General features: G+C 42.7%; 7 protein-coding genes across 11 annotated transcripts; 6 read left to right on the top strand and 1 right to left on the bottom strand.

Annotated features, from left to right (window-relative positions):
• The first annotated feature begins 9,464 nt into the window (after positions 1–9,464).
• On the top strand, positions 9,465–13,247 carry LOC306928164 (BPTI/Kunitz domain-containing protein-like). Of its 5 annotated transcripts, none has more exons than XR_013790636.1 (4): positions 9,474–9,498; positions 11,221–11,525; positions 12,281–12,448; positions 12,948–13,247. XR_013790636.1 is itself a non-coding variant. In XM_079508092.1 (3 exons), the coding sequence occupies exons 1-3, from the start codon at positions 11,244–11,246 to the stop codon at positions 13,163–13,165; spliced, it is 423 nt and encodes a 140-aa protein (XP_079364218.1). In that variant the 5' UTR covers positions 11,221–11,243; the 3' UTR covers positions 13,166–13,247. The 5 variants fall into 5 exon arrangements, 1 of the variants encoding a protein (XP_079364218.1); XR_013790637.1 differs by having other exon boundaries at positions 9,476–9,498; positions 11,221–11,395; XR_013790635.1 differs by lacking the exon at positions 11,221–11,525 and having other exon boundaries at positions 9,465–9,498.
• Positions 13,248–15,308: 2,061 nt separating this feature from the next.
• Positions 15,309–19,055, top strand: LOC306928004 (carboxypeptidase inhibitor SmCI-like). The gene is made up of 4 exons (XM_079507925.1): positions 15,309–15,505; positions 17,004–17,210; positions 18,086–18,253; positions 18,756–19,055. The coding sequence occupies exons 1-4, from the start codon at positions 15,445–15,447 to the stop codon at positions 18,971–18,973; spliced, it is 654 nt and encodes a 217-aa protein (XP_079364051.1). The 5' UTR covers positions 15,309–15,444; the 3' UTR covers positions 18,974–19,055.
• A 2,061-nt stretch (positions 19,056–21,116) lies between these two features.
• LOC306928157 (carboxypeptidase inhibitor SmCI-like) lies at positions 21,117–24,869 on the top strand. The gene is made up of 4 exons (XM_079508084.1): positions 21,117–21,313; positions 22,818–23,024; positions 23,900–24,067; positions 24,570–24,869. Exons 1-4 carry the CDS (start codon positions 21,253–21,255, stop codon positions 24,785–24,787), a joined length of 654 nt encoding a protein of 217 aa, XP_079364210.1. The 5' UTR covers positions 21,117–21,252; the 3' UTR covers positions 24,788–24,869.
• Positions 24,870–26,926: 2,057 nt separating this feature from the next.
• LOC306927901 (carboxypeptidase inhibitor SmCI-like) lies at positions 26,927–30,673 on the top strand. Its single transcript, XM_079507785.1, has 4 exons — positions 26,927–27,123; positions 28,622–28,828; positions 29,704–29,871; positions 30,374–30,673. The coding sequence occupies exons 1-4, from the start codon at positions 27,063–27,065 to the stop codon at positions 30,589–30,591; spliced, it is 654 nt and encodes a 217-aa protein (XP_079363911.1). The 5' UTR covers positions 26,927–27,062; the 3' UTR covers positions 30,592–30,673.
• A 2,069-nt stretch (positions 30,674–32,742) lies between these two features.
• Positions 32,743–36,484, top strand: LOC306927813 (carboxypeptidase inhibitor SmCI-like). Its single transcript, XM_079507667.1, has 4 exons — positions 32,743–32,928; positions 34,433–34,639; positions 35,515–35,682; positions 36,185–36,484. Exons 1-4 carry the CDS (start codon positions 32,868–32,870, stop codon positions 36,400–36,402), a joined length of 654 nt encoding a protein of 217 aa, XP_079363793.1. The 5' UTR covers positions 32,743–32,867; the 3' UTR covers positions 36,403–36,484.
• Positions 36,485–38,553: 2,069 nt separating this feature from the next.
• LOC306927924 (kunitz-type serine protease inhibitor A-like) lies at positions 38,554–42,426 on the top strand. The gene is made up of 3 exons (XM_079507811.1): positions 38,554–38,743; positions 40,446–40,652; positions 41,838–42,426. The coding sequence occupies exons 1-3, from the start codon at positions 38,683–38,685 to the stop codon at positions 42,026–42,028; spliced, it is 459 nt and encodes a 152-aa protein (XP_079363937.1). The 5' UTR covers positions 38,554–38,682; the 3' UTR covers positions 42,029–42,426.
• Positions 42,427–51,850: 9,424 nt separating this feature from the next.
• LOC306928706 (palmitoyl-protein thioesterase ABHD10, mitochondrial-like) lies at positions 51,851–52,735 on the bottom strand (the record flags this gene model as incomplete). Its single annotated transcript, XM_079508976.1, has 1 exon — positions 51,851–52,735. Exon 1 carries the CDS (start codon positions 52,727–52,729, stop codon positions 51,851–51,853), a length of 879 nt encoding a protein of 292 aa, XP_079365102.1. The 5' UTR covers positions 52,730–52,735.
• Positions 52,736–53,883: the final 1,148 nt, after the last annotated feature.

Below are 53,883 nucleotides of genomic sequence, written 5' to 3'. Positions count from 1 at the left end.
CGTAAAGAGAATAGTACGGACATGTTCATTGGGTAAGCCTCAAAACTCCCTTAAACACTCCCATGACTAATTCAAGGCCGTTTTGCTCACACCACGGGGTGTCGAAAGCGCTTCTTACCTGGCCCATAATTGTAATATGACATTGCACCCGCCCCCACGTCTTAAAAACTGTAAAATTATATGTAATTAGATTCCACTTGCTTAATAGGGCCCATAGTCCTGTCCTAAATTTTGCCAATTATATCGATACCATTCCTCCTGCCCACGGAATGGGCAAAGCCATTGCGGCGGTGGTGCTTTTTGGCATATGTTGACATATCCAGCAGTTTGAATAATTCATTCGTAGAGCAAAATCTGTGATCATAGACATGGCCAGATTTGGATGATGTATGTCACGCCGTGGTCTAATGTGTGTCAGAGGTATATCCGTTTCTGTATGGCTTTTCAGTTGCAACTCTTCTTCCCCCTTCTTCCACACACACACTGACAGGTATGTGACGATGCCCACTGCAATTGCGAGACAAATGATTTTGAAAGGGCTGTATCCATATCCATGTTTGGACGTCATCGTGCGAACTGCTCAGTGTAGTGTTGTGGATGGGTCGTGGTTGAACTTCTTGCAATGTGATGCGTGAATCCAGGAGTCCCTCTCAGCGACCTTCACTGCCGTAGGAGTCGTCAGTAGTACTTGGTATGGTCCGAGCCAGCGTGGTTGGTGCCAATGCTGTCGTCTCAGGTCCTTCACCACCACCCAATGACCTGGCTGGATGTCATGTAATTGCCCTTCCTTGGGTTCAGGGAGTGCTGCTTTCACCCTGGAATGAATGGACTTTAAAACTTTGTTCAGTGCGAGGCAATATTTTATCATTTCGTCATCTATTCCCATTAGTGTCAGCTTATTTTGTGGGAAAGGCGTGTTAGTCATTTGCATTGGTCTGCCCATTAATATTTCATAAGGAGACAGACCAAGTGTTGCGTGGGTGCGTCCTCTCATAAACATCAGTGCCAGGGGCAGGACTTGTACCCATGCCAGTTGTGTTTCCGCCATCAATTTTGTCAACTTATTTTTAAGCGTCTGGTTTGCGCGTTCAACCGGGGCTGCGGATTTAGGGTGGTACGCACAATGCCTTTTCAAATCAATTTGGAGGCTTGCTGCAAGACTCTGTATTACATTATTTACAAAATGACTCCCGTTGTCCGATCCTAATTTTGACATTAGGCCGAATCTTGGGATGATATGTTTTAGCAGGATTTCTGCTACCGTGTGTGCTGTCTGGCGTCGGCATGGGAAACATTCAACCCATCGTGACCACATATCAACAATGACAAGGCCATACTTGTAGCCCTGATAGGGGGTCAGCTCAATGAAATCCATCATTAAGTATTCAAAAGGTCCATCCGGCATAGGTTGTGCTGACATTGGCACAACTATGCCTCGACCAATATTATTAGTAGCGCAAATTACACACTTTGTACAAAACTGGTCAGCATAGGTTGAGAAACCAGGGGCAAACCAGTATCTATTTACAAGATCAGTCATTTTGGTTTTCGATGCGTGGTCACCGGCATGCGAAATCTTAGCCAAATAGTGAAAGACTGATTTAGGCATGGCAGGACGTCCCATGGGATCCATCCATATGCCATTTAATGCACACTTTTTAGACCATGAGGCCTTTTCCCGTGCATCAGCTCCTGTCTGTAACAAAGAGACATCATTAAGGGAAAAAGGATCAACATTGCTAGGGAGTGACACCATTTGCAAAAGTGGGGAGACAGAAGAAGTAGCAGCAGTCTTTGCTGCTGTGTCCGCACCAGAATTTCCTCGGGAGACAGGATCGGATGCTCCTGTGTGGGCCTTACATTTGCACACTGCAATCGTTTTTGGGAGCAAAAGAGCATTTAACAGATTTTTAACCAGAACATGATGGGTAATAGGTTTTCCTGTTGTTGTGAGGAAACCACGATGTGCCCATATTGCATGAAAATCATGGCAAACACTAAAACAATACTGAGAATCAGTGTAAATGGTGACTGTCTGTCCTTCTGCTAAGATACACGCACGGGTCAGCGCAAATAACTCGGCAGCTTGTGCAGAAAGATGACCCGGTAATTTAGCGCTTTCAACAGTATATGCATCAGTACACACAGCATATGCTACTAAAGGTACTCCTGATTGTTTACACCGTTGTGCTGAGCCATCGACAAATAAGATCATATCTGAGTTAGGTAATTCACAGTCTGTTAAATCTGGTCTGGGTTTGCTCATAATATCAACGAGCTGGGTGCAGCTGTGGGGTTCTCCGTCCTCAGCTGTAGGAAGGAGAGTAGCAGGGTTAAGAACTGTACAGCGCTTCAATGTGACATGTGTCATAGTTAACAGAATGTTCTGATAGTGTAGAAGACGTGCAGGAGTTAAATGTGCAGTGCGTGCCTGTAAAATCAATGAATGGACTGCGTGTGGTACATGCACAGTTAAAGGGTGCATTGCTACAATGTCTGCTGATGATAGAACAGCATTTGTGGCAGCTTCTACAGCTCTCAGACAAGGTATGAATCCCTGTGCCACATTGTCCAGACGTTTTGAATAATAAGCAACAGGTCGTTGTTTATCACCATGGGACTGTGTCAGTACTGCGGACATGAAACCATTGATTTCTGATACAAATAGATTAAACGGTTTATCATGGTTTGGTAAACCAAGACAAGGGGATGATGTAAGGGTTTGTTTGAGGGTAGTTAGGGCATTTTCCGCATCAGCTGTCCATTCCAGTGGGTCAGACATGGCTAATTTCTTCCCCCCATGGATTAAAGCAGACAATGGATCTACTATTGTGGCATAGTCTTTTAACCAGGGTCTACAGTAACCGGCTACACCCAACAGAGACATAAGTTGTTGTTTATTTAATGGGTTTGGAAGTTCTAATATAGCACTGATCCTGTCTTTCCCTAAACTTCTACCCTCAGGGGTAATGATGTGACCTAAATATCTGACCTCCTGTGATACAAATTGTAATTTCTTTTTTGAAACTCTATGCCCGTTGTCAGCAAGAAACGTTAGCAACGCTAGCGTATCTTGCTCACACGCGTGTTTTGACGGAGAGCAGATTAGCAGGTCATCTACATACTCTACGAGAGTGCTGCCTTGAGGGGGCACAAAAGCGGAAAGGTTAGTAGACAGAGCGGCAGAAAACAGTGTGGGTGAAGAAACAAAACCTTGGGGCATTACTGTCCATGTCCATCGTTTGCCTTTGAATGTAAAAGCAAACCAGAATCTGCTATCTGGGTGGACAGGAATGGAAAAATAAGCATTTGCTAAATCGATAACAGAGAACCACAGAGATGTTGCCGGGACTTGGGACATGATGGTGACAACATTGGGGACAATGGGTGCAGGCGAGTGCACAGCATCATTAACCAAACGTAGATCCTGTACAAACCTCCATTCCCCTGAAGCTTTCTTGACCGGCAGTATCGGTGTGTTGCATGGTGAATCAAAACATTCTATTATTGCACCTCTAGCTACTAAAGACGCATGCACCTCGCCTATTCCAATTTCTGCATCCTTACTCAATGGATATTGTGCTCTATGGGGCCTGTATGTTGATTTAGGATAGACTATGACTGGCCTCGCACCTTTTATACAGCCTATGTCATATTTGTCTTTAGCCCATAAGATGTCAGGTACCTGTGATAGTAAAGGTGACATTTGTGTCAGAGTGGTGTCCAACAACATGAGTGATGTTGGCCCCTGTGTGGGATTAACAAAAGTTGATGTCCTCGCCATAAGGCAATCAATGTTCAAAAGGCTAGAATAAGTGTCCATGCTAGGGGAATAATGCCTGTCCCCACAATGCTGCCAATCTTCAGCCTGAGTTACTGCTTTAACCCAGGGGCCTATGTGAACCCATTCCCCATGTGTTTTACCTAATGCTATGTGTGGTATTGAATCTGGGGTCATGTGATACAATTGTTGTTCATCTGTTAACTGTATGGATAATGCACAAAATTGGGTGTTTGTGTAAACGGTTCCTAAATGTAACCTATCTTGACCTTGTTTAGAGAACCAGAAATCTTCATAAGTCAGATCTCTCGTCATTGGTGAGCAATTTGTAGTGCAGTGCAAAAGCATGTTTCTGTCAAAACCTTCAGGTATGAGGCCATGCACTGTGTCAAATATTTTTTCATCAGTGAGGTCCCAGGAATAATACCAGTCTGTGGGCTTGCCCTCACTGATAGACAAATTAAAAAGTCCAAGTGTTGGGCATGAGATGAATATACCTTCACTTGTACAGTCTAACTTAACACCAAATTTACACAGCAAGTCACGTCCCATTAAGTTAACAGGACATACAGCAGAAGACAAAAATTTGTGTTCCACTGTTGTTTTTTCATGAGCCACCCTTAATGGATATGTTAATGGCTCACTGCATGGTATGCCTGAAGCTCCAATTGTTGTGACAGATTTGTTAGAAAGAGACGCATTTGGCGTCACTTCCCGTTTTATTACTGAAATGCTAGCACCGGTGTCTACAAGAAAAGAAATAGACTCACCATTTACGAGAAGGTCAAGAATAGGTGATTCATCTGGAGTTACTGAGATTTGGAAAAACTGATCAGAATATTCCCTATGTTCTATTTTATCTACTTCTTCTGTCTCCACCTCATCCTATGCTAACCCCTGCGGATTGGTGACTGTGATGTTGGCGTCTGGCCCAGTCCAGGGCCTGCTTTGGGAAGAGTTATTGCCATTGTGACCATGTGTGTCGTGTGTTCCATGTCCCTGCCTCTGATGAGGATTGTTGTTGCCTCCCTGTCCATGCCAGCTGTTTGTTTCATTTGTAGACCTCTGCTGAGGGTTGTTGTTGTCACCTTGTCTGTGCCAGCCGTTTGTGTCATTTGCGGGCCTTGGATGGGGACACTGGCGAATGTAGTGGTGTGGGCTTCTACAATTGTGACATAGTCTCCCATTTACATTCGTTTTCTTGGATCTGTCTTCTCCTTTCTTCTGGTGGTGCTGGTGCTGTTTCTGTTGTTGTGGGACCTGCTGCTGCCAATATATCTGCTGTGGACTCACTTGCTGATCGGGCTCTGGTCCTTGCTGCTGTGTGATCAATTGCTGTCCCTCATAGTACATGATTTGTGCTGTTTCCATTCTCTTCTTCCTAGTGTCGTCTTGTGTGATTGCGTGTCGTTCGGCGTGTTTTGCATGTGCCCACACTGGGTCCAGCTCTTGGGTCTCCCAGCCTATGCATGACGTCATGACACGGTTGTGAATGGTTGGCAAAAGGCCATTAATTAAGGAAGTCTTTAACAGGCTGTTGTATGCTGCATTATCATGGGTCAGACCAGCATGTCTAGTGAAACACTGCTCCATTCTTGTCCTATAGTTGTCACAGCTCTCGTCGTGGTTCTGCTTTATGGAATGGATTTTTTGCCAATCTGTTCGGACTGGGTAGGCCTCCTTTATTCTGGAAAAGAGCCCAAGTGGATTTTGTAGCTGTCCTGTAACAATGTCAGTCCTTAATCCATTGACATCATAATCTCCTTTCAGGTGTGGCCATTTCAATTTGAAGACCTTGCGGAACACTGATTCTAATTCTTGTGCCGATGGCTCGTACATTCCTATTAAGTCCAAAACCGATGTGCACCAGCGTTCTACATCTTCGGATGGGGTTGGGAGTTCTTTCACGATTTCGTTCAACTCATCCAGAGTCCAGTTCCGTTGAACCTGGACTGTTTCAGAATAAGCATTACGGATTTCCTCTGTAGCGTCAGCAGGAGGTCTTGGATGTGGATTTGGGTATGATATCAGTGGAAATGTCTGATGTGGCACTGCTTGGCTGCGTGTCACAATCTTGTGGTTGGTTTGGTGAGAGGGCTCCACCTGAGGGTTGTCATGGAGAAAGGGACCAACATCGGCTGTTCCCTGCTGTTTGTTGCCATCCGTGATGGGGAGAACGGCTGCTGTCACTAGCTGCAAAGCTGCTGCATACAGTGCCTTCACTTGATCGAGTTGGACTGCTGGTGGCTGGGTTGCTGGTAGTAGTTGGTCTGCTGGTGGCTGGGCTGCTGGTAGTTGGACTGCTGGTGGCTGGGCTGCTGGTAGTTGGACTGCTGGTGGCTGGGCTGCTGGTAGTTGGACTGCCGGTGGCTGGGCTGTTATTAGTTGGACTACTGGGTGGACAGGCACAGTGCTAGCATAGGGTGGTGGGCGGAGATCCTCTTCTTTTCTGTCTTTTCTTAACTTTCTTTGTTTCCTCTCAATTTCTTCCTCAGTTTCTTCCTTAGTTTCTTGTTTTAATAACAAAGGCTTTGTCTGTTTCTTGTCCCTGGCTTCAGCCTCCCTCTCCCATTTCCTAAAGTTTTCCCAATCTATTTTCTTTTTCTTCCTGCTCTTTTTATGTTCATACTGTTCTAAAGCATCTCTACACAGTTTTAACTTATTTGTACTGAATGTTCCTATCAAAGGGAACAAACCTTCTGAAATGATGTGCCATAAAGTAACTTGACTTAACACATCTGTGCCCCACCTTTTCACCATTGATACTGCTGGCCCAGAAAGCGTTTGTGGCATAGCCACCTTTTGTTGTCCATTCCCCATGGCACTACAAAAAACTTAAGGAACAAAATAAAAAACAAATTAACAGGTTCAAATAAAAAACAAATGAACAGGTTCAACACTATTACACCTCAGGCGTTACTTTGATTACCAACAGATGGCCAAAGAAGAAATTAATTGAATTAAAGAATAAATTCTCTTCCCCCTTCCTTCCCCCTTTTTTTTTTTTTTTTTTTTTTTTTCCCAAAGAAAGTCTGTTGGTTCCCGACTTTTTCCAAAAGAAAGACTGTTGGTTCCCCCTCTTTTCTTTCTTCCTTTCTTCCTTTCCCCCTTTTTTTAACTTACAATTTACAAAAAGCTGCTAGACTAATCACTTAAGGGTTTAGTTTAGCAAATCAAAACATTCATATTCCGCCACAACTATCACCATTCTATTAATAACAGTAAAAGTTGTTTTAGAACTCTGTCATTCGACTATATATTATTATATTCATTTGACATAATCACACTCATGTATGATGAGTTGAATAGGTATAGGACATACAGTACAACACACACAGTATATCTAGAACATAGAACATAAGATGACACACCCGGGTTGTTAGTATTGGAATGCAAAAGACACCCGATCATAATATGGAGCTTACATACAATATATGAAAACCCTCCACCAAAAAAATACACCCTATGGGATCCTCCCCGAATACAGTTCAAAAACGCACTCTGTACTGGGACCCTCCCCTATACACTCTGTCCTGGGACTTTCCCCAATATACAGTTTAAATATTCAAACATACATTTATGGGATCCTCCCCAAATACAGTTTAAAAACGCACTCTGTACTGGGACCCTCCCCTATACACTCTGTACTTGGACTCTCACCAATATACAGTTTAAATATACAGTTTACTGTACAGGGTCGCTCCCCTACCATACAGTTTAAATATACACTAATTATATAGAATGAATCATAACATCCTCTCACCTTATTTGAGTAACAGCTGATGTCACCCGTCGTTCGCCAGCTCCAGAATCCGCGGGCCGGCCCAAATGCTGCTTTGTGCACAAAAGGATTTGCCTTGGCTAGACAGCCACCATCGATGGTTTATCCCAGGAAACCAGAGCCCGGCCGGAACGGCGGATGAATCAATCTCGGTGGAACCTCCAGAATTGTTGTGGAAATTATACTAACACAATAACACTTAGACTAAAATATAAGGTGAGGACAAGATGCGATGAGCCATTCAGTTCAATTTAATAGAGATCTCTAGAGCACAACCATCGTCCAGCATGTCGGATGACTGAACTCCAGAACAATACATGTGTGTGAATTTTATACAGTCTTACTCAGAGGAGGAGGAGTAACTGTTGGTCACATGACCAGACAGGTAGCTCTACATCAGACAATGGGATAAATCTAATTAGAATGACAAGTGGTCCAAGTGTGGGTGGGTTTGGAGAAACTGCGATGGGTAAACATGACCTTACAAAGACATCGTCTAGGCTGGTGTTGCTAACACAGCTGGAGACTGGAGCCATCTCACACCAACACTTTGGTCATAACAAAAGCCTATTGATGTGCGTAAATGGTTGATTAAGTCAAGAGAGGCCTATTACTTACAGTGTAGACCACATCCAGCTAGACTAGACAATCAAGATATGCAGTTTTAAGAATTAATAGTGTGAGTGCAGATTCACACAATTATGTTTGAATGCACGATTTCATATTTCCCATTACACAGCCCAGGCAGAAACTTACTCTGTGCTCTTTAGATGACTCAATACAATTAAATGGTTCGCAAGTTGAAAAACACCCACTCGGAAAACAACCTGTGATATGTCTTCTTTTATATTCCTGGACCGATTATATGACAAAGGTCGCTATCGTTCATAAATAATATTTGTTTACAAGATGTCCAGCGGGCTCCCATCCACTGCCATGTATTCATCGAACTTCCGGTGCGAGTTTTGCCACCTGGGGGGGAGGGGCTGGGGAGGGGGGGTGTCATGGCGCGACCATGTCTCTTCCTTCTCTGAGCTTCCTTGGTCCAGGGTAGGAGGCGGGACTGCGACGCTCTATTAGTAGCAATTAACTTAAACAAGGCAAACTAAGGCCCATAAGTTATACACCATTACTTAAACCATATACAATTTACATTTCATATTTCAAGCAACACTTTACAAACACATGATATAGGCCTGCTATAATTAGAAAAGCTACAATTTACAATTTAGGCATTTAGCAGACGCTCTTAATCCAGAGCGACTTACATTAAGCAAGAACAAAAAGCATGGGAATACATCACATATGTAAAATGCATTTATCGCGAAACATGCGTAAGCTAAGAACGTGACTAGAACATATCTATATAATGACACTATACATATAAACTATAACTAGAACATATCTATATAATGACACTATACATATAAACTATACATATATGCTATACTATGCTGTACATATATACTATGAAGTGCTATGACTACATACAATGCACTTATTGTGCTGTCTTCATGACAGCACAATATAAAACAGGAACAAACACCCCTCTCCTCTACAGCGCTTGGCACCTCCCAATCAACAGGAGGATTGCCAGCACAGGAGAGGACAGGTGACCAACAATCATGTTTGAAACAATTCCAATGTCCTTGCTCAGGAATTCAGATATACTAGAGACACACATATAAAACACACCACTCCCCACAGTCACTTCCAAGCTGGCCAGCGATAATGAATTAGAAGAAACTGTGTATTCAGATGAGTGTGTGCGCATTACCCCTGTTTGTCTCTAATAGGGCACGTGGTCTCGGGGGGAGGGAGTGAATGACTGACACGCCCACATGCTGATCACAAACTGGATATAAAAGTGCTTCTGTTGCTGCATTTCAACACTTCAACACAGGAAGGACGACGTACACAGTGTAGTCTACTGAAGGTTTGAGAATCCTCCTTTCTGCCTAGTTGTTACTTCTCGTGAGAGATATCTCAACCTCTCTCTCAAGGCCACCATCTTCAAACATGTGTGTGTGTGTGTGTGTCTGCGTGTGCACATGCATGACAGACACACACAGACCATGTGCTGACCTCATCACATTTGGGCAAGATCGAGGCTATGGTCGTTTTTTTAGCCCAAGGAGTGTTTTTCGTGCAGAACTAATGCTTGGAATGGATTCAGAATCATGACAACCCCTATAGCTGCAATTTGCAACTCTAGATTCTTTTTTTTTTATAATTATAATGGGATGAATCTAGAGTTGCAATACCCTCCATTGACTCCCTACTCATCATGTTTGTGATCTGCTTGTATTAAAACGATGTTAAACTCACCAACATTGCAGCTCTAGGCCAATAAGCCAAGCTTGAATTATCCTCTTTCAATCTGCCGAGCTTTTGTTTCATAAAAATCCACCGTAGACATGTTATGAGATACTTTCTGTCAAGAAATTATGTTCATGTGATTCTTTTTCTAAGTGCTGGAGTTTGGAAGCACTTGTCGTAAGTCACTGAACAGCCCTAGAGTACCACCTGTTTTGAATTTGCACATAATGCAGGAGGCAGCAGCGTGACCCCGTTAATAAAAATGAGTGCTTCCAAACTGCAACACTCACAAAAAGAATCTCATGCATAGAATTTCTTGACAAAGTAGCTCATAACATGTCTACGGTGGATTTTTATGAAACAAGCTTGGCAGATTGTAAGGATAATTCAAGCTTGGCCTAGAGCTGCAATGATGGTGAGTTTAAGGTTGTTTAATACAAGCAGATCGCAAATGCAAATTGGATTAGTAGGGATCGAGTCAATGGAGGGTATTGCAACTCTAGATTCTTCCCATTATAAAAAAAATCTAATAGAGTTGCAAATTGCGGCTAGACAAGCCCCTAGTTTGACACATTCATGCTTCTTAAAGCATAATTTAAAAAATAAGATTTGTTTTCCCTTAAAGGTTTTTAATGGTACTCTAACTTTCAACCCCTGAATTTACCATGATCCACAATTTATATAATACTCCATTTTCCTTGTTTAACGTTTGTTTTTAGTTCAATGTTTGTTTTAAAAAGGCCATTGACAATGAAGGGACATTTTACGTAATCTTGTCCCTCACAAACATTAAATGCCATTAACCATAAAGAGAATTTAATGTTTGTTGGTACCGTTTGTTTTACATCACCTAATCAACATGAGTTAGACTTTAATATATTAGTGCCCCTCACTTCACATGGGTGATTTCTTTTTTAAATGTTATTTGGATGACTAGGAATAATAATAAAAAAAAACCTTGAATGATTACTTTTGCGATTTCTTTTGGGCGATTAATGTTGTCCAACTAGAAAATGTCATTACCATGCTGTTGTATCTCCATCAGACCCTGGGCCCTGTTATGATCTCATGAACACCATGCTGTTGTATCTCCATCAGACCCTGAGCCCTGTTATGATCTGTTGTATCTCCATCAGACCCTGGGCCCTGTTATGATCTGTTGTATCTCCATCAGACCCTGGGCCCTGTTATGATCTGTTGTATCTCCATCAGACCCTGGGCCCTGTTCCTGGGTCCTGTTATGATCTGTTGTATCTCCATCAGACCCTGGGTCCTGTTATGATCTGTTGTATCTCCATCAGACCCTGGGTCCTGTTATGATCTGTTTTATCTCCATCAGACCCTGGGCCCTGTTATGATCTCATGGATGCCGGACCCTGCAACTCTTCCATTCCATCAAGTTCCGTCCCTCCCTTCTCTCTTCGCTTCCAGTACAACTCCACCTCAAAGGAGTGTGAAGCCTTCATTTACGGAGGCTGTTCCACCACCAGAAACAACTTCGTGACCAGAGAACAGTGTGTCCAAGAATGTGTTGTGGGGTCTGGCTGGGGTCCCTGAGGGAGTTCCAGGGGTCCCCAGCTAAATGATAGTTTAGAACCAAATGGACCCTTGTGGCTCTGTAACTCTGAGTGTACAAATTGAACAGTGAGGGTCCATTTGTACACTCTCAGAGTTAAATTAACATTGATTTTACAATATAAATTGGGGGTCCCAGAGATAGAAATGCCATTGAATGGGGGTCCGTAGACTAATGCATGTGAAACTGGGGGTCCTTGAAATTAAACGGGTTGATAATCAATGTTGGAGCTGTAGAAATTCTTCTCTTATGGGGGTCCCTGGCATATTATTTTCAAATGGGAAATTTCAGGTACTCTTCTTTAATCTTTTAACATGATTTCGTTTTTTTAAGTGAAAAATGTGGGTATTTAAAAAAATATATATTCCTTAAAAAAATTAATTGTTAGCTTCTCCTTTGGTCCACCCATTACAAACTTTCGACTTTACAGGAGTAGGTGGCCTATTTTTAAATGTCAATACTTCTACTCTACTACATCTCAGAGGCAAATATTACTCCACTTATTTGAAAACCTTACTTATTAGTTTACTTTGTAAAGGTTGACTTTTTTTGATTACTACAAAACAAGCATGAACCACTTTCATCCCTATACGTTGGCTACGTGAAAATAGACGTTTGTTTATACATTATTAACACTTGTGACATTCTGCATAATGACTTTTGATGGCTATACTTTTGTAAGTCCATTTTGAATACCAGACTTTTACTTGTGACAGTATCAATACCATGATGAAGACATACTCTTAAGTAAAACATATTGGTCCTTCTTCCTCCAGTGATTGTCATGTTGTAATGGCCATATTGTTGTTTGTATCTCCATCAGACTGGTGTTTGGATCCCGTGAAGGTTGGGCCGTGCAAGGCCCGCAAGCCTCGGTGGCACTTCAACACGGACACAAAGTATTGCGAGCGGTTCATGTACGGGGGCTGCCGCGGCAACAAGAACAACTTCCCGACCGAACAAGAGTGTGGTGATCTGTGCATCACGCCTGGTGTGTATAGAGCAGCAGGGTCCAGGGTGGGTCCCTGAGGGAGTTCCAGGGGGTCCCCAGCTAAATTATAGTTTAGAATCAAATGGACCCTTGTGCACCTGTAGGTGTGCAAAAGCCTTGCTTTTTATTGTTTTAAAAATAAATATTCCTTAAAAAATTCTATTTCAACTTTACAAGAGTAAGCGGCCTATTTTAAAATGTCAATTCTTCTACATCTCGGAGGCAAATATTACTCTCTTGACTATTACTACAAAACGAGCATGAACCGCTTTCATCCCTATACGTTGGCTATGTGAAAATAGATACATTATGAACACTTGTGACATTCTGCACAATGACTTTTGGTACTTTATTTTGATGGCTTTTGTAAGTCCATTTTGAATACCAGACTTACTTGTGACAGTACCATAATGAAGACTTACTCTAAAACATATTAGTCCTTCTTCCTCCAGTGATTGTCATGTTTTAATGGCCATATTGTTGTTTTTATCTCCATCAGACGAAAGTTGGTGTTTGGATCCTGAGGACGTTGGGCCTATTGGGTGCTATGCCCTCATGCCTCGGTGGCACTTCAACAAAGACACAAAGAAGTGCGAGCTGTTCATGTACGGGGGCTGCCTCGCCAACAAGAACAACTTCCTGACCGAACAAGCGTGTGTCAATCTGTGTGGTCACCTGAACCAGGCCCAGTGGGAACGACCTCCTGTCCAAAAATGACCAAGCAGTGTCTGCTTGGAGAAAAAAGGGACAACCCCCTCCTATCCACCACTCTCTAAAATAAACTTACCCTCATATCAAACTGGCGTGTGTGTGTGAATCATTTATGACTGTCTTCTAGACAATACCGTTTTGGAAACCAGTGGTGTGCTGGTTTTGCTGTTAAACCCAACCCCCATTGAGGGCTTATATTAGGGGAAATAGCCAATAATGCACTTTTGCACAAAATAACTCTTTGCTGGGGACGTAACAAATAAAGCTAAGAAAGCCTTCTAGCAGGAATTCTCCTTTAAAGTGAAGTGGATGGCAGCACAGCTGACCTTAATAAATGCTAATGTTAGCTGGTACAGAAAGTATTTGACGTAAAACAACATTTGTGCTGATCAGCGCAATATAGGACTAGGTCATATAACACGTTGCAAAATAAACGATACTGGACTGTGATCTAATAATGAATTGCATTTTTATAGCGCTTTTCCAAGTGCTCAAAGCGCTTTACAATGGTTCATTCATACATTGGGAGGTGAAGCGGCGAACAGTCGACACCAGCGTCCTCACTTCCCACATTCACACACCAATGGTGGTGAGCTCACACCGACCGACTCATTGGAGGCAATGTAGGGTTCAGTGTCTTGCCCAAGGACACTTTACATGTGGACAGGGGGAGCCGGGATTCGAACCGCCGACCCAGGGATCATTGGACGACCTGCTCTACCTCCTGAGCCACAGCCGCCCAAGCTTGCAGCGCGGCAGACGAGCTTGTCGATCTGCTATTTTTGGAAAAATCGTTAAAATTTGGCGCAAACCTTTGAATATATTCTTTCACAATGAACGTTTTAACTCATACCTTTGCGTCTGGGGGGGGGTCCCCTGAAACCACATATTTTCAGATGGGGGTCTGTGGACAAGTTCTGATAAATCTGGGCAAAAGGTTGAGCACCACTGACATAGAAACATGGGTTTTTCAGAAAACTGTCTATTAATCTGGTGTCAGTGAGGTCAGAAGTACAGAGTTGCTGGCCGGCTCATATATGCAGATCTAGTAATCATTAATAATAGTAATATTGTAAGGCGGTTGCCAGGGCTCGCCAACATGTCCACACACGTCCGTGGCAAAGACTCGGTCTTGTCCGCCAGGACAACGCTCCACACGTCCCAAACTCTTCTCCCTTCTGGCTCCAAAACTATGGAATACACTTCGCATTACAATCAGAACCACAGCCTCACTCCCAATCTTCCGCCATAGTCTGGAAACCCACCTTTTCAGACTCCATCATGGCCCGTAGCACTTACCCTAGCCCCTTAGATAAGCACTTTATGTAGACTTAGATAGCATTTTATACAGACTTATAGAATGTTACGTAGACAGCACTGGAATTGCATTTTATGTAGTCATAGCACTTTATAGTATATATGTATAGTATAGTATTGTATAGTTTCATTATATAGATATTCCATGGTTACGTTCTTAGCTTACGCATGTTCATGACTTTTTATGTATGTGATGTATTGCCATGCTTTTGTTATTGCTTAATGTAAGTCGCTCTGGATTTAGAGTGTCTGCTAAATGCCTAAATTGTTCGTGGCAACAATTTTAGATTTTAGCCACCATTTTATACCAGGTGGGTCATACCAAGAACACTCACAGTAATTAGTAGCAATTAACTTAAACAAGGCAAACTAAGGCCCATAAGTTATACACCATTACTTAAACCATATACAATTTACATTTCATATTTCAAGCAACACTTTACAAACACATGATATAGGCCTGCTATAATTAGAAAAGCTACAATATAAAACAGGAACAAACACCCCTCTCCTCTACAGCGCTTGGCACCTCCCAATCAACAGGAGGATTGCCAGCACAGGAGAGGACAGGTGACCAACAATCATGTTTGAAACAATTGCAATGTCCTTGCTCAGGAATTCAGATATACTAGAGACACACATATAAAACGCACCACTCCCCACAGTCACTTCCAAGCTGGCCAGCGATAATGAATAAGAAGAAACTGTGTATTCAGATGAGTGTGTGTGCATTATTCCTGTTTGTCTCTAATAGGGCACGTGGTCTCGGGGGGAGGGAGTGAATGACTGACACGCCCACATGCTGATCACAAACTGGATATAAAAGTGCTTCTGTTGCTGCATTTCAACACAGGAAGGACGACGTACACAGCGTAGTCTACTGAAGGTTTGAGAATCCTCCTTTCTGCCTAGTTTTACGTCTCGTGAGAGATATCTCAACCTCTCTCTCAAGGCCACCATCTTCAAACATGATGCTGAGTGTGGGTCTACTTCTCTGTGCTGTGATGACTCTGACAGGAGCCACAACAGGTGTGTGTTTGTGTGTGCTATATCGTCTATATATACTGTGTGTGTGCGTGTGTGTGTGTCTGCGTGTGCGCATGCATGACAGACACACACAGACCATGTGCTGATCTCATCACATTTGGGCAAGAGGCTATGGCCGTTTTTTTTAGCCCAAGGAGTGTTTTTCGTGCAAAACTATTAACTAATGCTTGGAATGGATTCAGAATAATGACCAGCCCTATAGCTGCAATTTGCAACTCTAGATTCTTTTTTTTTTATAATTATAATGGGATGAATCTAGAGTTGCAATACCCTCCATTGACTCCCTACTCATCACGTTTGTGATCTGCTTGTATTAAAACGATGTTAAACTCACCAACATTGCAGCTCTAGGCCAATAAGCCAAGCTTGAATTATCCTCTTTCAATCTGCCGAGCTTTTGTTTCATAAAAATCCACCGTAGACATGTTATGAGATACTTTCTGTCAAGAAATTATGTTCATGTGATTCTTTTCTAAGTGCTGGAGTTTGGAAGCACTCGTCGTAAGTCACTGAACAGCCCTAGAGTACCACCTGTTTTGAATTTGCACATAATGCAGGAGGCAGCAGCGTGACCCCGTTAATAAAAATGAGTGCTTCCAAACTGCAACACTTAGAAAAAGAATCTCATGCATAGAATTTCTTGACAAAGTAGCTCATAACATGTCTACGGTGGATTTTTATGAAACAAGCTTGGCAGATTGTAAGGATAATTCAAGCTTGGCCTAGAGCTGCAACGATGGTGAGTTTAACGTTGTTTAATACAAGCAGATCGCAAATGCAAATTGGATGAGTAGGGATCGAGTCAATGGAGGGTATTGCAACTCTAGATTCTTCCCATTATAAAAAAAATCTAATAGAGTTGCAAATTGCGGCTAGACAAGCCCCTAGTTTGACACATTCATGCTTCTTAAAGCATAATTTAAAAAATAAGATTTGTTTTCCCTTAAAGGTTTTTAATGGTACTCTAACTTTCAACCCCTGAATTTACCATGATCCACAATTTATATAATACTCCATTTTCCTTGTTTAACGTTTGTTTTTAGTTCAATGTTTGTTTTAAAAAGGCCATTGACAATGAAGGGACATTTTATGTCATCTTGTCCCTCACAAACATTAAATGCCATTAACCATAAAGAGAATGTAATGTTTGTGTTGGTACCGTTTGTTTTACATCACCTAATCAACATGAGTTAGACTTTAATATATTAGTGCCCCTCACTTCACACGGTTGGGATTTTCTTTAATGTTATTTGGATGACTAGGAATAAAAAATAAACCCTTGAATGATTACTTTTGCGATTTCTTTTGGGCGATTAATGTTGTCCAACTAGAAAATGTCATTACCATGCTGTTGTATCTCCATCAGACCCTGGGCCCTGTTATGATCTGTTTTATCTCCATCAGACCCTGGGCCCTGTTATGATCTGTTGTATCTCCATCAGACCCTGGGTCCTGTTATGATCTGTTTTATCTCCATCAGACCCTGGGCCCTGTTATGATCTCATGGATGCCGGACCCTGCAACTCTTCCATTCCATCAAGTTCCGTCCCTCCCGTCTCTCTTCGCTTCCAGTACAACTCCACCTCAAAGGAGTGTGAAGCCTTCATTTACGGAGGCTGTTCCACCACCAGAAACAACTTCGTGACCAGAGAACAGTGTGTCCAAGAATGTGTTGTTCCCTCCCCTGGTGCGTATACAGAGCAGTGGGGTCCGGCGGGGGTCCCTGAGGGAGTTCCAGGGGTCCCCAGCTAAATGATAGTTTAGAACCAAATGGACCCTTGTGGCTCTGTAACTCTGAGTGTACAAATTGAACAGTGAGGGTCCATTTGTACACTCTCAGAGTTAAATTAACATTGATTTTACAATATAAATTGGGGGTCCCAGAGATAGAAATGCCATTGAATGGGGGTCCGTAGACTAATGCATGTGAAACTGGGGGTCCTTGAAATTAAACGGGTTGATAATCAATGTTGGAGCTGTAGAAATTCTTCTCTTATGGGGGTCCCTGGCATATTATTTTCAAATGGGAAATTTCAGGTACTCTTCTTTAATCTTTTAACATGATTTCGTTTTTTTAAGTGAAAAATGTGGGTATTTAAAAAAATATATATTCCTTAAAAAAATTAATTGTTAGCTTCTCCTTTGGTCCACCCATTACAAACTTTCGACTTTACAGGAGTAGGTGGCCTATTTTTAAATGTCAATACTTCTACTCTACTACATCTCAGAGGCAAATATTACTCCACTTATTTGAAAACCTTACTTATTAGTTTACTTTGTAAAGGTTGACTATTACTACAAAACAAGCATGAACCACTTTCATCCCTATACGTTGGCTACGTGAAAATAGACGTTTGTTTATACATTATTAACACTTGTGACATTCTGCATAATGACTTTTGATGGCTATACTTTTGTAAGTCCATTTTGAATACCAGACTTTTACTTGTGACAGTATCAATACCATGATGAAGACATACTCTTAAGTAAAACATATTGGTCCTTCTTCCTCCAGTGATTGTCATGTTGTAATGGCCATATTGTTGTTTGTATCTCCATCAGACTGGTGTTTGGATCCCGTGAAGGTTGGGCCGTGCAAGGCCCGCAAGCCTCGGTGGCACTTCAACACGGACACAAAGTATTGCGAGCGGTTCATGTACGGGGGCTGCCACGGCAACAAGAACAACTTCCCGACCGAACAAGAGTGTGGTGATCTGTGCATCACGCCTGGTGTGTATAGAGCAGCAGGGTCCAGGGTGGGTCCCTGAGGGAGTTCCAGGGGGTCCCCAGCTAAATGATAGTTTAGAATCAAATGGACCCTTGTGCACCTGTAGGTGTGCAAAAGCCTTGCTTTTTATTGTTATTTTAAAAATAAATATTCCTTAAAAAATTCTATTTCAACTTTACAAGAGTAAGCGGCCTATTTTAAAATGTCAATTCTTCTACATCTCGGAGGCAAATATTACTCTCTTGACTATTACTACAAAACGAGCATGAACCGCTTTCATCCCTATACGTTGGCTATGTGAAAATAGATACATTATGAACACTTGTGACATTCTGCACAATGACTTTTGGTACTTTATTTTGATGGCTTTTGTAAGTCCATTTTGAATACCAGACTTACTTGTGACAGTACCATAATGAAGACTTACTCTAAAACATATTAGTCCTTCTTCCTCCAGTGATTGTCATGTTTTAATGGCCATATTGTTGTTTTTATCTCCATCAGACGAAAGTTGGTGTTTGGATCCTGAGGACGTTGGGCCTATTGGGTGCTATGCCCTCATGCCTCGGTGGCACTTCACCAAAGACACAAAGAAGTGCGAGCTGTTCATGTACGGGGGCTGCCTCGCCAACAAGAACAACTTCCTGACCGAACAAGCGTGTGTCAATCTGTGTGGTCACCTGAACCAGGCCCAGTGGGAACGACCTCCTGTCCAAAAATGACCAAGCAGTGTCTGCTTGGAGAAAAAAGGGACCACCCCCTCCTATCCACCACTCTCTAAAATAAACTTACCCTCATATCAAACTGGCGTGTGTGTGAATCATTTATGACTGTCTTCTAGACAATACCGTTTTGGAAACCAGTGGTGTGCTGGTTTTGCTGTTAAACCCAACCCCCATTGAGGGCTTATATTAGGGGAAATAGCCAATAATGCACTTTTGCACAAAATAACTCTTTGCTGGGGACGTAACAAATAAAGCTAAGAAAGCCTTCTAGCAGGAATTCTCCTTTAAAGTGAAGTGGATGGCAGCACAGCTGACCTTAATAAATGCTAATGTTAGCTGGTACAGAAAGTATTTGACGTAAAACAACATTTGTGCTGATCAGCGCAATATAGGACTAGGTCATATAACACGTTGCAAAATAAACGATACTGGACTGTGATCTAATAATGAATTGCATTTTTATAGCGCTTTTCCAAGTGCTCAAAGCGCTTTACAATGGTTCATTCATACATTGGGAGGTGAAGCGGCGAACAGTCGACACCAGCGTCCTCACTTCCCACATTCACACACCAATGGTGGTGAGCTCACACCGACCGACTCATTGGCGGCAATGTAGGGTTCAGTGTCTTGCCCAAGGACACTTTACATGTGGACAGGGGGAGCCGGGATTCGAACCGCCGACCCAGGGATCATTGGACGACCTGCTCTACCTCCTGAGCCACAGCCGCCCAAGCTTGCAGCGCGGCAGACGAGCTTGTAGATCTGCTATTTTTGGAAAAATCGTTAAAATTTGGCGCAAACCTTTGAATATATTCTTTCACAATGAACGTTTTAACTCATACCTTTGCGTCTGGGGGGGGGGGTCCCCTGAAACCACATATTTTCAGATGGGGGTCTGTGGACAAGTTCTGATAAATCTGGGCAAAAGGTTGAGCACCACTGACATAGAAACATGGGTTTTTCAGAAAACTGTCTATTAATCTGGTGTCAGTGAGGTCAGAAGTACAGAGTTGCTGGCCGGCTCATATATGCAGATCTAGTAATCATTAATAATAGTAATATTGTAAGGCGGTTGCCAGGGCTCGCCAACATGTCCACACACGTCCGTGGCAAAGACTCGGTCTTGTCCGCCAGGACAACGCTCCACACGTCCCAAACTCTTCTCCCTTCTGGCTCCAAAACTATGGAATACACTTCGCATTACAATCAGAACCACAGCCTCACTCCCAATCTTCCGCCATAGTCTGGAAACCCACCTTTTCAGACTCCATCATGGCCCGTAGCACTTACCCTAGCCCCTTAGATAAGCACTTTATGTAGACTTAGATAGCATTTTATACAGACTTATAGAATGTTACGTAGACAGCACTGGAATTGCATTTTATGTAGTCATAGCACTTTATAGTATATATGTATAGTATAGTATTGTATAGTTTCATTATATAGATATTCCATGGTTACGTTCTTAGCTTACGCATGTTCATGACTTTTTATGTATGTGATGTATTGCCATGCTTTTGTTATTGCTTAATGTAAGTCGCTCTGGATTTAGAGTGTCTGCTAAATGCCTAAATTGTTCGTGGCAACAATTTTAGATTTTAGCCACCATTTTATACCAGGTGGGTCATACCAAGAACACTCACAGTAATTAGTAGCAATTAACTTAAACAAGGCAAACTAAGGCCCATAAGTTATACACCATTACTTAAACCATATACAATTTACATTTCATATTTCAAGCAACACTTTACAAACACATGATATAGGCCTGCTATAATTAGAAAAGCTACAATATAAAACAGGAACAAACACCCCTCTCCTCTACAGCGCTTGGCACCTCCCAATCAACAGGAGGATTGCCAGCACAGGAGAGGACAGGTGACCAACAATCATGTTTGAAACAATTGCAATGTCCTTGCTCAGGAATTCAGATATACTAGAGACACACATATAAAACGCACCACTCCCCACAGTCACTTCCAAGCTGGCCAGCGATAATGAATAAGAAGAAACTGTGTATTCAGATGAGTGTGTGTGCATTATTCCTGTTTGTCTCTAATAGGGCACGTGGTCTCGGGGGGAGGGAGTGAATGACTGACACGCCCACATGCTGATCACAAACTGGATATAAAAGTGCTTCTGTTGCTGCATTTCAACACAGGAAGGACGACGTACACAGCGTAGTCTACTGAAGGTTTGAGAATCCTCCTTTCTGCCTAGTTTTACGTCTCGTGAGAGATATCTCAACCTCTCTCTCAAGGCCACCATCTTCAAACATGATGCTGAGTGTGGGTCTACTTCTCTGTGCTGTGATGACTCTGACAGGAGCCACAACAGGTGTGTGTTTGTGTGTGCTATATCGTCTATATATACTGTGTGTGTGCGTGTGTGTGTGTGTGTGTCTGCGTGTGCGCATGCATGACAGACACACACAGACCATGTGCTGATCTCATCACATTTGGGCAAGAGGCTATGGCTGTTTTTTTTAGCCCAAGGAGTGTTTTTCGTGCAAAACTATTAACTAATGCTTGGAATGGATTCAGAATAATGACCAGCCCTATAGCTGCAATTTGCAACTCTAGATTCTTTTTTTTTTATAATTATAATGGGATGAATCTAGAGTTGCAATACCCTCCATTGACTCCCTACTCATCACGTTTGTGATCTGCTTGTATTAAAACGATGTTAAACTCACCAACATTGCAGCTCTAGGCCAATAAGCCAAGCTTGAATTATCCTCTTTCAATCTGCCGAGCTTTTGTTTCATAAAAATCCACCGTAGACATGTTATGAGATACTTTCTGTCAAGAAATTATGTTCATGTGATTCTTTTCTAAGTGCTGGAGTTTGGAAGCACTCGTCGTAAGTCACTGAACAGCCCTAGAGTACCACCTGTTTTGAATTTGCACATAATGCAGGAGGCAGCAGCGTGACCCCGTTAATAAAAATGAGTGCTTCCAAACTGCAACACTTAGAAAAAGAATCTCATGCATAGAATTTCTTGACAAAGTAGCTCATAACATGTCTACGGTGGATTTTTATGAAACAAGCTTGGCAGATTGTAAGGATAATTCAAGCTTGGCCTAGAGCTGCAACGATGGTGAGTTTAACGTTGTTTAATACAAGCAGATCGCAAATGCAAATTGGATGAGTAGGGATCGAGTCAATGGAGGGTATTGCAACTCTAGATTCTTCCCATTATAAAAAAAATCTAATAGAGTTGCAAATTGCGGCTAGACAAGCCCCTAGTTTGACACATTCATGCTTCTTAAAGCATAATTTAAAAAATAAGATTTGTTTTCCCTTAAAGGTTTTTAATGGTACTCTAACTTTCAACCCCTGAATTTACCATGATCCACAATTTATATAATACTCCATTTTCCTTGTTTAACGTTTGTTTTTAGTTCAATGTTTGTTTTAAAAAGGCCATTGACAATGAAGGGACATTTTATGTCATCTTGTCCCTCACAAACATTAAATGCCATTAACCATAAAGAGAATGTAATGTTTGTGTTGGTACCGTTTGTTTTACATCACCTAATCAACATGAGTTAGACTTTAATATATTAGTGCCCCTCACTTCACACGGTTGGGATTTTCTTTAATGTTATTTGGATGACTAGGAATAAAAAATAAACCCTTGAATGATTACTTTTGCGATTTCTTTTGGGCGATTAATGTTGTCCAACTAGAAAATGTCATTACCATGCTGTTGTATCTCCATCAGACCCTGGGCCCTGTTATGATCTGTTTTATCTCCATCAGACCCTGGGCCCTGTTATGATCTGTTGTATCTCCATCAGACCCTGGGTCCTGTTATGATCTGTTTTATCTCCATCAGACCCTGGGCCCTGTTATGATCTCATGGATGCCGGACCCTGCAACTCTTCCATTCCATCAAGTTCCGTCCCTCCCGTCTCTCTTCGCTTCCAGTACAACTCCACCTCAAAGGAGTGTGAAGCCTTCATTTACGGAGGCTGTTCCACCACCAGAAACAACTTCGTGACCAGAGAACAGTGTGTCCAAGAATGTGTTGTTCCCTCCCCTGGTGCGTATACAGAGCAGTGGGGTCCGGCGGGGGTCCCTGAGGGAGTTCCAGGGGTCCCCAGCTAAATGATAGTTTAGAACCAAATGGACCCTTGTGGCTCTGTAACTCTGAGTGTACAAATTGAACAGTGAGGGTCCATTTGTACACTCTCAGAGTTAAATTAACATTGATTTTACAATATAAATTGGGGGTCCCAGAGATAGAAATGCCATTGAATGGGGGTCCGTAGACTAATGCATGTGAAACTGGGGGTCCTTGAAATTAAACGGGTTGATAATCAATGTTGGAGCTGTAGAAATTCTTCTCTTATGGGGGTCCCTGGCATATTATTTTCAAATGGGAAATTTCAGGTACTCTTCTTTAATCTTTTAACATGATTTCGTTTTTTTAAGTGAAAAATGTGGGTATTTAAAAAAATATATATTCCTTAAAAAAATTAATTGTTAGCTTCTCCTTTGGTCCACCCATTACAAACTTTCGACTTTACAGGAGTAGGTGGCCTATTTTTAAATGTCAATACTTCTACTCTACTACATCTCAGAGGCAAATATTACTCCACTTATTTGAAAACCTTACTTATTAGTTTACTTTGTAAAGGTTGACTATTACTACAAAACAAGCATGAACCACTTTCATCCCTATACGTTGGCTACGTGAAAATAGACGTTTGTTTATACATTATTAACACTTGTGACATTCTGCATAATGACTTTTGATGGCTATACTTTTGTAAGTCCATTTTGAATACCAGACTTTTACTTGTGACAGTATCAATACCATGATGAAGACATACTCTTAAGTAAAACATATTGGTCCTTCTTCCTCCAGTGATTGTCATGTTGTAATGGCCATATTGTTGTTTGTATCTCCATCAGACTGGTGTTTGGATCCCGTGAAGGTTGGGCCGTGCAAGGCCCGCAAGCCTCGGTGGCACTTCAACACGGACACAAAGTATTGCGAGCGGTTCATGTACGGGGGCTGCCACGGCAACAAGAACAACTTCCCGACCGAACAAGAGTGTGGTGATCTGTGCATCACGCCTGGTGTGTATAGAGCAGCAGGGTCCAGGGTGGGTCCCTGAGGGAGTTCCAGGGGGTCCCCAGCTAAATGATAGTTTAGAATCAAATGGACCCTTGTGCACCTGTAGGTGTGCAAAAGCCTTGCTTTTTATTGTTATTTTAAAAATAAATATTCCTTAAAAAATTCTATTTCAACTTTACAAGAGTAAGCGGCCTATTTTAAAATGTCAATTCTTCTACATCTCGGAGGCAAATATTACTCTCTTGACTATTACTACAAAACGAGCATGAACCGCTTTCATCCCTATACGTTGGCTATGTGAAAATAGATACATTATGAACACTTGTGACATTCTGCACAATGACTTTTGGTACTTTATTTTGATGGCTTTTGTAAGTCCATTTTGAATACCAGACTTACTTGTGACAGTACCATAATGAAGACTTACTCTAAAACATATTAGTCCTTCTTCCTCCAGTGATTGTCATGTTTTAATGGCCATATTGTTGTTTTTATCTCCATCAGACGAAAGTTGGTGTTTGGATCCTGAGGACGTTGGGCCTATTGGGTGCTATGCCCTCATGCCTCGGTGGCACTTCACCAAAGACACAAAGAAGTGCGAGCTGTTCATGTACGGGGGCTGCCTCGCCAACAAGAACAACTTCCTGACCGAACAAGCGTGTGTCAATCTGTGTGGTCACCTGAACCAGGCCCAGTGGGAACGACCTCCTGTCCAAAAATGACCAAGCAGTGTCTGCTTGGAGAAAAAAGGGACCACCCCCTCCTATCCACCACTCTCTAAAATAAACTTACCCTCATATCAAACTGGCGTGTGTGTGTGAATCATTTATGACTGTCTTCTAGACAATACCGTTTTGGAAACCAGTGGTGTGCTGGTTTTGCTGTTAAACCCAACCCCCATTGAGGGCTTATATTAGGGGAAATAGCCAATAATGCACTTTTGCACAAAATAACTCTTTGCTGGGGATGTAACAAATAAAGCTAAGAAAGCCTTCTAGCAGGAATTCTCCTTTGAAGTGGATGGCAGCACAGCTGACCTTAATAAATGCTAATGTTAGCTGGTACAGAAAGTATTTGACGTAAAACAACATTTGTGCTGATCAGCGCAATATAGGACTAGGTCATATAACACGTTGCAAAATAAACGATACTGGACTGTGATCTAATAATGAATTGCATTTTTATAGCGCTTTTCCAAGTGCTCAAAGCGCTTTACAATGGTTCATTCATACATTGGGAGGTGAAGCGGCGAACAGTCGACACCAGCGTCCTCACTTCCCACATTCACACACCAATGGTGGTGAGCTCACACCGACCGACTCATTGGAGGCAATGTAGGGTTCAGTGTCTTGCCCAAGGACACTTTACATGTGAACAGGGGGAGCCGGGATTCGAACCGCCGACCCAGGGATCATTGGACGACCTGCTCTACCTCCTGAGCCACAGCCGCCCAAGCTTGCAGCGCGGCAGACGAGCTTGTAGATCTGCTATTTTTGGAAAAATCGTTAAAATTTGGCGCAAACCTTTGAATATATTATTTCACAATGAACGTTTTAACTCATACCTTTGCGTCTGGGGGGGGGGTCCCCTGAAACCACATATTTTCAGATGGGGGTCTGTGGACAAGTTCTGATAAATCTGGGCAAAAGGTTGAGCACCACTGACATAGAAACATGGGTTTTTCAGAAAACTGTCTATTAATCTGGTGTCAGTGAGGTCAGAAGTACAGAGTTGCTGGCCGGCTCATATATGCAGATCTAGTAATCATTAATAATAGTAATATTGTAAGGCGGTTGCCAGGGCTCGCCAACATGTCCACACACGTCCGTGGCAAAGACTCGGTCTTGTCCGCCAGGACAACGCTCCACACGTCCCAAACTCTTCTCCCTTCTGGCTCCAAAACTATGGAATACACTTCGCATTACAATCAGAACCACAGCCTCACTCCCAATCTTCCGCCATAGTCTGGAAACCCACCTTTTCAGACTCCATCATGGCCCGTAGCACTTACCCTAGCCCCTTAGATAAGCACTTTATGTAGACTTAGATAGCATTTTATACAGACTTATAGAATGTTACGTAGACAGCACTGGAATTGCATTTTATGTAGTCATAGCACTTTATAGTATATATGTATAGTATAGTATTGTATAGTTTCATTATATAGATATTCCATGGTTACGTTCTTAGCTTACGCATGTTCATGACTTTTTATGTATGTGATGTATTGCCATGCTTTTGTTATTGCTTAATGTAAGTCGCTCTGGATTTAGAGTGTCTGCTAAATGCCTAAATTGTTCGTGGCAACAATTTTAGATTTTAGCCACCATTTTATACCAGGTGGGTCATACCAAGAACACTCACAGTAATTAGTAGCAATTAACTTAAACAAGGCAAACTAAGGCCCATAAGTTATACACCATTACTTAAACCATATACAATTTACATTTCATATTTCAAGCAACACTTTACAAACACATGATATAGGCCTGCTATAATTAGAAAAGCTACAATATAAAACAGGAACAAACACCCCTCTCCTCTACAGCGCTTGGCACCTCCCAATCAACAGGAGGATTGCCAGCACAGGAGAGGACAGGTGACCAACAATCATGTTTGAAACAATTGCAATGTCCTTGCTCAGGAATTCAGATATACTAGAGACACACATATAAAACGCACCACTCCCCACAGTCACTTCCAAGCTGGCCAGCGATAATGAATAAGAAGAAACTGTGTATTCAGATGAGTGTGTGTGCATTATTCCTGTTTGTCTCTAATAGGGCACGTGGTCTCGGGGGGAGGGAGTGAATGACTGACACGCCCACATGCTGATCACAAACTGGATATAAAAGTGCTTCTGTTGCTGCATTTCAACACAGGAAGGACGACGTACACAGCGTAGTCTACTGAAGGTTTGAGAATCCTCCTTTCTGCCTAGTTTTACGTCTCGTGAGAGATATCTCAACCTCTCTCTCAAGGCCACCATCTTCAAACATGATGCTGAGTGTGGGTCTACTTCTCTGTGCTGTGATGACTCTGACAGGAGCCACAACAGGTGTGTGTTTGTGTGTGCTATATCGTCTATATATACTGTGTGTGTGCGTGTGTGTGTGTCTGCGTGTGCGCATGCATGACAGACACACACAGACCATGTGCTGATCTCATCACATTTGGGCAAGAGGCTATGGCCGTTTTTTTTAGCCCAAGGAGTGTTTTTCGTGCAAAACTATTAACTAATGCTTGGAATGGATTCAGAATAATGACCAGCCCTATAGCTGCAATTTGCAACTCTAGATTCTTTTTTTTTTATAATTATAATGGGATGAATCTAGAGTTGCAATACCCTCCATTGACTCCCTACTCATCACGTTTGTGATCTGCTTGTATTAAAACGATGTTAAACTCACCAACATTGCAGCTCTAGGCCAATAAGCCAAGCTTGAATTATCCTCTTTCAATCTGCCGAGCTTTTGTTTCATAAAAATCCACCGTAGACATGTTATGAGATACTTTCTGTCAAGAAATTATGTTCATGTGATTCTTTTCTAAGTGCTGGAGTTTGGAAGCACTCGTCGTAAGTCACTGAACAGCCCTAGAGTACCACCTGTTTTGAATTTGCACATAATGCAGGAGGCAGCAGCGTGACCCCGTTAATAAAAATGAGTGCTTCCAAACTGCAACACTTAGAAAAAGAATCTCATGCATAGAATTTCTTGACAAAGTAGCTCATAACATGTCTACGGTGGATTTTTATGAAACAAGCTTGGCAGATTGTAAGGATAATTCAAGCTTGGCCTAGAGCTGCAACGATGGTGAGTTTAACGTTGTTTAATACAAGCAGATCGCAAATGCAAATTGGATGAGTAGGGATCGAGTCAATGGAGGGTATTGCAACTCTAGATTCTTCCCATTATAAAAAAAATCTAATAGAGTTGCAAATTGCGGCTAGACAAGCCCCTAGTTTGACACATTCATGCTTCTTAAAGCATAATTTAAAAAATAAGATTTGTTTTCCCTTAAAGGTTTTTAATGGTACTCTAACTTTCAACCCCTGAATTTACCATGATCCACAATTTATATAATACTCCATTTTCCTTGTTTAACGTTTGTTTTTAGTTCAATGTTTGTTTTAAAAAGGCCATTGACAATGAAGGGACATTTTATGTCATCTTGTCCCTCACAAACATTAAATGCCATTAACCATAAAGAGAATGTAATGTTTGTGTTGGTACCGTTTGTTTTACATCACCTAATCAACATGAGTTAGACTTTAATATATTAGTGCCCCTCACTTCACACGGTTGGGATTTTCTTTAATGTTATTTGGATGACTAGGAATAAAAAATAAACCCTTGAATGATTACTTTTGCGATTTCTTTTGGGCGATTAATGTTGTCCAACTAGAAAATGTCATTACCATGCTGTTGTATCTCCATCAGACCCTGGGCCCTGTTATGATCTGTTTTATCTCCATCAGACCCTGGGCCCTGTTATGATCTGTTGTATCTCCATCAGACCCTGGGTCCTGTTATGATCTGTTTTATCTCCATCAGACCCTGGGCCCTGTTATGATCTCATGGATGCCGGACCCTGCAACTCTTCCATTCCATCAAGTTCCGTCCCTCCCGTCTCTCTTCGCTTCCAGTACAACTCCACCTCAAAGGAGTGTGAAGCCTTCATTTACGGAGGCTGTTCCACCACCAGAAACAACTTCGTGACCAGAGAACAGTGTGTCCAAGAATGTGTTGTTCCCTCCCCTGGTGCGTATACAGAGCAGTGGGGTCCGGCGGGGGTCCCTGAGGGAGTTCCAGGGGTCCCCAGCTAAATGATAGTTTAGAACCAAATGGACCCTTGTGGCTCTGTAACTCTGAGTGTACAAATTGAACAGTGAGGGTCCATTTGTACACTCTCAGAGTTAAATTAACATTGATTTTACAATATAAATTGGGGGTCCCAGAGATAGAAATGCCATTGAATGGGGGTCCGTAGACTAATGCATGTGAAACTGGGGGTCCTTGAAATTAAACGGGTTGATAATCAATGTTGGAGCTGTAGAAATTCTTCTCTTATGGGGGTCCCTGGCATATTATTTTCAAATGGGAAATTTCAGGTACTCTTCTTTAATCTTTTAACATGATTTCGTTTTTTTAAGTGAAAAATGTGGGTATTTAAAAAAATATATATTCCTTAAAAAAATTAATTGTTAGCTTCTCCTTTGGTCCACCCATTACAAACTTTCGACTTTACAGGAGTAGGTGGCCTATTTTTAAATGTCAATACTTCTACTCTACTACATCTCAGAGGCAAATATTACTCCACTTATTTGAAAACCTTACTTATTAGTTTACTTTGTAAAGGTTGACTATTACTACAAAACAAGCATGAACCACTTTCATCCCTATACGTTGGCTACGTGAAAATAGACGTTTGTTTATACATTATTAACACTTGTGACATTCTGCATAATGACTTTTGATGGCTATACTTTTGTAAGTCCATTTTGAATACCAGACTTTTACTTGTGACAGTATCAATACCATGATGAAGACATACTCTTAAGTAAAACATATTGGTCCTTCTTCCTCCAGTGATTGTCATGTTGTAATGGCCATATTGTTGTTTGTATCTCCATCAGACTGGTGTTTGGATCCCGTGAAGGTTGGGCCGTGCAAGGCCCGCAAGCCTCGGTGGCACTTCAACACGGACACAAAGTATTGCGAGCGGTTCATGTACGGGGGCTGCCACGGCAACAAGAACAACTTCCCGACCGAACAAGAGTGTGGTGATCTGTGCATCACGCCTGGTGTGTATAGAGCAGCAGGGTCCAGGGTGGGTCCCTGAGGGAGTTCCAGGGGGTCCCCAGCTAAATGATAGTTTAGAATCAAATGGACCCTTGTGCACCTGTAGGTGTGCAAAAGCCTTGCTTTTTATTGTTATTTTAAAAATAAATATTCCTTAAAAAATTCTATTTCAACTTTACAAGAGTAAGCGGCCTATTTTAAAATGTCAATTCTTCTACATCTCGGAGGCAAATATTACTCTCTTGACTATTACTACAAAACGAGCATGAACCGCTTTCATCCCTATACGTTGGCTATGTGAAAATAGATACATTATGAACACTTGTGACATTCTGCACAATGACTTTTGGTACTTTATTTTGATGGCTTTTGTAAGTCCATTTTGAATACCAGACTTACTTGTGACAGTACCATAATGAAGACTTACTCTAAAACATATTAGTCCTTCTTCCTCCAGTGATTGTCATGTTTTAATGGCCATATTGTTGTTTTTATCTCCATCAGACGAAAGTTGGTGTTTGGATCCTGAGGACGTTGGGCCTATTGGGTGCTATGCCCTCATGCCTCGGTGGCACTTCACCAAAGACACAAAGAAGTGCGAGCTGTTCATGTACGGGGGCTGCCTCGCCAACAAGAACAACTTCCTGACCGAACAAGCGTGTGTCAATCTGTGTGGTCACCTGAACCAGGCCCAGTGGGAACGACCTCCTGTCCAAAAATGACCAAGCAGTGTCTGCTTGGAGAAAAAAGGGACCACCCCCTCCTATCCACCACTCTCTAAAATAAACTTACCCTCATATCAAACTGGCGTGTGTGTGTGAATCATTTATGACTGTCTTCTAGACAATACCGTTTTGGAAACCAGTGGTGTGCTGGTTTTGCTGTTAAACCCAACCCCCATTGAGGGCTTATATTAGGGGAAATAGCCAATAATGCACTTTTGCACAAAATAACTCTTTGCTGGGGATGTAACAAATAAAGCTAAGAAAGCCTTCTAGCAGGAATTCTCCTTTGAAGTGGATGGCAGCACAGCTGACCTTAATAAATGCTAATGTTAGCTGGTACAGAAAGTATTTGACGTAAAACAACATTTGTGCTGATCAGCGCAATATAGGACTAGGTCATATAACACGTTGCAAAATAAACGATACTGGACTGTGATCTAATAATGAATTGCATTTTTATAGCGCTTTTCCAAGTGCTCAAAGCGCTTTACAATGGTTCATTCATACATTGGGAGGTGAAGCGGCGAACAGTCGACACCAGCGTCCTCACTTCCCACATTCACACACCAATGGTGGTGAGCTCACACCGACCGACTCATTGGAGGCAATGTAGGGTTCAGTGTCTTGCCCAAGGACACTTTACATGTGAACAGGGGGAGCCGGGATTCGAACCGCCGACCCAGGGATCATTGGACGACCTGCTCTACCTCCTGAGCCACAGCCGCCCAAGCTTGCAGCGCGGCAGACGAGCTTGTAGATCTGCTATTTTTGGAAAAATCGTTAAAATTTGGCGCAAACCTTTGAATATATTATTTCACAATGAACGTTTTAACTCATACCTTTGCGTCTGGGGGGGGGGGTCCCCTGAAACCACATATTTTCAGATGGGGGTCTGTGGACAAGTTCTGATAAATCTGGGCAAAAGGTTGAGCACCACTGACATAGAAACATGGGTTTTTCAGAAAACTGTCTATTAATCTGGTGTCAGTGAGGTCAGAAGTACAGAGTTGCTGGCCGGCTCATATATGCAGATCTAGTAATCATTAATAATAGTAATATTGTAAGGCGGTTGCCAGGGCTCGCCAACATGTCCACACACGTCCGTGGCAAAGACTCGGTCTTGTCCGCCAGGACAACGCTCCACACGTCCCAAACTCTTCTCCCTTCTGGCTCCAAAACTATGGAATACACTTCGCATTACAATCAGAACCACAGCCTCACTCCCAATCTTCCGCCATAGTCTGGAAACCCACCTTTTCAGACTCCATCATGGCCCGTAGCACTTACCCTAGCCCCTTAGATAAGCACTTTATGTAGACTTAGATAGCATTTTATACAGACTTATAGAATGTTACGTAGACAGCACTGGAATTGCATTTTATGTAGTCATAGCACTTTATAGTATATATGTATAGTATAGTATTGTATAGTTTCATTATATAGATATTCCATGGTTACGTTCTTAGCTTACGCATGTTCATGACTTTTTATGTATGTGATGTATTGCCATGCTTTTGTTATTGCTTAATGTAAGTCGCTCTGGATTTAGAGTGTCTGCTAAATGCCTAAATTGTTCGTGGCAACAATTTTAGATTTTAGCCACCATTTTATACCAGGTGGGTCATACCAAGAACACTCACAGTAATTAGTAGCAATTAACTTAAACAAGGCAAACTAAGGCCCATAAGTTATACACCATTACTTAAACCATATACAATTTACATTTCATATTTCAAGCAACACTTTACAAACACATGATATAGGCCTGCTATAATTAGAAAAGCTACAATATAAAACAGGAACAAACACCCCTCTCCTCTACAGCGCTTGGCACCTCCCAATCAACAGGAGGATTGCCAGCACAGGAGAGGACAGGTGACCAACAATCATGTTTGAAACAATTGCAATGTCCTTGCTCAGGAATTCAGATATACTAGAGACACACATATAAAACGCACCACTCCCCACAGTCACTTCCAAGCTGGCCAGCGATAATGAATAAGAAGAAACTGTGTATTCAGATGAGTGTGTGTGCATTATTCCTGTTTGTCTCTAATAGGGCACGTGGTCTCGGGGGGAGGGAGTGAATGACTGACACGCCCACATGCTGATCACAAACTGGATATAAAAGTGCTTCTGTTGCTGCATTTCAACACAGGAAGGATGACGTACACAGCGTAGTCTACTGAAGGTTTGAGAATCCTCCTTTCTGCCTAGTTTTACGTCTCGTGAGAGATATCTCAACCTCTCTCTCAAGGCCACCATCTTCAAACATGATGCTGAGTGTGGGTCTACTTCTCTGTGCTGTGATGACTCTGACAGGAGCCACAACAGGTGTGTGTTTGTGTGTGCTATATCGTCTATATATACTGTGTGTGTGCGTGTGTGTGTGTGTGTGTCTGCGTGTGCGCATGCATGACAGACACACACAGACCATGTGCTGATCTCATCACATTTGGGCAAGAGGCTATGGCTGTTTTTTTTAGCCCAAGGAGTGTTTTTCGTGCAAAACTATTAACTAATGCTTGGAATGGATTCAGAATAATGACCAGCCCTATAGCTGCAATTTGCAACTCTAGATTCTTTTTTTTTTATAATTATAATGGGATGAATCTAGAGTTGCAATACCCTCCATTGACTCCCTACTCATCACGTTTGTGATCTGCTTGTATTAAAACGATGTTAAACTCACCAACATTGCAGCTCTAGGCCAATAAGCCAAGCTTGAATTATCCTCTTTCAATCTGCCGAGCTTTTGTTTCATAAAAATCCACCGTAGACATGTTATGAGATACTTTCTGTCAAGAAATTATGTTCATGTGATTCTTTTCTAAGTGCTGGAGTTTGGAAGCACTCGTCGTAAGTCACTGAACAGCCCTAGAGTACCACCTGTTTTGAATTTGCACATAATGCAGGAGGCAGCAGCGTGACCCCGTTAATAAAAATGAGTGCTTCCAAACTGCAACACTTAGAAAAAGAATCTCATGCATAGAATTTCTTGACAAAGTAGCTCATAACATGTCTACGGTGGATTTTTATGAAACAAGCTTGGCAGATTGTAAGGATAATTCAAGCTTGGCCTAGAGCTGCAACGATGGTGAGTTTAACGTTGTTTAATACAAGCAGATCGCAAATGCAAATTGGATGAGTAGGGATCGAGTCAATGGAGGGTATTGCAACTCTAGATTCTTCCCATTATAAAAAAAATCTAATAGAGTTGCAAATTGCGGCTAGACAAGCCCCTAGTTTGACACATTCATGCTTCTTAAAGCATAATTTAAAAAATAAGATTTGTTTTCCCTTAAAGGTTTTTAATGGTACTCTAACTTTCAACCCCTGAATTTACCATGATCCACAATTTATATAATACTCCATTTTCCTTGTTTAACGTTTGTTTTTAGTTCAATGTTTGTTTTAAAAAGGCCATTGACAATGAAGGGACATTTTATGTCATCTTGTCCCTCACAAACATTAAATGCCATTAACCATAAAGAGAATGTAATGTTTGTGTTGGTACCGTTTGTTTTACATCACCTAATCAACATGAGTTAGACTTTAATATATTAGTGCCCCTCACTTCACACGGTTGGGATTTTCTTTAATGTTATTTGGATGACTAGGAATAAAAAATAAACCCTTGAATGATTACTTTTGCGATTTCTTTTGGGCGATTAATGTTGTCCAACTAGAAAATGTCATTACCATGCTGTTGTATCTCCATCAGACCCTGGGCCCTGTTATGATCTGTTTTATCTCCATCAGACCCTGGGCCCTGTTATGATCTGTTGTATCTCCATCAGACCCTGGGTCCTGTTATGATCTGTTTTATCTCCATCAGACCCTGGGCCCTGTTATGATCTCATGGATGCCGGACCCTGCAACTCTTCCATTCCATCAAGTTCCGTCCCTCCCGTCTCTCTTCGCTTCCAGTACAACTCCACCTCAAAGGAGTGTGAAGCCTTCATTTACGGAGGCTGTTCCACCACCAGAAACAACTTCGTGACCAGAGAACAGTGTGTCCAAGAATGTGTTGTTCCCTCCCCTGGTGCGTATACAGAGCAGTGGGGTCCGGCGGGGGTCCCTGAGGGAGTTCCAGGGGTCCCCAGCTAAATGATAGTTTAGAACCAAATGGACCCTTGTGGCTCTGTAACTCTGAGTGTACAAATTGAACAGTGAGGGTCCATTTGTACACTCTCAGAGTTAAATTAACATTGATTTTACAATATAAATTGGGGGTCCCAGAGATAGAAATGCCATTGAATGGGGGTCCGTAGACTAATGCATGTGAAACTGGGGGTCCTTGAAATTAAACGGGTTGATAATCAATGTTGGAGCTGTAGAAATTCTTCTCTTATGGGGGTCCCTGGCATATTATTTTCAAATGGGAAATTTCAGGTACTCTTCTTTAATCTTTTAACATGATTTCGTTTTTTTAAGTGAAAAATGTGGGTATTTAAAAAAATATATATTCCTTAAAAAAATTAATTGTTAGCTTCTCCTTTGGTCCACCCATTACAAACTTTCGACTTTACAGGAGTAGGTGGCCTATTTTTAAATGTCAATACTTCTACTCTACTACATCTCAGAGGCAAATATTACTCCACTTATTTGAAAACCTTACTTATTAGTTTACTTTGTAAAGGTTGACTATTACTACAAAACAAGCATGAACCACTTTCATCCCTATACGTTGGCTACGTGAAAATAGACGTTTGTTTATACATTATTAACACTTGTGACATTCTGCATAATGACTTTTGATGGCTATACTTTTGTAAGTCCATTTTGAATACCAGACTTTTACTTGTGACAGTATCAATACCATGATGAAGACATACTCTTAAGTAAAACATATTGGTCCTTCTTCCTCCAGTGATTGTCATGTTGTAATGGCCATATTGTTGTTTGTATCTCCATCAGACTGGTGTTTGGATCCCGTGAAGGTTGGGCCGTGCAAGGCCCGCAAGCCTCGGTGGCACTTCAACACGGACACAAAGTATTGCGAGCGGTTCATGTACGGGGGCTGCCACGGCAACAAGAACAACTTCCCGACCGAACAAGAGTGTGGTGATCTGTGCATCACGCCTGGTGTGTATAGAGCAGCAGGGTCCAGGGTGGGTCCCTGAGGGAGTTCCAGGGGGTCCCCAGCTAAATGATAGTTTAGAATCAAATGGACCCTTGTGCACCTGTAGGTGTGCAAAAGCCTTGCTTTTTATTGTTATTTTAAAAATAAATATTCCTTAAAAAATTCTATTTCAACTTTACAAGAGTAAGCGGCCTATTTTAAAATGTCAATTCTTCTACATCTCGGAGGCAAATATTACTCTCTTGACTATTACTACAAAACGAGCATGAACCGCTTTCATCCCTATACGTTGGCTATGTGAAAATAGATACATTATGAACACTTGTGACATTCTGCACAATGACTTTTGGTACTTTATTTTGATGGCTTTTGTAAGTCCATTTTGAATACCAGACTTACTTGTGACAGTACCATAATGAAGACTTACTCTAAAACATATTAGTCCTTCTTCCTCCAGTGATTGTCATGTTTTAATGGCCATATTGTTGTTTTTATCTCCATCAGACGAAAGTTGGTGTTTGGATCCTGAGGACGTTGGGCCTATTGGGTGCTATGCCCTCATGCCTCGGTGGCACTTCACCAAAGACACAAAGAAGTGCGAGCTGTTCATGTACGGGGGCTGCCTCGCCAACAAGAACAACTTCCTGACCGAACAAGCGTGTGTCAATCTGTGTGGTCACCTGAACCAGGCCCAGTGGGAACGACCTCCTGTCCAAAAATGACCAAGCAGTGTCTGCTTGGAGAAAAAAGGGACCACCCCCTCCTATCCACCACTCTCTAAAATAAACTTACCCTCATATCAAACTGGCGTGTGTGTGTGAATCATTTATGACTGTCTTCTAGACAATACCGTTTTGGAAACCAGTGGTGTGCTGGTTTTGCTGTTAAACCCAACCCCCATTGAGGGCTTATATTAGGGGAAATAGCCAATAATGCACTTTTGCACAAAATAACTCTTTGCTGGGGACGTAACAAATAAAGCTAAGAAAGCCTTCTAGCAGGAATTCTCCTTTAAAGTGAAGTGGATGGCAGCACAGCTGACCTTAATAAATGCTAATGTTAGCTGGTACAGAAAGTATTTGACGTAAAACAACATTTGTGCTGATCAGCGCAATATAGGACTAGGTCATATAACACGTTGCAAAATAAACGATACTGGACTGTGATCTAATAATGAATTGCATTTTTATAGCGCTTTTCCAAGTGCTCAAAGCGCTTTACAATGGTTCATTCATACATTGGGAGGTGAAGCGGCGAACAGTCGACACCAGCGTCCTCACTTCCCACATTCACACACCAATGGTGGTGAGCTCACACCGACCGACTCATTGGAGGCAATGTAGGGTTCAGTGTCTTGCCCAAGGACACTTTACATGTGGACAGGGGGAGCCGGGATTCGAACCGCCGACCCAGGGATCATTGGACGACCTGCTCTACCTCCTGAGCCACAGCCGCCCAAGCTTGCAGCGCGGCAGACGAGCTTGTAGATCTGCTATTTTTGGAAAAATCGTTAAAATTTGGCGCAAACCTTTGAATATATTCTTTCACAATGAACGTTTTAACTCATACCTTTGCGTCTGGGGGGGGGGTCCCCTGAAACCACATATTTTCAGATGGGGGTCTGTGGACAAGTTCTGATAAATCTGGGCAAAAGGTTGAGCACCACTGACATAGAAACATGGGTTTTTCAGAAAACTGTCTATTAATCTGGTGTCAGTGAGGTCAGAAGTACAGAGTTGCTGGCCGGCTCATATATGCAGATCTAGTAATCATTAATAATAGTAATATTGTAAGGCGGTTGCCAGGGCTCGCCAACATGTCCACACACGTCCGTGGCAAAGACTCGGTCTTGTCCGCCAGGACAACGCTCCACACGTCCCAAACTCTTCTCCCTTCTGGCTCCAAAACTATGGAATACACTTCGCATTACAATCAGAACCACAGCCTCACTCCCAATCTTCCGCCATAGTCTGGAAACCCACCTTTTCAGACTCCATCGTGGCCCGTAGCACTTACCCTAGCCCCTTAGATAAGCACTTTATGTAGACTTAGATAGCATTTTATACAGACTTATAGAATGTTACGTAGACAGCACTGGAATTGCATTTTATGTAGTCATAGCACTTTATAGTATATATGTATAGTATAGTATTGTATAGTTTCATTATATAGATATTCCATGGTTACGTTCTTAGCTTACGCATGTTCATGACTTTTTATGTATGTGATGTATTGCCATGCTTTTGTTATTGCTTAATGTAAGTCGCTCTGGATTTAGAGTGTCTGCTAAATGCCTAAATTGTTCGTGGCAACAATTTTAGATTTTAGCCACCATTTTATACCAGGTGGGTCATACCAAGAACACTCACAGTAATTAGTAGCAATTAACTTAAACAAGGCAAACTAAGGCCCATAAGTTATACACCATTACTTAAACCATATACAATTTACATTTCATATTTCAAGCAACACTTTACAAACACATGATATAGGCCTGCTATAATTAGAAAAGCTACAATATAAAACAGGAACAAACACCCCTCTCCTCTACAGCGCTTGGCACCTCCCAATCAACAGGAGGATTGCCAGCACAGGAGAGGACAGGTGACCAACAATCAATTGAACATCATGTTTGAAACAATTGCAATGTCCTTGCTCAGGACTTCAGATATACTAGAGACACACATATAAAACGCACCACTCCCCACAGTCACTTCCAAGCTGGCCAGCGATAATGAATTGTGTACTGTGTATTCAGATGAGTGTGTGCGCATTATCCCTGTTTGTCTCTAATAGGGCACGTGGTCTCGGGGGGAGGGAGTGAATGACTGACACACCCACATGCTGATCACAAACTGGATATAAAAGTGCTTCTGTTGCTGCATTTCAACACAGGAAGGACGACGTAGTCTACTGAAGGTTTGAGAATCCTCCTTTCTGCCTAGTTGTTACTTCTCGTGAGAGATATCTCAACCTCTCTCTCAAGGCCACCATCTTCAAACATGATGCTGAGTGTGGGTCTACTTCTCTGTGCTGTGATGACTCTGACAGGAGCCACAACAGGTGTGTGTTTGTGTGTGCTATATCATCTATATATACAGTGTGTGTGTGTGTGTGTGTGTGTGTCTGCGTGTGCACATGCATGACAGACACACACAGACCATGTGCTGACCTCATCACATTTGGTCAAGAGGCTATGGCTGTTTTTTTTTTGTGCAAAACTAATGCTTGGAATGGATTCAGAATCATGACCAGCCCTATAGCTGCAATTTGCAACTCTAGATTTTTTTTTTTTAAATAATTATAATGGGATGAATAGAGTTGCAATACCCTCCCATTGACTCCCTACTCATCACGTTTGTGATCTGCTTGTATTAAAACTATGTTAAACTCACCAACATTGCAGCTCTAGGTCAAGCTTGAATTATCCTCTTTCAATCTGCTGAGCTTTTGTTTCATAAAAATCCACCGTAGTCATGTTATGAGATACTTTCTGTTATGAAATGATGTGCATGTGATTATTTTTCTAAGTGCTGGAGTTTGGAAGCACTCGTCAGTCACTGAACAGCCCTAGAGTACCACCTGTTTTGAATTTGCTCATAATGCAGGCGGCAGCAGCGTGACCCGTTAATAAAAATGAGTGCTTCCAAACTGCAACACTTAGAAAAAGAATCACATGCATAGAATTTCTTGAAAGAAAGTGGCTCATAACATGTCTACGGTGGATTTTCTTTTTGAAACAAAAGCTTGGCAGATTGAAAGAGGATAATTCAAGCTTGGCCTAGAGCTGCAATGATGGTGAGTTTAACGTTGTTTAATACAGGCAGATCGCAAATGCAAATTGGATGAGTGGGGAGTCAATGGAGGGTATTGCAACTCTAGATTCATCCCATTATAAAACAAATCACACCCATGTGAACTGAGTGGTGCAACTACGTCACATACCAACCATAGCAACCATGCTCGTGTTTTTTGGTTGCTAACCATAGCAACCATGCTCGTTTTTTTGGTACGAACAAACACGGGTACACGGGTACAGAGCCAGTTGTTGGAGTGGTTTGCACCACTCAAAAATCTAGAGTTGCAAATTGCGGCTAGACAAGCCCCTAGTTTGACAGTCATGCTTCTTAAAGCATAATTAAAAAAATAAGATTTTTGTTTTGCCTTAAAGGTTTTTAATGGTACTCTAACTTTCAACCCCTGAATTTACCATGATCCACAATTTATATAATGCTCTATTTTTGAGGGGCACTAGCCCCGTTTAATGTTTGTAAGGCCATTGACCATGAAGGGAAAATGTATGTAATCTTGTCCCTAACAAACCTCAAATGCCATTAACGATAAAGAGAATTTAATATTTGGCACAGTTTGTTTTACATCAACATGAGTTAGACTTTAATATATTAGGTGTGATTTTTTTTTTAAATATGTTATTTGGATGACCCTAAGAATCACATAAAAACCTTGAATGATTTTATTTTGGGCTAATGTTGTCCAACTAGAAAATGTCATTACCATGCTGTTGTATCTCCATCAGACCCTGGGCCCTGTTATGATCTGTTGTATCTCCATCAGACCCTGGGTCCTGTTATGATCTGTTGTATCTCCATCAGACCCTGAGCCCTGTTATGATCTGTTGTATCTCCATCAGACCCTGGGCCCTGTTATGATCTGTTGTATCTCCATCAGACCCTGGGTCCTGTTATGATCTGTTGTATCTCCATCAGACCCTGAGCCCTGTTATGATCTGTTTTATCTCCATCAGACCCTGGGCCCTGTTATGATCTCATGGATGCCGGACCCTGCAACTCTTCCATTCCATCAAGTTCCGTCCCTCCCTTCTCTCTTCGCTTCCAGTACAACTCCACCTCAAAGGAGTGTGAAGCCTTCATTTACGGAGGCTGTTCCACCACCAGCAACAACTTCGTGACCAGACAACAGTGTGTCCAAGAATGTGTTGTTCCCACCCCTGGTGCGTATACAGAGCAGTGGGGTCCGGGGGGGTCCCTGAGGGAGTTACAGGGGTCCCCAGCTAAATGATAGTTTAGAACCAAATGGACCCTTGTGGCTCTGTAACTCGGAGAGTGTACAAATTGAACAGTGAGGGTCCATTTGTACACTCTCAGAGTTAAATTAACATTGATTTTACAATATAAATTGGGGGTCCCAGAGATAGAAATGCCATTGAATGGGGGTCCGTAGATTAATGCATGTCAAACTGGTCTAGAGCAGTGTTTCAATATTTGGCCCACGGACCCCCACGTCTAGAAAGGACCCCTAGAAGAGAAGATTTATTCAAACTAAACCAACAACATTATTCCAATACTTCCTGTATTGTTTTAACGCTATAGAACACTAAACCCAACTTTTGTCAAACCACTAAAATCCGGGTATATATTCCATTAAAAACAAAATACCAAAATGTATTAAAGTACAGCAATACATGGCAATTTGAGGTACTCTTCTTTAATCTTTTAACATGATTTTGTTTTTAAGTGAAAAATGTGGGTATTATTTAAAAAAAAAAAGGAACGAACACCCGCACACTGTCTTCAAATGCAGTGACCAACTTTTATTAGGGAAACTGGTGACATTCAAATCAGACTATCTTTATAGCCTGATGAAGGCCGCATAGGCCGAAACGTTGCTCTTTCCCTAATACAAGTTGGTCACTTGCATTTGAAGACAGTGTGCAGGTGTTCGTTTTTTTCCATTTTTGGGCACCGTACCCTCTCCACGCACCTGTAGGTGTGCAAAACCCTTGCTTTTTATTGGTATTTTAAAAATAAATATTCCTTAAAAACTTCTATACCAAAATTTCGACTTTACAAGAGTAGGTGGCCTATTTTAAAATGTCAATTCTTCTACATCTCGGCGGCAAATATTACTCTCTTGACTATTACTACAAAACAAGCATGAACCGCTTTCATCCCTATACGTTGGCTATGTGAAAATAGATACATTATGAACACTTGTGACATTCTGCATAATGACTTTTGGTACTTTATTTTGATGGCTATACTTTTGTAAGTCTATTTTGAATACCAGACTTTTACTTGTGACAGTACCATAATGAAGACTTACTCTAAAACATATTAGTCCTTCCTCCAGTGATTGTCATGTTTTAATGGCCATATTGTTGTTTTATCTCCATCAGACGATAGTTGGTGTTTGGAGCCCGTGAAGTTTGGGCAGTGCATTGCCCGCAAGCCTCGGTGGCACTTCAACACGGACACAAAGAAGTGCGAGCGGTTCATGTACGGGGGCTGCCAAGCCAACAACAACAACTTCCTGACCGAACAAGCGTGTGTCAATCTGTGTGGTCACCTGAACATCACGCCTGTATAGAGCAGCTGTTCTCACACTTTTGTCAGTTGATTATGTATCTGGCCGCGGGACCCCACATCTGAGGTTTTGTGTATCATTTATTTTGTTTGTATCTTTGTTTCCGACGGATCCTTGACGATCTAGGTCTGACGCCTAAGCTATGGTCTGCTGTGTGGAGCCCCATTAAGGAGGTCGGACCATGTAAAGCTTGCCAAACGTCGGTGGCATTTCAATTCTGCCTCAAAGGAGGGGGGGGGGGGGGGGGGGGGCAGCGTACGTGGTTGCATGCAGGCCCAGTGGGAACGACCTCCTGTCCAAAAATGAGTTTGAGTGTTTTCCAAGCAGTGTCTGCTTGGAGAAAAAAGGGACAACCCCCTCCTATCCACCACTCTCTAAAATAAACATACCCTCATATCAAACTTGTTTGTGTGTATCATTTATGACTGTCTTCTAGACAATACCTATATGTTCTCTGTGCCTCTCGATATCTATCTAAATGTGTTTTTAGTCTAGTTCATGTTGAGCAGGTTGTAGCCTGCTAGTCATAATCAGTTCTCACTTATGTGTGAGTGATTGGTTACCAGACTGAGTGGCGTATGAATGTGAGTGATTAACTAGTAGGTGGATTCTCACAGGTGATTGGCTCCCCTCTTCATGGGCGTCACCATAAAGCTGCCCATGGTTCCAGAGGCTCAGGTGTTTGTCCTTGCCGTGACATACCAAAGCCTACATGGGTTGTGCAGTCGACATGCTGTGATTGACAGCCCAACCTTAACCTCAGTAAAACTATACCTAACCTCAAGACTATCCCTAACCTCAGTAAACTTAACTTGCCCCGGGGCGTGGTTATAAACACAACCCGTGTAGGAATTAGTATGTAGCGTCCTTGCCAGCTTCAAACCACCAGTCTGTTTGCCAGTGTTTTTACATGTGTTTGGTCAGAGTTGCCAGTTTGAACCAGTGTTGTTTTCGTCGACTAAAACTAAGACGAAAAATGTTCGTCGACTACCTTTTTCCACTGAAGAAAACTAAATGACAACTGTGCTATGATGACTAAAACTAAGACTAAATATACTGACAATTTCGTCAACAAATAAAAACTAGACTAAAATGTTAGGAAGGGACTAGTGGACAAGAGATCCAATATAAGTCATTTTACACTTGGTTGCATGCTGAAAATAGCAGATCTACAAGCTCACAACGCGTCGCGCTGCGACGCGTTGTGAGCTTGTAGATCGGCTATTTTCAGCAAGTGTAAAAACAGTCCTTACGACGGCAACAATGCCCACCAAGATACATTTTAGTCGACTAAATCAACTGTAGATTTAGTCGACTAAAATCTCATGGCATTTAGTCGACTAAAACTAGACTAACACTAACACATTCCAGGTGACTAAAATGTGACTAAAACTAAATTAAAACTATTCAAAAGACAATGACTAAAACTAAAATCAAAATTTGCTGCCAAAAACAACAGTGGTTTGAACATGGGTTTTTGCATCCTTGCTATGGTAGGGTTGGGCAGTGTTGTTGGAAAGTTCACTTTCTACATGACTTCAAAAATGAATTCTAGTTCAGTTCATAGTTCATAATTCAAAAATTTGAACTTTTCTTTTTTTTTTTTTGTTGCTGCGAGCCATTGGTACAATGATCGCCACAGCCCATATAGAACCACTACAGAACTTTTACAATCACCTCTTGGTCATTGGATCCCTGATTCGCTTCATTTCACCATGCAGTCACCTGTCTGCCAAACAGTGGCGTGCACAGACATTTAGAGGGGCAGGTGCTCAAGTTAAAAAAGGGCACCTTGTGCAGCGCGTGGAACCGGCCGGTTGCCTTAATCCATTTTGGGCGGGAACCCCTTTTGGTGTTAGCATTATGTTATGCTTTAGCTATTGAAAAATAGCAGATCTACAAGCTCATAGCGCGCCACCGAGTGGCGCGCTATGAACTTGTAGGTCTGCTATTTTTGAAAAATCAAAAAAAAAAGAAGAAAAAAAAAGTTTTTTTTTCTTTTTTTTTCAAAAGGGCACATTGCCAAAAGGGCAGGGGGTGCTCTAGCACCCCCTAGTGTCTATCTGTGCACGCCACTGCTGCCAAACAACTCATCAACATCCTTGCACCTTGAAGTGTTTGAGACACATTCTTTAAAATGGCAACCTTCTTAACATCAAGCTTTTTCAATGGACTTCAAGTAACCACTTCACCAGGCGTTCCTCCACGGAATGTCTGGCTGCATGCCTCTCCGACCGACATTTGCATTTTGCTTGCTATAGTTTGATACAGACAATACAATCTTCAAAATAAACTATTGATGCTATTATTTAGAACTCAGGGCCACGAGTTCAAAGTCATGCGCACGACTTTGAACTCGTGGCCCACGAGTCATCTTTAAAATAAATGTCATCCCCTGAAAAAAATGTTTCACACCCCTGTTTTTTTCTGCCCAAAAAGCCTATTTGTTTTCTTCATACCACAAAACAAACTTATTTTTTCTCTTTCTTTTAACCTACCCCCGGAAAAGAGATCTACCCACTATGGCCCCTAGGGGGCTCCATATAAAGGCACATACAATAATTATTATATTTTTGTAATTTAGGCAGAGGCTTTATTGGCCTTTATTGGCTATTACAGGTGAAAACAGTTTAAAAAAGGCACAGAACAACTCCATGTCTAAAATGACAAATGCTTAAAACATAATATACAGGAACAAGTAGAAATACAACCTGAAGAAACAAGGGAGCCGTTTGTAGGGGAGCTCCCTTTCATTAGTAAGTAGAAGTACATTTTATTTTTAAGTTTGAGTTGTTATGTCTGTGTCCCTTCTATGGTCAAATATCAGGCATGCTTTATCAGCTTTATCAGGCATGCCCAAATGTGCAGTCTACCTATGCAGATGTCATGTCAGAACATCATTGTGATGTCAGAACAGACCAGCTCCATATATGGAGATCTATAGGGGTGATCAAGTGTGATCAATTGGCTAATTTGGGCCCTGTCCAGAGCCGCCTACTTGGAACGATGCAAGTTGGAAATGCATGCCCCACCCAGTTATAATGTCCGTGTCCCTTTTATGACCATTTATGGAGTTCTTTGTCAGGCATGCCCAAATATGGAGTCTATGGATGTCAGAATGATGTCAGAACAGGCCAGCTCCATATATGGAGATAGGTGTGATCAGGTCCAGAGCCCAGAGCAGAGGCTTTTGTGCTGTTTCTGGACAACCGGCTATCCGACGGACTCGACAACGGGCACTGCAATCCCCGTGGGGGGGGGGGGGGGGGGGGGGGTATTTACTCAGACACTATGGTATTTACTCACTATGACGTAAAATTCTCCATTCATTGTCAATGAGGTGAAGTGAGGGGCGCTAATATATTAAAGTCTAACTCATGTTGATTAGGTGATGTAATGGTGATGTAAAACAAACACAAATATTAAAAGCCATTAACAATAAAGAGACAGTATGACATATTGAGGCACATTATGAAGTACATTTTCCCTTCATTGTCAATGGCGTTTACAAAACAAACATTGAACTAAAGACAAACATTAAACCAAATAGACACCATGTCTATTTGCTCAGACAAAACCCTAATCTACACTAATAGCTGAATATAGGAGGGGCTAGTAGCGCCCATCATAAATAAACATTAATAAATACGTGAATGGTGCGGGCGGTGGGGGTTTCCGGGGGGGGGTCGAGGGCGTGGGCTTCTCGTTCGGTTAATTAGCAGCATGTTTACAAACATAATATTTTTGAGGGGCGCTAGCCCCTCCTATATTCAGCTATTAGTGTAGATTTTCATCTTACACAAACATTAAATTCCCATTGACAATGAATGGAGAATTTACATCATATGTGTCTGAGCAAATCGGCTTAGTGTCTATTTTTGTCCTACACAAACATTAAATTCCCATTGACAAAGAATGGAGAATTTTACATAATATAGTGTCTGAGCAAATCGGCAGTGTCAATATACCTCCTACCCAAACATTAAATTCCCATAAATGGAGAATGTTATGTCATAGTGTCAAATAGGCATAGTATCTATTTTACGTTATGATGATGTACGATGATAAGCCCCTCACTTCACACGGGTGTGAATTTTTTTAATCCAAAATTTCGTATGTATGTATGTATGTATGTATGTATGTATGTATGTATGTATGTATGTATGTATGTATGTATGTGTTGTGTATGTGGCCTATGAACACAACTAATAAGGAAATAAAACACTGGAGAAGGGAGCTCAGGTTTATAGTACTTTACTGGTCAAAGCCAGAACTGACATACATCAATCAAGGGTATAATACAATGCAGCTGCGCAGGACCTAAGAGCACCTAGCACAAGGCAGTGGTCTGCCACATAAAGTAGTCCCTGGATAAGCAATACACTACACTCCTCCCCCCTTAATTTACTAGTACCACAACACAAAAGGTGTACTCCTAACAGTCACAGTGCAACACCAAAAACAACACAATATGCACACAGAAGATACAATGTTTTTTTGTTTTTTTTTTACAATCGTTTTCACTTATAAGTCAAGCTTATGTGGAGGTCGTCTCTGTCTCTGTGGGAAACGTCTGCCCTGAGACGTTTGTTCGGGGGAATTAGGTTTTTGGTTGGGAGAATGGGTTGTGAGGTTGGGGGAATGTGTTTCTACAGGTTCAGGTGGTTCATTAGCACAGGCAACCACGTCCGCTGTAGGCGAGGCCGTTGGGCACACAACCGGGGCGTCCACTCTCATCGTAGGCGAGCATGGGTCAGGTGTTGAGTTTCCCACCTGAGCATCCAGGATTTGGTCACCTGAGCATCCAGGATTTGGTCTACATGACGTCTCCACACATCCTGTCCCACTTCTACCCTATACATCAGTGGTCCCTTTATGGCAGAGATTGTGCCCGGCTGCCACTTGTCGGTCCGGTAATCACGCACAAGGACCGATTGTCCCACACTGAAGCTTCGTGTTGGCCTGGCATTCACACCTTTGAACTGTCTGTTTTCCACATCTCGCCGCACATCCGGTTTGAGAAAATCCATACGAGATCTCAGGCGCCTGTTCAGGAACATCATTGCCGGAGTGTGGTTAGTGGTGGCATGCACAGCATTGCGATAGGCAAGAAGGAAGTTATCCATCTTGTGTTGTAGTGGCCGTTTGTCGTGGTCCATTGCCTTCATGGCTTTCTTGAACGTCTGCACAAATCTTTCTGCCAAGCCATTGGTGGATGGATGGTAAGGAGCAGACGTAAAGTGCTTGATTCCATTGCTCTTCATAAAACTTCGGAATTCCTCAGAGACAAATTGTCTTCCATTATCTGTACAGATTTGTTCCGGAATCCCGTTCCTGGCAAACATGGTTCTCAGAACTACAATGGTCTTGTCTGATGTAGTAGTTTTCATTTTGATTACCTCTGGCCACTTGGAATGTGCATCAACAGCTATTAAGAACATAGAGTCCATGAATGGCCCAGCAAAGTCAATATGTACTCGTTGCCATGGTGATGAGGGCCACTCCCATGGGTGGAGAGGGGCTTGTGGTGGTGCGTTCTGAACCTTTTGACATCCAGAGCAGTGTTTGCTCAAATCCTCGATCTGTTTATCAATTCCTGGCCACCACACATAAGCACGGGCAAGGCTTTTCATCTTCACCGTACCCAGGTGCCCATTGTGCAGTTCCTCCAGCACTCTGGTGCGCAGCTTGGGAGGAATCACGACTCGTGAACCACACATTAGGGTTCCCCGACACACTGACAGCTGCTCTTTCCTCGCAGAGAAGGCCGGATACAATGTGTTGTCACACGCCGGCCACCCCCTAACCGTGATATCATACACCCTTGACAACACGGGGTCATTGCGTGTTTCTCTTTCAATGAGGCTGTTTGTGACTGGCAATTGTTCAACTATTGTCGCATGAAACACCTCTGCTGAATCCAATTTTGCGGTTGTTTCCGTAGTTGGCAGTGGCAAACGCGACAAACCATCCGCGTTGCCATGCTGCTTGGTCCCCTTGTGGTCAATCTCGTACATGTGACCACCTAAGAAAAGAGACCATCTCTGGAGCCTCTGCGCCGACATCACTGGAACACCCTTCCTTGGGTGAAAAATCGACAAGAGAGGCTTATGATCGGTCAACAGAGTGAACTTGTGGCCATACAAGTATAAGTGATTAAACTTCTTGACCCCCCACACAAGGCTCAAGGCCTCCCTATCAATCTGCGCATAGTTGCGTTCAGCTGAAGTCAGTGTTCTGGAGGCAAAAGCTATTGGTCTTTCAGAGCCATCTGGAAACTTGTGTGATAGCACGGCTCCGATCCCATGAGGGGAGGCATCACAGGCCAGTCGGATTGGTACAGATGGATTAAAGTGCGTAAGCACCTCCTCCGAAGTTATGAGCCTTTTTGACTCTTGGAACGCCCCCTCACAGCTGTCAGTCCACTCCCATTGTGTTCCCGTCTGCAACAGTGCATGTAGAGGGTGTAGGACCGTGGAAAGATTAGGCAAAAACTTGTGGTAGTAGTTTACTAACCCAAGATAGGCACGTAACTGAGACACATTTTCAGGGGGTGGAGCTTTAAGAACTGCCTCTATCTTGTCTTGAGACATGTGCAAGCCATTCTTGTTGATAACATGTCCACAGTATGAGATTTCCTCTTTGAAAAACTCACATTTCTGTTGATTAGCTCGGAGCCCATATTCTCGTAATTTGGTGAGCACTTGTTCAAGGTTAGAAAGATGTTCGTCGTCATCTTTGCCAGTAATAATGATGTCATCTAGGTAACACTGGGTCCCTGGAATCCCCTGTAGGACCTGATCCATCGCTCTCTGCCAGATTGCAGGAGCTGACGCAATACCAAACACCATCCTGTTGTACTGATACAGCCCTTTGTGTGTGTTGATGGTCAGGTATTGTTTGGATGCCTCATCAACTTCCATTTGGAGGTAAGCCTGAGCCAAGTCTATCTTTGAGAAACGTTCTCCTCCAGACAGTGAAGCAAATATGTCCTCAATGCGAGGTAGAGGATACTGTACTGTGCGGAGAACTGGGTTAACAGTTACTTTAAAGTCTCCACATATGCGCACCTTGCAGAGATTCCCTGGCTTTGTATCAGAGGTTTTCTTCACCACTGGAACGATAGGCGTGGCCCATTCACTCCACTCCACCTTTGACAGGACTCCAGTCTGCTCCAGATTTTCCAGCTCCGTTTCCACTGCAGGGCGGATGGCATATGGCACTGGTCTGGCTCTGTGAAATTTAGGACATGCACCTTCCTCAATTTCAATCTTTGCATTTATGCCCTTAAGTGTACCAATTCCCTTTGCAAACACTTCCTCAGAGCCCACTAATATCTGTGACAGTCTCTTAGGTGTGGCTTTATTTCCCCCCTTTCCTGACACAAATAAAGCTTTGATGGAATGAAATGAAATGAAATGAAATGAAATGTATATTTACCCAGGGTATCTGGGCTAAGCTCAAGAACTTGTTTCCAGCCAGGCCCTGCTCATAGAACACATTTCATCGTAGTGGTTGATGCCTTGTTCAAGGGCATTTCAGCGGTGGTAATTTTAACGTGTCGGACGGCTGGTTCGAACTGGGAACCTTCCGGTATCTAGACCGCGCCGCTATCCGTTCGGCCACCGCTGCCACATGGTGTTCCAATCCAGCTGAATTTTTCTGAGCCATTCCCGTCCCAGCAATGGTGGACCTCCATTCTTCAGAACATAGAGGTTCAATTGCTGTGATTTGTCTCTGTAGGTCACTGCCACTTTAATTTTCCCTTTTGGACGCACTTTCTGTCCTGTGTCTTGAGCAGCAGTTTTGTTTGTTTCAGTGGTATGTGTGAAAACAGTCGTTTGTAGTCTTTTACAGAGATCACTGTTAACGCAGAGCCTGTGTCCAATTCCATTTTCAGTCTCACGCCTGCCACCTGTGGAGTGATCCATATTACTCGTCGATCATCTGTTTCTTTGACACTGTGGAGTTGTAGGCAAGACAAGTCACTGGCACTGCTGTCTGAGGCATTTCCATCAGAACTGCTCTCTTTCATTTTGTGTACCTTTTTGTATTTTCCTTTTTGGGGTCTCTTGTTTTTCTGTATTTTGTCTTTTTGTTGTTGTTTACTGGCCCTGCAAACTCTGGCGATGTGGCCCTGTTTGCCACAATCTTTGTCTTTAAACCAACAGTCATCCGGGTCATGTGATGTGTTTCCACAACGGTAGCATTTCTTTCCCTCATTTCTGTTCAGAGACATTTTATTTGTGGCATATTCCAGAGATTTCTGTTGTATCTCTGAGGCATCACGTGCTGCAGTTTCCATTGATACAGCAACGTCCAGGGCCTTCTGAAATGTAAGATCCCTTTCACATAGGAGCCTCTTCTGTGTGGATCCACAGTGCATGCCACACACCAGCCTGTCCCTCAATGCATCTGATAAGCCATTTCCAAATTGGCAATGTTCTGATAATTTGCGTAATTCAGCACAAAATTCAGAAATGCTTTCACCTTTGCTCTGATTTCGTTTGATACATTTAAATCTTTCAGCTATGACCAGTGGTCTGGGGTTCAAATGCTGTTTCAAAGTCTCTACAATTTCCACAAACGTTTTGTCAGCTGGCTTTTCAGGGGTTAACAAGCTCCGTAGCAGCCCATATGTCTTGGCTCCCATTACACTGAGTAACACACTGGCTGTCTTGGCAGCAGCAATGTCGTTAGCAGTACAATATAACTCCACTCTTTCAATATACGTTGCCCAGTCTTCAGCACCACTGTCAAATTCTGTCATAGTTCCAATCATTGCCATCTTTTTTTTGTAAATCACTCACGTGTCCTTGTTTTGTTTTGTTTATGTCCAAGCAGGCTGTGCAATCTGCGCACACACACCCTTTTCTCCGTGTCCACTTTAAACTTCACTCAAAGTCACTCGTTTTCCTTCCTCCAAACTCCAAAGCTGGCATTGCAAACGTCCTTCAATAACGCACTGCAGGTTCTTAATTCTCGTCGCCAATTTGTTGTGTATGTGGCCTATGAACACAACTAATAAGGAAATAAAACACTGGAGAAGGGAGCTCAGGTTTATAGTACTTTACTGGTCAAAGCCAGAACTGACATACATCAATCAAGGGTATAATACAATGCAGCTGCGCAGGACCTAAGAGCACCTAGCACAAGGCAGTGGTCTGCCACATAAAGTAGTCCCTGGATAAGCAATACACTACAGTATGTATGTATGTATGTATGTATGTATGTATGTATGTATGTATGTATGTATGTATGTATGTATGTATGTATGTATGTATGTATGTATGTATGTATGTATTTGGTTAAAATGGGTAAGGTTTTAAAAAAGGCAAAAGCATGCTCTGTTGCACTGGCCTAAAAGTGGGTCCTCTAAAACTGCTTCAACTTCTGAGAATGTGTGTTTGGTTCATTAGCCACCAGATGGCATACCTTATAAGTATGTATGTATGTATGTATGTATGTATGTATGTATGTATGTATGTATGTATGTCTGTATGTCTGTATGTATGTATGTATTTAAAAGGGGGGATTTTTTTGTAAAATCCCAGCCTACAATACCTTAATATATTTAAAATCCAAAGTAAGGTTACCAGTGAAGGGCAACCTGCCTATTCACTGGGGACTATGCAAGGCAGAGGCGTCCACCCCCCTGAGTCCAAGTTAGACTAGACCGCATGCATGCATGCATGCAGCGCGACGCGTTGTGAGTTTGTAGATCAGCTATTTTCGCTATTTTTTGTCCAAAAGTGCCCTCTTAACGGGAGTTCAGCCCCTGCCTCTCTAACACTCTCTGCACGTCCCTGCACGCTTCGCCCCCTCTCACTCGGACCCTTCCGTGGTCAACTTGTCTATGAGGTCGTCGATGGTGTAGGCCATGAGCTTGATGTCGTCCTTGTCGGCCATGCGGTGCTGGCCCTGTCGCCGCAGGATGATGTCCACGTCGGGGCTGAGGACGCGCTCGGCCACCTGCATGGAGATGTGCCACGGCACGTCCTCGTCCCTCAGCCCGTGGATGAGCCGCACGGGGCACAGGACGGGGATGGGGCTCTGCAGCACGCAGTGGCCCTCCGCCTCCTGCAGGAAGTCCATGCTGAAGGTGCACACGCCTTCCTCCGCGTGCCTGCTGGGCACCGACCACTCGCCCTTCTCCTCGCACTCCACACGCGTCTCCAGGGGAAGGGCGTTGAACGACGTGACGACGTGGTCGGCCGCCGTGGAGATGCCCACCAGCGCCGCGGTCTTCTCCGGCCGCGCGATGCCGGCCAGGAGCATCAGCCAGCCTCCTATGCTGGAGCCCACCAAGATCTGGGGCCCTTCCGTCAACTCGTCCAGTACGAAAAGGACGTCCTTCTTCCAGGCACCAACCGTCCCCTCTGCCAACACGCCCTCGGACGCCCCGTGACCCGTGTAGTCGAACCTCAGGTACGAGTGTCCCAGAGACTTGCAGAACTCCTCCAGGGCCTCGGCCTTCTGTCCATTCATGGTGGAGGCATAGCCTGGCAGGAACACCACGCCTGGGCTCTTCCCTTTCAGCCTTCTGTAGGCCAGCGTTGGAAGATCTGGTCTCGTAGCAAACTGAACGGTGGTGGTCATATGTCTCACTCCTGCCAAACCGTTTGGTGAGAACGTAGAGGTGCCCCCGTGGCTTAGAATCTGTGAAAGTGCCCTGCGACAGGACCTCAGCGTGACAGCTGCCATACCGCTCCGTGACACGCTGTGGAAATATCCCTTTAAATAGATTTAAATACAAGTTGCTCAAGTTGGACAGCCTGTGTGTCAGTGTGATGATGCCATAAAATGGGTTGTAAGGCCAAATATCCTGATGGAGCCTCTCGCGAGGAGCGTAGTAAATACAGCTTGCTTCTCAATTCAGGGGGGAATAACCACTCTTTATATGCAGCTTGACTGGATGCTTGTCACGATGATGATGCCAGTCGTCTGTATCCATATATGGAGTTCTACATTTGTCATGATCTGAGCACCAGATGTCTCTGTCGTCTCCATATATGGATCTCTGGTGAAAGGGGGGGGGCTTCGTTACAATCATAGAGTAATAAAAGGATAGAGACCGAACCGGAGCGCTAGCCCCGCCCCCAAGCTATTCATTTCAATGGAAGTTGCTCAGTGGCGTTTTGAAGCACCCGGAAGACTGCCGGAAGTACAATTATAACTCAATGGCTCGAGCGAGCGGAAGTTTAGCCTAGCCTAGCCCGGACCTCAAATTTTAGGTCCGGTCCGGGGCTGACCGTCCACCTCCATAAAAGTGCTGCAGTTCCTCTTTTCGCCAGTAGGTAGTGGCAGCTTCAACGTTGGATAGCCTTAGGTTTGGTTACAATACATGTTGGCCTTGTATTGTTTCCTAGATGCCCCCTGTTCTCCATTTTCCCCACCCCTCTCACAGCTAGAATGGACTGTGTTGTCCCTCTGCTAATGCGGGTATCGTAGTGTAGAGTTTTACTCCTCATCAATGATGCACTGCTGGTCTTCAAAACACATTTAAAATTTCCCCTGAAGATTACACTATTATTATTCTGAAAGAGTCTCTATTCGATGGCACAACAGCGATTGCACAAGATACTGACTCTATGGTCAAACAACTAAATACGAGAGGCTAAACAATATCTGCACGCTGTGTCGATGAGTATATATACCTGTCTTGCCTCTGCTAGCCACAGAGGCCAAAATGTTTTTTTTTTTCCCGCTTTGGTAATAAAAGTTTCAAGACTTCCTCCTTCTGAATTAATTCACTGTGATATGCATGCATCACCTCCTGAACAGTAAAGGCTAGTTTATTAGTCATCACACTTGGGGCTCATCAAATATATGCTTTGAGCTGCATTAGATCACTAAGG

The sequence above is a fragment of the Electrona antarctica genome (genome assembly GCF_951216825.1).
Source record: "Electrona antarctica genome assembly, chromosome: 8".
NCBI lineage: Eukaryota > Metazoa > Chordata > Actinopteri > Myctophiformes > Myctophidae > Electrona > Electrona antarctica.
Note: the sequence above shows the minus strand (reverse complement) of the source record. Positions and strands in the feature narration are given on the sequence as shown.

Excerpts from the sequence above, each read along its gene's own strand:
- LOC306928164 (XM_079508092.1), top strand. The coding sequence starts at position 11,244 with ATGGATGCCGGACCCTGCAACTCTTCCATTCCATCAA. Across the intron at positions 11,281-12,280 it reads CAACTCTTCCATTCCATCAA|ACTGGTGTTTGGATCCCGTG; the intron begins GTTCCGTCCCTC and ends TATCTCCATCAG. Across the intron at positions 12,449-12,947 it reads TGATCTGTGCATCACGCCTG|ACGAAAGTTGGTGTTTGGAT; the intron begins GTGTGTATAGAG and ends TATCTCCATCAG.
- LOC306928004 (XM_079507925.1), top strand. The coding sequence starts at position 15,445 with ATGATGCTGAGTGTGGGTCTACTTCTCTGTGCTGTGATGACTCTGACA. Across the intron at positions 17,211-18,085 it reads ATGTGTTGTTCCCTCCCCTG|ACTGGTGTTTGGATCCCGTG; the intron begins GTGCGTATACAG and ends TATCTCCATCAG. Across the intron at positions 18,254-18,755 it reads TGATCTGTGCATCACGCCTG|ACGAAAGTTGGTGTTTGGAT; the intron begins GTGTGTATAGAG and ends TATCTCCATCAG.
- LOC306928157 (XM_079508084.1), top strand. The coding sequence starts at position 21,253 with ATGATGCTGAGTGTGGGTCTACTTCTCTGTGCTGTGATGACTCTGACA. Across the intron at positions 23,025-23,899 it reads ATGTGTTGTTCCCTCCCCTG|ACTGGTGTTTGGATCCCGTG; the intron begins GTGCGTATACAG and ends TATCTCCATCAG. Across the intron at positions 24,068-24,569 it reads TGATCTGTGCATCACGCCTG|ACGAAAGTTGGTGTTTGGAT; the intron begins GTGTGTATAGAG and ends TATCTCCATCAG.
- LOC306927901 (XM_079507785.1), top strand. The coding sequence starts at position 27,063 with ATGATGCTGAGTGTGGGTCTACTTCTCTGTGCTGTGATGACTCTGACA. Across the intron at positions 27,124-28,621 it reads TCTGACAGGAGCCACAACAG|ACCCTGGGCCCTGTTATGAT; the intron begins GTGTGTGTTTGT and ends TATCTCCATCAG. Across the intron at positions 28,829-29,703 it reads ATGTGTTGTTCCCTCCCCTG|ACTGGTGTTTGGATCCCGTG; the intron begins GTGCGTATACAG and ends TATCTCCATCAG.
- LOC306927813 (XM_079507667.1), top strand. The coding sequence starts at position 32,868 with ATGATGCTGAGTGTGGGTCTACTTCTCTGTGCTGTGATGACTCTGACA. Across the intron at positions 32,929-34,432 it reads TCTGACAGGAGCCACAACAG|ACCCTGGGCCCTGTTATGAT; the intron begins GTGTGTGTTTGT and ends TATCTCCATCAG. Across the intron at positions 34,640-35,514 it reads ATGTGTTGTTCCCTCCCCTG|ACTGGTGTTTGGATCCCGTG; the intron begins GTGCGTATACAG and ends TATCTCCATCAG.
- LOC306927924 (XM_079507811.1), top strand. The coding sequence starts at position 38,683 with ATGATGCTGAGTGTGGGTCTACTTCTCTGTGCTGTGATGACTCTGACA. Across the intron at positions 38,744-40,445 it reads TCTGACAGGAGCCACAACAG|ACCCTGGGCCCTGTTATGAT; the intron begins GTGTGTGTTTGT and ends TATCTCCATCAG. Across the intron at positions 40,653-41,837 it reads ATGTGTTGTTCCCACCCCTG|ACGATAGTTGGTGTTTGGAG; the intron begins GTGCGTATACAG and ends TATCTCCATCAG.